Genomic DNA, 64,879 nt, shown 5'->3' with positions numbered 1-64,879 from the left:
TTCTCACTTCTAAGTATTGATATATTGACATTGGAGTCTGGTGGATGATCTGGAGATCTTGCTGACTACATCTTCTAACTATTGATATACTGAATAAGTACAAGGCCAGACTTTTTCAATGACTGTAAAATTCTTTAATACATTGAGGAGCATCCCCACTCACCCCTCTCCCGCCTGAATTGTTGGTGTTTATTAATTATGTTTACAATACAATTCAACTTAAGGCGAATTTTTGCAATGTGTATTAATAGAAAAAGTTATACATTTCGGAACGATACATCCATGAAGCATAATAGCAAACAAAACATTGCAAGGCTTTTGTATCTATGCCTTAATGTCAGGAAAAAGGTCAAGGGTGATTAAAGATTTAGAAATGTTAATTACCTAAAGGTAAACATTCCGTTTAGCTGATCCAGTATATTTTCATCAAAAGGCTGAAAAATTACGATATCCGACAGCGACCGACCAAAACGCATCTTCTGCTACATAAAATCTTTGAGTCTAAACATTCTACGTAATTGAGCACAAAACACAATGCAGATAATTGTATACAGGAAGTAGAGACATAAAACAGGATTGTTATGAGTTCCAGTTTATGTAATGAAGTAAATATATCGAAGTACTACTCAGTTGCTCAGTAGTGCATGTATCCCATTTTCAAACATAAGACATCGCCGTTCTTTGGAAAAGCTTTATTTTTACAACGTCATTTATTAAGTCTCCAGCATATCGTATGATATATAAAAAGTATAAATATGAAACATGAAGTAGTGAACGAAGATTTACCTTTGCCTGTCCTGAGATATATCCTAATTCCTGGTCACCAAACTAGTTACAATCAGATTACTTTCACGCACTATGGTCCGTTTGCTAGTACTTCGACAATTACATGACGTACCGCTGTGTGTAAGCATTCAACAGTTATTGAGGAATGTTTGAGTTTACGTACATACTACATGTAATGGTAAAAGTCAATTCCATGGTCCTTGTTTAATCTAACAACATGTTAATTGTTATGTCATCTTTATCGAGGTTGCTAAAACTTGGCGAAAACATGAAAACAAACTTATGAAGTGGTCTGCAATCAATTACTAAATAGATGCAAACTTTGAAATCCGATCAAAAGATTTTAGTCCCAAATTGTGGCAATAGATTAATTTTAAATCATCACTTAATCAAACATGATTGAAATAAGTAATGTGCATGTCTATTGGACTACATGATGCGTTGATTTAGTTGCAATAGATCAATATTCTGTATTTGTCTTTGTCTCTTTTAACACTGCTTAATCAACGGAAATGCTACATTTGAAACACATGGTCTTTTTAGACTGTTATCATTAAGTAAGCATTTTCGGTAACACATGGTATTTACTTCGAATCTAAATGTTTAAATCGGCTTACCACCTACATATACTGAATTCTTATTTAACATCCTTTAGGCCAGCAGTATATTTAAAAATTGTGTGGTTATTCAAAGTCCATTCCTATTTTCTTCGTTTGCAGATAAAGTGAAGTTTTGCGGTGCATTTGGCGTCATACATAATAGATAATGTAGGGTTAAATGCACCATATTCTGGTGTTATGTTGGGAGTATTCTGCATGTCGTCATTGTTGAACCGTGTCGCATTTCCCTGTGTTTGTACTAAAATACCGTCCAGCCAAGTCTATAAACCTTCTGATGCTATACATGTCACGCCGACAAAAAATGACTTGGCATTGCATTGTCTGTGAACGAATGAATTGAAATATCAAACATGTGTAAAACTAGAATCTGTAAAATTATTCGCAAATATTATCACTGAATTTAACATATACATAAGATGTAAACAATTTGTATTCCGCAAAATCCTGTAATACATTGCAAACAAAATAACAAAATCCATTATTACGAATTGTGACGATTTAGATGTATTCAACGTTCAGAGGTCAGAGAATAGACCCAACGAGAGACTGCTAGTACGATTTTTCTTTAACAGTTACAATACTTAAGCTTGAAATCCGAAAAAAAAAAACGTTTTACCACAATTTCTGAACCGCACGAAGGCACACAATTTACTCATAATATTAAATATCTTTAAAGCACCTTATGATATACACACAAAAACAAAACATGCTACTTGCTTAACAAAATATAACATAGCAGCCATAATTCCAGCATATCTACTGGTAAAAACTAGTATGATAGTATTATAATCTCATGTAAGCTACTATTTTCATCCTTTTACTATTCTTATCCTTTTTGATTATACGGATTACATGCCCTTCCTTGATTGTCTCTACTTATTATCACTAATACAGTTGTGAATAGTGCTGATATTGTTAAGAGATTCGTTTAAATGATATGTTCCCCTCTTTTCGCTGACATGTTCTTGTGTCCATAAATCTTTAGCAGTACAAGTAAGATCATGTAAAGTTGCAATCAGGTTACTACACGCTACATGCTTGTACTGCTTACTATGTCTTTTTTGGGGGGTAGGGGGGTTGGAAGTAATGCAAAATATGTACCAATAATTCATCAGAATACCATCAGCATCCCATAATCTTCTCTAGCTTATGGAACACCCTTTGCCTTCATTGGCATGGGAAATCCACGGTGTTTCCATTGTTTAGACTGTTGTTTGGCCTCTGGGATGAAATGATCGACCCACGTTTTATCCATAGTCACAAACCTCTGCGGAAAGTTAGCAGGATCTGCATCTAAGAGGTTCCGATTAGCAGGCGACAAAGGTCGCCAGGTGTGTTTCTGATCAATTCTCAGAAATCGTGGAACCCAACGGACTGAAAGCTTTCTCATCGCAAGATCTTCCGTAGGAATGGAATGTACTTTTCCCTGTGAAATCCAAACTGTACTGGCTATATATCTCTCTGTAACTCGCCTGTCAGTCATACCAATGTCATTATCAACCAGTTTGCAACTGTTTGCAACAGTGACTGACCTTTCAGGTCGGGCGCCATTCCAAGGCTCTATCTGCCACGCATAAATTCCGCCATCCACATTTTCACTGTAGCCTATGACGCAGAAATTGATCATAGAGTTGCAATGATGCTTTGCGTTTTGTGAACTCAGTTTGCTGAAAACTTACATCGTACATACACAATTTGTATGAAATATTCATTTCTTATTGTATTAATTGGTATCATCATTGTATATTAAACATTTTAATTATCTTTAAATATATATACTGATCGCTAATTTAAAACGAAATAGCACACGGTATCTAACAATTCAGCAATAAACACGAAACAAAACACTGCATATCTTCTAATTACCACAAATAACGATGATGTAACATGAAGATAACGATACAATTTCTCAAAATATTTCTTAAGAAAATAAATACCATTGCTTATTGCATAAACGAAATAGTGAAGCCACGCGCAATGATGACTTGATAACTGATTTTCGTGTTAAATGCATGCTTAATCAACCAAACAAGTCGGAATGACATGTATGTTATCGTCTATTTTCTCTTGATGTTAAATCAAGATCACGTTTATGTTTCTTTCAACTAACACTTCCGATTATGCTTTCATTAATTACTATCAATGGAATATGTATGAGTGTGTTCGACCTTCCCAAATACTTATTGCATAATATAGCCGGACTGGTCAATGCGTGGCTACTCGGTCAGTAAGGGTGACGGCCACCGATGATGAATTTGTTTAGAAAGAGTTTAATTGGTAGATGGTGTAAACTGCAGCTTCACTTTGTTCATAGTAGTGACTGAAAACAGATATTTTATAGACGCTTGCTAAGTACTTTCATTATTTTCTTTAGTCATTATTCATACGGTCCCACCAATAAAGTATTTTTATCACTATCAACGTACTGGTATATGAGTAGACAGTTCCTCATTAGAAACAAAATCATCCGCAGCGTTATGACTTAAGAACTACGACTTCACAGAAAAGTTGCCAAACTTAAAGTTATAGTATGGATTCATGTCGAATACAGAAGAATAGTACGTGTTCCGGTTCCACAGTCAGTGCTTTATAAAACACAAAACAACACTGACACCGCAATGAACAATGGCCAAACAGACCAAGCGGAGGAGAGTCAGCCACATCCACTCATGGACCATCCGACAATGCCATATTCAGTTAGTATTATCACTAACGGAAACTCAGTGTTAGGAATCAGTTTAAACATGCAACAAAACATGTTATTGAATTTATGCTATTAATGAACTATCGACACGATCAGAAACAGAAGTGGTATGAGCGATAATATCTATGGAACACAATAAGGTATACATACTTGACTCATTTGAGAAATCAGCCTTTGAACATTACCATATCATTCCCTTGGGAATCGGGGTGGAAATATACTCCGAAAAGAAATACCTTATCATATATCTGTCATCACCGCATGACAACGATATACACTCAAGCATAAATGAATTTATAAATAGGATGAATATTCAATGTCTGACATTAAGTTAGACGATACCATTACAGTATTTCAGCTATAATGTAAAGAATCTATTCTTTGTAAAACTGACATAACAGATGCCTTCAAAATAATGTTAATCAAACGAGAGCAGTGCCATCTATTTTAATTTAAATGACAGATATTCCTTTATACACGACTGGCTTTTGGTTGTCTATCCAATCCCAAAGTTTTTGATCATTTATCAGAGGCAGTTTGTAGTTTGCTGACCACAATCTTAACCTTTTTAATAATTTTTCATTTGCTTTCTCAAAGTAAACAGACCACAGGAGTATGGTGAATGTACGATGGCAATATTGTGTTCAATTTTCAGAAGACCCAATATACAGACATCACCCAACAAAACGGTAGGGCCAACAACACGCTTGGTGAACTTTAGTATCGTCCTTGACACAAAAAAGATGAAAGCTAGGTTGCCAAACTTTCGAGGATATAGAAGGTGAACGCAATTAATATCACAGTTCAAGCACCTACTGTCATGATATAATTATAATATTCATCAAGGATACCAAATGCATTTTTAGAATAGGATGTCGCTTGTACTCGGGGTTTGGATGCAATTCTTGATCTTTGTCTGAATGATTCAAACAAATAGACGTAAAAAGGTAAAAGGAGAGAGAGAGAGAGAGAGAGAGAGAGAGAGAGAGAGAGAGAGAGAGAGAGAGAGAGAGAGAGAGAGAGAGAGAGAGAGAGAGAGAGAGAGAGAGAGAGAGAGAGAGAGCACACACACACACATATATATATATATATATAAATTAAAAAAATGAACATAATTTTGCCATTCCATGTGTATTTTGGTGTATTTCATCATGTGCAAACCTGCAGCGGGTCCTTATTACATAAGTATTATTATTAATATTATTTCATAACTGAATGTGTTACAGGTCTGTTCTTCATCATTTCTATTTTAAGATTTAAGATGAAAACAGCTATCACGCATTTTTAAGTCATGAGAAGAACAGGTAATTAATTATGTTAAACACACATTATCTAGGTTTGCTTAGATTCATCAAGATTTTTATTTCATTAATAAATATCTCAAGAAAACTAGCAGGTATAACGCGATCTTATTTATAAGTTACCATTACCATTAGACCAATACACAAAACGCAAATTTATGGCGATTACAGTCCAAAAATATCTTCCTATTTCCTCTAAATGCAATGCTGGCTTGCCAGTTGCCCTGCGAAGACCAAGGGAGCATACATCAACATTTCCAATAGTTTAGAGTTTGTTATATATAATTTATAGCTGAATCATTCCATTGACAATATGCACATTATAATATTAAGCACTACTGTCAAACATTAACCCATATCTGTCTAAATGTATTGGTTCTTTTGACCTTTGTACAGTTTATAAGAAACAAGAATGATACAGTATAACAGGGAAAATGGTATTACAATAGTCATACTAAGTAGAAATATGTTGTAGCAATGAAGTCGTATTTAAGTCACATTAAATCTGAAACAAACACCATGCTTAAACTTCATGTATTTAAATGTCGTTGGTACCGATACATATTGATACGAATTGTCCTAATCATATTTTCCTAAAAATAGACATTACATTTACATGTACAAAAAGCAAAACACGGAGTTAACAACTTCAATCTTATCGCAACTTGTCCCCGATCAAACATCTATGCATTCATATCATGTAACAGATTTGGATGTACAAAATTCTTCTATGAGATAATTGTATTGTGAGATCTAGTTATTTGCCAATTGTAAATGATATTGATCAACAGTGTCTCAAGTAACAGCCCAACATATTCTGGCAACAGTGGTTTTCAATGTTTTGGGGCTTATTACGTATGTTCATTACATCAAACGTGTGAATAGCTCATGGAGGAGGTCAAACTCATTGAGAAATTATTCGTTTTTCTAGACAATCTGTACCCAGGTTAATTTGACATACATTTTAATGGTCTCTTTTGGTTTACTACCAAATACATTTTGTCAGACGTTTCGTTATCATCGATACATAAAATATCATTTTGATTTGTATATGAATAGTTTAACGACCTCAAAATATTTAATGAATGTTAGTTTCGATGTTTCAAGAGGCAATAACCGATTCATAGATATAACTTTTCCCGTTTTTTGAATCAACACAACCGATACACGTTCACAAAGTACAAACATGATTTAAATATAGATAAATGCCTTGTCTATGAAACTGCACTCATGCAGTATACAAGGTATATATCATAGGGAAGAAAAACGGATAAATGATTCACAAAGTATATACCCAAAAGGTAAACACGTCAGCTATCAATTATTTAGGTAAATGTGATCCTATCTATGAAATGGAGACAGTTCCGGGTAATAATGATGGTAGATAAAAAGAACTGAACAAAAAGTATTACTGATACGTTATTTTGGAGTGAATTCTCTGTATATTTTATATACAACGCTATATTAATAATTCATTGATATATTAGCCAATAACAACATTTTTACATATTTCTTTTTAACAGAAAAAGAAGGTATTTGATAGCATATGGTTTTGTTAATTTGTTAAGTATCAACAAAGTATATCGTTAAGCTAACTGCTATGAACATTGCATGAGTTCACAATTTAATGACTTTATCGATGATATTGCAGGAATTCGGGTTTGAGAATTAATATTTTTTCAATCCATCATTTTTCTGAATTATCTATATTGAACATCAACATATAATTTCTAATTCAAATTGATATAACAAACATTATGAGACAAGTTAACATTATTTACGTAATATTTGTGGATATGGGGATCTGGTTGGCTGCAATCACATTATATGTCCTTATGGACATTTTGTTGTAAAGCTGACAGACATCACCATGTAGTTAGTACAAGAATAGTGTTCAAAAGATGTGGCCAATAGCTCGTATTGCACATGGCTTATGCGAAGGGCTTATTGGAAACTCGTGTATACCGTTTAATGATATTTTAGAAACTTTGTGCCAAGAGGAGCCCCGATTTCTAAATAAATATATATCAATATAACAGGTCATTCTACAATAGGTAATTGAAACATTACCGTTAGCAAATAAATCAAATCCAGTCGATACATTTGATAGACATGACATTACAGGTATTTTAAGGTTTTCACAACAGCCTTAATGACAATCAGGTGATGATAAAAACAATTGACAGAATCAGAAATTAATTATGTAAATAAAGTGAAAACCATTTAATAGAATTATAATGTATTCTGTATAGTAAATTCAAATACTTATTATAGACCCATCATGTGTTTTAGCAAATCAGATTTTATACAGCTGTAGCTCGTTGAAATTGATTGTTGTAGGTATAAATTCACCGTACGGAGTTATGAAAGTATGATGAAAGTTCTTAAAGCACAACCAGTAGAAAATTTGATTGTGACGTTTCGATGATAACAAAGTCATCTGCATCAGACAAATGACCAGTTTAAAGAGCACTAGCGCTAATGTACTGAGTGTACTAGCTATTACACGTCACAGTGGTCATTTGTCTGATGAAGGTGACCTTGTAGTCATCCAAACACTCAAATCTTCTGTTTGTGTTATGTAAACTTTTATTCTATTGATATTACCAGCCTGAAAAATATTACGAAATGTTAAGTATTTTACGTAAGGTTTTGTTGTTTTTTTCTTTGGAATGTAATCTGGGACTAACACAGTCAACAATTATTGTAGATTTTTTTCTCGGCAAATATATTTCTTGGGGTTTATTTTTTCATCATATTTTGATGTGTGTGACTTCTTTTATCAAAACTTTGAAAGGGTTTGTTTGAATAATATTGTTTACCTAGTTTCAAAATCTTAACAATGTATTGAGAACATTTACCAGATTTTTATTTATATATACTCATTGATTTTGATAGAAACTTATTTTATTTATCAGAAGATCCCGGATTTAAAGTGACTTTACAAATATCCATTTCTTATCCAACTCGGCTATCAAGTATATGTCCTTAACAACTACTGATAGAGTCAAGTAAAGGGAAATAACTCCTGTAGATAAGGAATATGGATATCAGGCTTAGTATAGCACTTTTCAAGGAATCCAGACAGTTCCAACAGCATTTTGCTAATTGTGATTTTTTTTAATGTTTTGGTATACACAATTTTCTTAGTAAATATCTTACTTAGTAGTACAACCTACCAAGCGAACATATCATTTAATGAATATTCATCTGAGAAATAATAAAGCTTATAATTTATCGACAATGACACTGGAGAAAGGTATTATAATGAAGTCCAAGCTGGTACCCACCACCACCATCACTGCCACCACCACCACTAAAAACAACAACAACAGTCACCACAACTACCACTACCAGCAGCAACAACAGCACAACCACCACAACTACCACCACAACTACCACCACCAGTAGCAACAACAGCACAACCACCACAACTACCACCACAACTGCCACTACCAGCAGCAACAACAGCACAACCACCACAACTACCACCACAACTACCACCACCAGCAGCAACAGCCCACAACTGCCACCATCACAACAACAACAATCACAACAACTACCACCACAACTACAAGTCACCAACAGCAACAACAGCCCATCATCATTGCCACCACCATCAGCAACAACAGCACAACCACCACAACTACCACAACCACCAGCAGCAACAACAACACAACCACCACCATCTCTACCGCCACCACCAACAACTGTCACCATCACCAACAACAACAGTCACCACAACTACCACCACCACCAGCAACAACAGCATAGCCACCACCACCATCTCTACCACCACCACCACCAACAACTGTCACCATCACCAACAACAACAGTCACCACAACTACCACCACCACCAGCAACAACAGCATAGCCACCACCACCATCTCTACCATCAACAACAATATTACCATCAACACCAACAACAACAACAGTCACCACAACTACCACCACCAACAACAGCATAGCCACCACCACCATCTCTACCATCAACAACAATATTACCATCAACACCAACAACAACAACAGTCACCACAACTACCACCACCAACAACAGCATAGCCACCACCACCTCTACCATCTCTACATCACCACCACCACCAACAACAACAGCCCATCATCACTGCCACCACCACCAGCAACAGCAGCACAACGTTCACTATTTCTACCATCAACAACAACAACACAACCACCACCAACACCAACAGCACAGTCACCATAACTACCGCCACCACCTACAGCACAACCACCACCACCATCTCTACCACCACTACCAAAAACAGTCACTATCACCAACAACAACAGTCACCACAACTACCACCACTACCAACAACTGTCACCACCACCATGACGAGCATGGAAACGGTTGACAATTGAAATCGCAAATCAGGAACACCGGAGACTCGTCAACAATTGCCGCTAATCTTGGTCTTTTCCTACAACAAAACCGACATGGACAGCTTTATGATAAGCGTAATGATTTTAAGTTCGTTATTGTAGATTTTCCATTTCTGAATAGTAACAATCCTGCACCCCCAGGTATTTACATGTCGCAATCGATTCGATATTTAAGGGTCTGTTCCCAATATTACGATTTTCGTGTAGGAAGTCATCAACTGACTGAAAAACTCGTAAATCAAGGTTTCAAAGATAAAAGATGAAAGTTATGGGAAAAATTTACGGTCGGCATGGTGATCTCATTGTCAAATATTCTAATCTTTGTGCGATATGAAGTAGTGTGATCGTTGGTTTGCCTGTTGGCTCCGTTGTTGTTGTACATCATGTTCTTATTTGAGAACGTGATATCAATTGTTTGGATTTACCAAGATTTACATGGCTAGTGTCGTCGATGAAGCAGAAGACGCTTACTCTTCCTCAACATCTGGTCTTATTTCTTAGTACTTTTTCAAGAGTCTTAATGTAAATCTGCCTTTCGTCCATTATTTGCTTTATTATTTTATTGCATTTAAGTTTGGATTATGATTATATTTACATTTTGATCTATCCTTCAATGCTAGTCAGGACTGCTTGCTTTGATCTTAAAGGTGTAAAATTTGTATATCTATAACACAAACAGCGATTGAAAACTGTCTCTTTCGCTATATTTAGTTATCGGAAACGTCCAATTCCTTTGTCAAGTACAGTGTGTCAATGTCGGAGTCTTGACAGTTCATTGTTCAACATATGTAAATCTAGAGTCAGCTGTTAAATTGCCATGACGAACTTTCGTCCTAATAACACTTTTACACTGCAGACAGTCTTAGGGACGGACTATGTTTCATTAATTAACGTACCCTCAAAGAAAACCGATTTTAATAAAGGAATGAACTTTTTAATCAATTTTGAATATATCTTTTACAAACGATAAATACGCATTTTTAGACGTCGTGCATAAAACACCATACAATCAGACTTTTTTTAGACATGCTTACTCTTGGCCATTACGTTAACCTGTAATTCAGTCACTTTCCACTGTCATTCATAAGTCCCTAAATACCTTTTAGAGAGTCCTATCAATTTTGACCAAAACGTCCGTTTTCAGAAAGTTAATTTGGTATACACACTTGTAAATTGAGAATTGTCCGATACAAGTTTGCTTCATATTGAAATGATAAAGAAAAACGACTTCTTTAATTATGAAATACTTTGTATTGAATGCATGTATACATATTGACAGTAAGAGGAATATTAGGACATCTAACCTAATCGCCCAGTAAATGTTGAAAATCCGCCATTCGTGACAAATGAACTTATCCATATCCGGTGCCCTTAAGATACCAACATAATGTACAAATGCAAACATGCATAAGTTCTTTTCAATTCAAACTACCATAATAATGTGTATGTAATAGAGCACGTATTTCAGTACGTTAATTTCACAAAAGACACACAAGTGAATCAGCCAGTATGACTGACAAGTCATATTGAATAAAACAATTTACTATCACTACACTTGTAGATTAACCATTAAGGTTAAAGAAACCAAGACATGTGAAAGGAGTAAACCCGTACCCTAGAGAAAATATATTACTACAATTGGTGGGAAATCGGAAGACCGTTATAGTGCACATAAAAAAACCCGTTAAAAAGATAAATAACTGCAATGCAATTATCTCTCCTCTCTCCCTAAAATAAAGTGTTAAATGTCTCTCCTCACTCCGGTGAGAATTCAAAGAAGGACCCGGATGACAGGAGAAATGTGAATAAGGCACGGTATGTAGGAGAGACTGATTTACACTTAAAAACATAAATTGTATATATGACTCTCTCTCAAAAAAAAAAACTTGTGCCCAATCACATTGAAATTGTTCAATAAAATATGTTTAAATAAAATATGTACTGCTGCGTTAATCAGAAAATATGCATGCTGATGGACTGCATGAATTGGAATTGTAGAGAAATATCTATATATCTCAGATCCTGAAGAAAATGGGGTAAGGTTCATAAAACAGTGGACCAGCAAGTATTGAGCGATGAAATGGGCGAAGGTTACCATTAGTACAGTCAATGGTGCTATAGGACAGGAACACTTGGACAGCAATACGCAAACTTAAAGCCCCTGAAGTAGAAATAAACATTAGGTACAATTACAAATACTGTATGGAACGACGAATGCAATAAAACCCATTGCAACTTAAGTTTGTAAAATCCTGTCAGTGTATGTACGAGGACAAAGGATTTCTTGTTGTTCAGTCAGATGACAGCCTTACGAAAGTATAAACGACACATGTTACCATCTGTTGTATGCCTCCAGGAGACCTGAATTTACATCTGTGTTTGAAACAGAACACAACCCGGGGCTATGTAGTGTACCTTTTGATATTTTTGGAGAATTTCAAGATAAGGGTTTGATCGAAAGATATACTGACCGCAATCAGAACATTTCATTTGTGGCGCGTAGTGTTGTTTCTTGTGACCAAGAAGCCCCCTTTAAGATCCCCATTTCGCATTTTTTGCTTTTCTAACATTTATTTATTTGTTCATATTATTTATTTACTTATTTATTTATTTATTTAATTTCTTTGCCATTGTGGAACCCTTTGTGGCGATACAGTCTTTCTAGACAAAAATAAAAACGGACAAATTTTGTTTAACCACGCGCCCTTCTCTCCAGAGTTTACATTACAAGTGTGATCTCCGAGATCGTCACATTTTTTCTGGGGTTATTTTATGTGCGTGGCACATGCACATGTGTGAGGCTTGATTACATTTATTATTTTGTTCACTGAAACGATTAAAATCACATCGCACAACTCACGTTGGGACCATCTCTCTTGTGACTGACTTAAGCGTCGTGCTGTGCTAAAGAACCCCCTTATCGCCGCATATTTGCTTACGAAAAATTATATACATGCAAATATTCTAAAACACGGATGATACTTCATCCGCCTCCGTTTAAAAACGTAAAGTTGTGTGCGTGTTAACTAACGTGCAATACGTCTTTGTCCCAGAATATTTGAAAAACTCGCGGCGGCAGGTAGATCCGCGACTGTTTTGTCGAAGGATATTTAATGCAGAAACCATGACATGGATTATATACTTAATATAATTCTTCTTTACGATAAACTCTATTTATTGTACAACAATTGCGAAAGAAATTATTTCAACTTATACTAATCACTCTGGTTGACCCGGATGTAACCGCGGGAGGGGTCTTATTGTGGGAGTTATGGGAGGAATTATATATATCACATTTAGGTTTGACTAACTTCCGAAGCGGCGACAATTTTCTCGCTCGAATATACATATGTGTGTGTAAAGATAGAATACCTCATGACATTTTTCCCTACCCCTAGCTGTACATGAAGATCTTGGTATTACATTTGAACAGGAGGTGCTGTAAATTATATCTATAGAAAATTAGATATACACGTTAAGTAACATACAACTGTCTAGTGGTATAAATTATGCATGTGTACACATTCGACACTACATCTCGACTGATAATCAAACAACATATGTTATCACAAACTTTATCTCAGTCGGCCAACAGCCAAGCAGATTTGGACTGGGAGTACCGTGATCTCACAAAATACATGGGAAGTTATCGAAACTGAAGGTAATGTATGGCTGTTTTAAATGATATATTGATATTTTTCTTTGAAACACATTCGCAAAACACCGTCCCCGTCAGAATACCGTTGGCGAATGAGAGCCCATACAGACCTCACAGGCATGTGATACATGATTCACAGTACAAGAGTTATCTAACCTCATATTTTTCAAACGATGGCGCTATTTCATGACTTTCTTATCTCCAATAAAAGAGTTCGAATACGGGAAGTAGGGGGCGATATTGAAATCAATGACAACTGGAATGACGTTATCACTGTTTGACAGAAAACCATGATAGCCAACCTATAATATGGATACGTTTGTTAATATACCAGCTTACCTCTGACCACTTATTTCAAAATATGGCCGAAATCGAGCATCCAGCGTCGCCAGAAGCGACCGAGGAAAGCGAAGGTAGGCCTACCATCATCCTGATGGATGCAGACAAAATTATGCCAATGAACGAAACGTAAACTGTTACATATTTTAGAAACGTGTGGTCATCATGATCTGTGTAATATGTATTTGAATTCAGTTGTAAAATTTAATCATATTTACTATTTTTAGAAACAAACATCAAATTTGCCGGTCTGCGGTGTATATGCATCACATGTAATCAATAACAAATCGATTTTATCGATTTTCTTTGGCACGTGCATACTTCTCAACTTGACGACTAGGCCTAACCAATTAATGTATCCTTGAACACCAGCAAGTATAAATGATGGAATTCGATATAGGCCTTTAGAGAATGCAGTAAGCAATCCGCGTTGCATCCATGTTGCATATAAGTTCTAGATTTTGCCAAAAGGAGTTGATTTCATTTTCAACTGTAACTCTCAGGACGGCCTGCTTTAGTATTGATGGATTATAATTTTGGAAATCAAAATAAATGCAGAACACTTTATCGTAAGCGTTATAATTAAATGTGATCCACATGGATCTATGATATAATTCAATTTTATTTTGACAGATAGTTATCAAATTTCTCCATAATTCTATATGCAACACTTGCTGCAGCAGTGTTGGCTCGGACAACGTTATGATATTACTTGAGCAACAAACTGTCAATATGCTTTCATAATCAAAGTATTTGTTCTAGATGGTACATACATGCATTACATTTTGCTAATGTTTTATGCTTTAAAAATAACTATCAAAATATGGAGACAATCTTCAGTAATGTTAAAAGAGGTTGATCAACATGTATACATATTTAGATGAAGATGATAACGTAATGTATCCTTAGCATAATATGACAATGTTTTCCACAAAATAAGCTATGCAGGAAAGAAAACACAGTGAATCACTGCAGTGACATATCATGCAGGATCTTGTTTAGATCTGCATATGGCACGTAAATAATTTCAAATGCATTGATGAAAGGTTAACAGAATTGTTACAGTAGAATTTACTGCTTTTAGAAATCTCACTTATCATCATGAGAGAAAGTTGTTTCATCATGGCAGTCAGTTACGGTATCATTTACCTTCTTCATAACATTTGATAAATTAATTTCATTTAGATTTCTGAAACAAATCGACAGACATGGTTTATTTTGCAAGTCTGTACAGATTAACACTGACATGCAGGTAAGTGTCATGAACAACTAGCTGATTTTGTACACTGATTATTGATTCAAGGAGGAGAACAGGTAGTTATATAAGTAAGATTTCTTTTGTAACTTTTTATTTTTAAAGAATTTTCATTATATGTAGATTACATATGACAAAAAACAACCATACACATGCTCCCTCACATGCACACACACATACATTCACATGTGGGATGATGAATTCATCATCATCATCATCATCATCATCATCATCATCATCATCATCATCATCATCATCATCATCATCATCATCATCATCCATATACTATGTATACATTATTATCATTATACTGTTATCATCATCATCATCATCATCATCATCATCATCAGCTGCAGCATCTATACACAATCATCACCATATACAAGTATCACCATCATCATCCTCATAACCATCATCCATTCATATACACATCATCATCATCATCATCCATATACTATGTATACATTATTATCATTATACTGTTATTATCATCATCATCAGCTGCAGCATCTATACACAATCATCACCATATACAAGTATCACCATCATCATCCTCATAACCACCATCATCATCATTCATTCATTCTTATACAATGTGTTCATCGTCATTCATCATCATTATACTGCTATCATCATCCTCCTCATAAGCAGCATCTATATATAGTCATCACCACAACCATCATCATCCTCATAATCATCATCATCACCATCACCATATATTCATCTTCATAAAAGTAAGATGATCTTTATTATATCACACTTTTCAGGTAAAATAAATTACTTTTCAGATTCTCTATTGTCACTGAAAGGAAAAGTTGCTGAACTTCTAAAAGAAAAGCAAAATATTGAAGAAGATTTTGGACAAAAACGAGCAAAATTCAAGGAGATCTATTTGCAGAAGGAAGGTACAGAGTTGAATATTGAATTTCTTTTTTTTTCATTTATTCATAGAAAATTCATTGTTCAAAGTTGCTGATTTTTCGAAATGTTTACTCTTTCTTAGAAAGATTCAGGTCATATGATAAGCATTTTACCATTTGCAGTATAAACGCATTCATTTTGACTTGATATCAATTCAATTTTGAAAAATAATGTCACCAGCTTGTTTATTTTTCATCTCTAAAAATTAGCATAAAAGAAAGTTCAGAGTAATTTTTGATTTGATTTAATTAAATTTAGTTTAAGTGTTTGTTTAGATATACATTTTGTATAATGTTTTGTAAATACTTGGTTTTTAAGTATGACTTCTGTTTTTAGAGGAGTTGCGGAAAGAAAAATTGGCCGTTAAAGAATCTCAGGATATCGCTAAAAAGCTGCAGGAAGACTTAGATAGGGTCAAAGGTGAACTGGAAGGTATAAAGACAGCAGTAGCATATTCCGAGTCAAACAAACAGGATGAGATCGCTTCTATACATGAACAATGTCAACAGGAAGTAGCATCTCTCCAGCATCTCATGAAAGGTATATGTTCAGGATTATCAAAGCTGAAACCAACCTTTCGAATATTCTAATTCTTTCAATTTATCTCAGGCTGAAACACCTCCTTTTTCCTAGACATCAAAAATTGCTGAAAATGTCCCCAATTGCTCTCAGCTTTACAGATTTTCCCTGTATGTCTTCTAGGTCTACTGAACTGGTTTAAGGTTATGAAAAATTGTAGATATATTTTATAAATGTTGCTTGTAATCTTCTTTTGTAACTTTTGAGGAGCATGACGTTTATTGTGGATTCATAAATACTTCTGTGTTTGCTTTACCATTTTACATGATAATATAGCTATGAATTTTTCATCATTACACCACATCGTACCATGGCACCATACAGTGAACTAGATATATATATGTTGGGCAGTATGGTTGTGACGTTGTTTACATAACGAATCCATGTTTGATGTTATTGCTAATTTTATTGACTGGAGAAGAACACATACTATCCAGCACCTCCTTCACCTGGTAGATATGCAGGATTGTGTTGGCAGTATGTGATAGGCAATGTGTGCTATCTTTGCTTATATTATCCTATAGAAAACTGAAAATCCTTTCAAAACACATCAAACGATGTACAGATTGTAGCAAACACATTTATAAGCAACACATTTTAATATGATATACACTTTCCAATTCATTTATTATACCAATTACCAATTAGATGAAATCAAAACCACACTTGTCAGCATGGAAGAGTCAGTAGGAATGGGGTATTAAGGCAACTTTTTAACACATTTGTGATTCATGTGCAGTATAAAATTGGTTTTAAATGTGGTTTTATTTTTTATCTCTGTACAGAGGTACCACACATATGTATGTTTGTGGTATAATCATGACATGTTTCTGTAGTGTGTGTTAACCTTTTAGAAATATTTGTGCAAGGTATGAAGTATTGTCAGCTCTATGAAAAGAAATTAATAGGAATTTCCTTACCTTGTGTTTTTGTCAGGTTTTGCTTTTTGCCACTTCGGAGGTCGATAGCTATATCTGATGTACTATTTAGTGCCGATGATACATGGTGAATACAAAGTAACTTGTCCAATACAGCCAGGAGAACATTGCCAATGACACTGTAATTTTTGTAGGATTTTTCCCGATGAATCCACTGCACCATTTCCAAAATTTTAGATGATTTCGGTCACAAAGATACAGGTTCTGAAATTTGATTGAGTCTCACAGGAAAAGCACGAATTCAAGACTAAAATAATTGAGTAACAAAAATCAATATATGTAAGGATATTTCATTTTCTACAGCAACATATATCTAAGCACAATACACAGTTCAAAGGACTGTTCTGTATTAAATTTGATCAATAATCCATGAGATGTTAAGAGCACTATTAAAGAATGAAGTACAGGTATTGTTATATGATTGAGAAAATCAGGGTGTCATCGCAAATTGATAACCTAGACTAAAAATAGTAACAGGGAGTTTCCATGACACAAGGGTGTCATCAAAAATTGATAACCTAGACTAAAAATAGTAACAGGGAGTTTCCATGACACAAGGGTGTCATCAAAAATTGATAACCTAGACTAAAAATAGTAACAGGGAGTTTCCATGACACAAGGGTGTCATCAAAAATTGATAACCTAGACTAAAAATAGTAACAGGGAATTTCCATGATACAAGGGTGTCATCACAAATTGATCAACTAGCCTAAAAAAGTAATATTTGATAGAGGGTTGAAATTATTAGGGTCCTACTTGTCAGGTAGCCAATAATTTCATTTTTATCTTACTTTACAGAGGTAGCCAATGAGGCATCTAGGAACACAGCTCTGAAGTATGAGACGGAACGAGAGAAGCTTCAGGAATTGAATGAGAATTATGAAGAAGAGTTACTGGACCTGAGAAATAAATTGTATGGCAGTGGTCAGGATAGGTTAGTCTGTTGTATTTTATTAAATTATATTTACCTATAAGGGACTTATTATGATCAAGTTTAGAGTTCATTGTTAACAGCTATGGATATCATCAGTGTTCGATTGGCAGTTAACTGATGTTTAATAAAATGAGGGTAGAATCAAGTAAAGACTCAGCATTTCATTTCATGATGGAGCTCATACAGGTCCTGGAAAACCAGAAGTTCACGAAAGTTCTTAAAACTCCTTGAATAATATAAAAGTTGTAAAAAATATTCTGGAATAGGCTCGGAATTTTTCAAAATTATTTGTTCGAAAATGTTATGAAAAAATATGTTGATTATCAAGTGATGCATTCATACTATTTATGTACTGAAAATAGTATATTTCTTTTGCCAATTTTGAGGCCAAAGATTTCCCCATGATGAAAGGAGTAAGGCACTGTGATACTTTTTGCTGTTGTGTACAATGTACATACTTATTTAAGTCTTCCATTTATATACGCAAGCAATCATAATATTGAAGAGAGACTGTAAGCAGTAAAGTTTTGTAATTTTCATAAATGAAGTGCTGGAAAATTAAAAACAACTCCTTGAATTCTCCTTCAAACCTGAAAGTTTTTCCGGCAAAGTCTGTATGAACTATGCATAGCAATACACAATTATATTGGTGATTTAGTGGTACAGTGGATTAAATGAATGTCTAGCCAACCTCTGATTCTCTGATATCATCTAGATCATGACCTTTTGTCAGAATCCTTTCTGAGTTGCTCCCGTCACACTGTCTATGAAGGCGCCCCTGTAGGTGATCATGAGTGATTGATACAGATTGGTATAAATTGTCTAATATATTTTTGTATATTGAAATTTTAAGTAGCATATTCATAGGATTATAATACGTCCACTCTTCACAGTGGTGGAGAAGGATTCCTGAGCTCAGTGGCTAAACAATTGAAGCTGGTTAGTGTCGGTCAACATTCAACGTCCAATTCTCAATCCGAGTTCGAAAGTCTTGAGGAGAGCATGAAGAAGGTATACAGTTCTTCTACAGATTTCTTGTTTTAGATTTAGTTTGAACCAAAAGAGCGAGAAAAAAAAGAAATGCTTTCTCTGCTTTATGGCTGAATGTTTGAACTTAAAATTTGGGAAATATAATATTTCTATTTATTGAATGGTAATTACTTTTTATAATGATAACTGAAATATGGTGAGCAATACAGGCCACCTGTGCCCTTTGTAGTTTATGTAGGTAAATATTTCCCTTTTTCAGGCACAAGCTGATGCAGAAATACTCAAGTCTGTTGTGATGCCCCTCGAAGATGAAGTAAAGATGTTGAAGGAAAAACTGAAGGAGGCAGTTGATAAAATCCACCAACTTCAGTCTCAGGTTTATTCCATAGAACATATTTAGAGCAGATTTAATTTTTATTGTTCTTTAAAATATCTGATAGACATGAATGATGATATCTCTGTTGGAACACTGCAGAGAGCTTGCTCTAATTACAAAAGCTTTATGTATGCAAGGGGTCAACATAATTTAGTATTAGTACACAAAACTTCAGTGACTTATTATCCTGGAAATCCTTAAGAGATAAATCATTTAGCATCTTATCAAGATATCACCATTGTTAGATTCAGTATCAGCATTTTAAAATTTCGTATTATTAGTGACACAAAAAAAGTTTTAGTATAATAAATTTAGTGATAGTAAAATTAAATTTAAATGCAAGAAACTTTACTGCCAGTTATTTTATCCCATTGATCTAAATTTTGAAAGGGCAATTTTTTGTTTGTATTTGGCTTCCTAAGAATATCTGATTCATAAATGTTATATTTGATACACAGCTTGAATTTTTGTGTTTTTAGCATTCACCAGTTGGAGGAATGAGTCCTAGTCACCGACAAATGACACCAGACACACAATCTCTCCCTGACATGGACCAAGTCCGTGATCCTGAGGAGAGGGTTAGTCATTTTCTTTGAGACATTATTAATCTTTTATAACATAGATATATGTATTAACTAGTTTCTTCTACCCTGTAGTCTGTCATGAAAACTTGAAAAACACACTGACCTCAAGAATAACCCATCTTGAAAATAAGACTGGAGTTTCTTATAGGCAAAATTGTCCTGAAAATATGCCTTGTTTGCATGTAAGTCTTGCTTGGAAATGGATAATATGCTGTTTAACTGGTGTTGCCATATACTATCCAGAGTAGTCATACAATTGAAATGATTACAAATACACTAAGTAGCTCCTATATCTTTTAAGTTATCTAATTCATGCCACAAATTTTGAGGATTGATGCTTGCTGAATAATACTATCATTGTGATGTTACAAGTTATATCATAAGCTGTTGTCACAGTTATCTAAACAGGCTGTTTGATTAAAAAGTTTAATAATTTATTTTAAAAACGGAAACAAGTAAAAAAAAGTTGTGATCAAAGTTTAGAAATTTCGTAAAATGACTTTTTGATTAATTTTTACACAAGAGTCATTCAAAACTAATATAGAAGAATATGATGTCAGGATAACATTTAAATAAGTTCCTTTCTTAGCAGGCTTTTATGTGATTTTATAATGTAATAATTTAGGTCAAAGGTCATACCTACCATTACAGTATAGAATGCACTGAAAACGTAACTTCCAAGTGATATTTTCTGGTTATTATTGTGTCACACAGGCAATACGTCTTCATGGCATCGTTGGTTAAAAATTATTTCAAATTTATTTACAAACCATCAATGTCTGAGATAGAACCTAAATGTTTATTTAGATAAATTAACATTTTAATGAACAAAAGATTTATTTAAGAGACAATTTATGGTGTTTTAGATCAAGGAGCTTTTACATTATTTGAGGACGGAGAAATCTTCACGTAAAGATCTGGAGATGTTTGTGGCTGTACTGACAACACAGAAAAATGTGTTTGCAGAGGATGCAGACAAACTTCGTCTTGAGCTTGAAGATGGTAAGTGAAAAGTAATGATGTTGGAGATTCTTTGGTTTATTCAATCCTGTCACTAAATACCAAAGTTCATAACAACTGTTATGATTTTTTAATGATTAATATAAAATTCTATTTATTGTATGATAGCAAGTTCTTAGATAGATACTAATCATTGTTTGTTGGCCTAGATGTAAGCACATAAGGGTTCTCACTGTGGGAGGCAATTGAAGTACCTGAGGAAACGCCACATTGTTGATTCTCACATAAAAAGTCAACAGGATGAGCCTATTTAATTATTGTGGCCAGTTACAGTTAAATTCACCAACCAAAATAACTTATAAAGGGCTTTTAATCAAGGCCAAGTATAGACAAATTGTCACTTTCTTGCGAATGCCATGCTTAGAAAAGACAACCTGCCCTCCTTGAGCTGCCTCCAAGGCATAATGAATCACAAACTCATAGGAACAATGTCTGATCTGGTTTTATCCCATAAATACCATGTAATCAGAGAGTAATAACATCAAATACATGTATTATTTGGTATTACACACATGGAACATGATGTAGCAGAGCTACAAATTGTGTGTTTGACTGAAGGTTCCCATCCTTCAATTATGACGTTGCAGATAATATTGCAAATTTGAATTTTGTACAAGTCTAATGAAAGTTTTTTTTTAATACAAATGTATTTGTATCTGCATATATCTAAGTAAATAACTACTTGGTGGTAAACAGAATCCTGAATTAATTTGACCATATCATGAGTTCTTTGAACCTGAATATAAATTTTTGTCATTTTGCCAGACTCTGCTTGTCATATCCGCTCTATGTTGCATTTTCAGTATGTACCATTCTGGACGAGGAGAAGAAAGCTCATGAGGAACTAAAACAGACATGGCAGATGGCTAACGACCAGTTCCTGGAGTCTCAGCGCCTTATGATGATGGATTTACGACGAATGGAGAGTGTTCTGTCCACAGAACAACAGCGACAGATTGCAGGTGTATATCTTGGTCAACGATTAAACAATCGTTGGATCACTATCAGACTGTGTGTTTAGTCACCATTAGCCTGTGTGTTTAGTCACCATTAGACTGTGTGTTGAGTCGCCATTAGACTGTGTGTTGAGTCGTCATTAGCCTGTGTGTTGAGTCGCCATTAGCCTGTGTGTTGAGTCGCCATTAGCCTGTGTGTTGAGTCGCCATTAGACTGTGTTGAGTCGCCATTAGCCTGTGTGTTTAGTCACCATTAGACTGTGTGTTGAGTCACCATTAGACTGTGTGTTGGGTCACCATTAGACTGTGTGTTGAGTCACCATAAGAATGTGTGATGAGTCACCATTAGACTTTTGAGTCACCATAAGAATGTGTGATGAGTCACCATTAGAATGTGTTGAGTCACTATCAGACTGTATTGAGTCACCATTAGACTGTGTTGAGTCACCATTAGACTGTGTTGAGTCACCATTAGACTGTGTTGAGTCACCATAAGAATGTGTGATGAGTCACCATTAGACTGTGTGTTGAGTCACCGTTAGACTGTTGAGTCACCATTAGACTGTGTGTTGAGTCGCCATTAGCCTGTGTGTTGAGTTGCCATTAGCCTGTGTGTTGAATCACCATTAGACTGTGTGATAAGTCACCATTAGACTTTGTGTTGAGTCACCATTAGAATGTGTGATGAGTCACCGTAAGAATGTGTGATGAGTCACCGTAAGAATGTGTGATGAGTCACCATTAGACTGTGTGTTGAGTCACCATTAGACTGTGGAGTCACCATTAGACTGTGTGTTGAGTCACCATTAGAATGTGTGATGAGTCACCGTAAGAATGTGTGATGAGTCACCGTAAGAATGTGTGATGAATCACCATTATACTGTGTGTTGAGTCACCATTATACTGTGTGTTGAGTCACCATTAGCCTGTGTGTTGAGTCACCATTAGACTGTGTGTTGAGTCACCATTAGACTGTGTGTTGAGTCACCATTAGACTGTGTGTTGAGTCACCATTAGACTGTGTGTTGGGTCACCATTAGACTGTGTGTTGAGTCACCATAAGAATGTGTGTTGAGTCACCATAAGAATGTGTGTTGAGTCACCATTAGACTGTGTTGAGTCACTATTAGACTGTGTGATGAGTCACTATTAGACTGTGTGTTGAGTCACCATAAGACTTTGTTGAGTCACCGTTAGACTGTGTTGAGTCACCATAAGAATGTGTGATGAGTCACCATTAGACTGTGTGTTGAGTCACCATTAGACTTTGTGTTGAGTCACCATTAGACTGTGTGTTGAGTCACTATTAGACTGTGATGAGTCACTATTAGACTGTGTTGAGTCACCATAAGAATGTGTGATGAGGCACCATAAAAATGTGTGATGAATCACCATTAGACTGTGTTGAGTCACCATTAGACTGTGTGATGAGTCACCATAAGAATGTGTGATGAGTCACCATTAGACTGTGTTGAGTCACCATTAGAATGTGTGATGAGTCACTATCAGACTGTGTGATGAGTCACCATAAAACTGTGTTGAGTCACCATTAGACTGTGTTGAGTTACCATTAGACTGTGTTTAGTCACCATTAGACTGTGTTGAGTCACCATTAGACTGTGTGTTGAGTCACCATTAGACTGTCTTGGATCAGCATTAGACTGTATGTTGAGTCACCATAAGAATTTGTGTTGAGTCATCATTAGACTGTCATGGATCAGCATTAGACTGTGTAATGAGTCACCATTAGTCTGTGTGTTGATTCAACTTCAGGGTGTATGATGAGTCATTTTTAGACTGTGTTGAGTCACTGTCCATTTGGTCCATTTGGTTACTGTTAGACTGTCGTAAATTTTCTTTTTTGACTGCTTGTGGAAGTTCTACTACAATAATAGTATTTTTTTTTTGGTTTTACCAGAACTACAACAAAAGGACCTTGAACGTGAAGCCCAAGAAAAGAAAGTGAAAGGTCTGGAAGAACTCCGATTAAAACAGCAACGTGAGCAGGAGGAGCGACGTCGAACAGGTGCTTTACCCTAGTCCTGAATACTGATCAACTTCACACACACAGCATTTAGATATCTTAGACAAGGTTGAGTTTCAGGGTTATTGCGCCAAGGTCAAGATCAATGTTTCTGTATTGAGAAACATTATAACCATTACCTTGTGGGGACTTGTAAGGGACATATATCGAGAATATGTGACCAATGTCTGAAAATATCAGATGTATTTTGGCGAAGATGAAGAAAGACAAAAGTGGCAAGCCTCAGATGAGCCACTTTTATCTTTCTGTTCTGAACAAATATGCAGCTTATATTTTACATGTATTTTATTAACCCTGCAAAATTGATTAAAACTTCAACAGTTTTGTTGTTCAATCTTTGTTTACCTGACGTTGATGCTGAATTTTGCCTGATAACGAACACCAAAGTAATTGCTCCACACAGAAATATAAATCCAAACATCAATAAATATAACAGGGATTCTATGTTTTTTCATAGATAACCAAGTTCATTACAACATGTGAAAACCGCTTATTTTCAACAGTTATTTTTAAAGTCAAACATAATTTTCAAATAATTTCAGAAAGTAAATCTGTTGAATTATCACATGTGCTAAAATATGTCTGTTTTCCATCACTACTGAATACAGCTAAAATGTAAGTGGCAGGTGTATTCAAACTTTGGTAGCGCCAGTTGCAGAATTGTGTTAATAAGCTTGTTCACAACTTGAATCAGTTATTATATCAATTTTCTTGTTATAAGTACTTTGATGTTCACTAAATTAAACTGTCTTGCTGCTTGCTTGCTATTCAGGGGCAATGAAAAAAGCTGAAGAGGCAAATGAGGTAAAAAGACTTTGATTTCTGTATTAAGTAACAGGGTATCAAATTTTGAATGAATCTCTTGAATAATGTATGGGATTCAGATATTATAAACTTTATACAGGGGTAATTTTATGATTGATGACATTGTGTGTATTATATGACTGTAGATCCAAAAGTAACTTTTGTCATAATTATTAATAATGATATGTAGTCAGTAGGCCTGGTGGTAAGTCCACTCATTATAAATAAGGGCTGTTTCATTTATGTTGTCTAGCAATAAGTCCCTGTCCTGGCATAGTGTAACACTTTTTATTTTTACTAAATTCCTAAAGAAATAGGATAGCTGTTTGGGAATATCACTCAAATGATTTCAAGTACATTTCAAAGCAATTGGAATCTATTTCGCATTTTATTCACTCAGTACAATCGACAAATTTTAGTATTAAAATCAATTTGTAGAATCATGTATTGTTTAAATCTTCATTGTAGAAGCTCAAAGCAAAGGAAGCTGAGGCAAGTACAAGGCTTCTGACATCTAACAGCAGTACAACTCATTCTCGGACAAGATCAAGTGACAGTGACCTAAATTTCACAGGCGATTCCACAAAGTCCCTCTCAGACCCTGATCTTGCAAATGTCAGCCAAGAAGGCGACAGTTTTCTTGAAGCCAAAGTTGTTGAAGCTGACCGATCAGAGCTAGACGGGATACGAGTCCAGATCAGTCCAGAAAAGACTCTTAATCTCCCTTCGCTATCTGAAGCTCAAAAACGTGCTATTACAGGTATAGTTAAAGGGACCAAAAACTAAATTTGGAAACTTACATATTTCACATAAAATAAGTTTGGATTTACCAAGACAAGGAGATTATAGAGGACACAAGCATATGTAAATGGGGGTATGGAGTAAACAGCCAACTATACATATGATAACTTTATACACAACATTTCTCACCAACACATTTACAAATTTAGTTCATATTCTCACCATAGTGTCACCCCTTCAAGACCTACATCTGATGAGATTTTGGTGGTCATTTGTCAGGGTCAAGGTCCAGTGTTACCCTTGACCATAGATTTAGATCAGAAGAAAAAAAATGTGAAGATGGTGATTTGTGAGCCCCTCCTCATGTTGTTTTTAACAAGACAAGTTTGTTTTGTTGTGTTTTTTTTTTAAATTATATTTTCTTAAGATTCAAAAGCTATGGTCTTATTTTTTGTATATATCTTTAGGAATTGATATCTAGTAACAATAAACCAAATATTAAATGAGAATAAAACAGTATGCAACTTCATTATAATTACCTCCACATCTATGACTAATAGTTTTATTGCAGAGCTATTTGGAATATCAACATTGAACAAATTTCTTATCTATGTTTTCTTTTTATTGTTTTTTTCTACATTTTGATCTGATGCTTAAAATGTGAAATAATTTATTTCAGATCCCACACCAGACTTTGAAGCTAGACAAACACTTCTAGCCAGTGCCAAACATAAAAACGAGCGAACAGCATTGACTGATGGCCGGAGACTAGTCAGTCAGAAAGAATGGGACCTACTACAGCAACAGGTATCTATGTTTAATCAAGAGATCATTTTCATATCCCGAGAATGCTGAGGAGATCATTAATGACAATTATGAGGAGAGTTTGAAAGATTTTTTTTGACAATATTGGGAAATGCTTGAGTGGTAATCTTTGACAACTCCAGAGAGTGTATTGACAATATTGACAACTCCAGAGTATATGAGAGAAAAATTATTAACAACTCCAAAGTGTATGAGAGAACTTTATTGACAAGTTCAGAGAGTGTATGAGAGAACTTTATTGACAAGTTCAGAGAGTGTATGAGAGAACATTAATGACAACTCAGGTATATGAGAGAACTTTATTGACAAGTTCAGAGAGTGTATGAGAGAACTTTATTGACAAGTTCAGAGAGTGTATGAGAGAACATTAATGACAACTCAGGTATATGAGAGAACTTTATTGACAAGTTCAGAGAGTGTATGAGAGAACATTAATGACAACTCAGGTATATGAGAGAACTTTATTGACAAGTTCAGAGAGTGTATGAGAGATATTTATGAACAATTATAGAGTGTTTTGCAATATTTCATTGATAATATGTATTTAGTGAAATTTTACTGAAATTTACTGATGCCTCCAACATATTATGTTGGGTGGAAGGAACATTAACTGTTACCTATTTTGCTATGTCCAGTCCCATCCCATCTGATCCGATTCTGTTCCAAATCATTGTCATAGCTTGAAAACCTTTCAACACATTTGGTCCATATTAGCCCCATATTATCGTAATATTGATTTCTCCACCAATCTGGCTTTCATATAAGTGGAGATATTCATGTCTTAAGATAATATCTTGCTTTCTTGTTGTTCTCATTGGAAAGTGTAGTTACAGAGTAAGAGAGAACACTGAGCCATGATTATAGAATGATAATTTAATAAACTGCTATGATGGTAAGAAACTGTAGAAGGCAGCAAATTTTTGAAAAGATAACATGTTTGACATTATTTTTTTATTGTAGTTACGAGAAGCTCGGGAAAAACTTGGGCGACCATGTGATATGTGCAATAATTATGAAGCCCAGCTGCAGGGCGTTCAAGAGGCATCAAAAGAGGAGCAGGTGAAGGCGAACTCTCTGGACCGACAGCTCAAAGTAGAGAAACAGGTCAATGAGAATCAAAAGAAATATATTGCAGAACTTGAAGAAAGTTTGAAGTCTTCAGCTGAGGAGGCAGAAAAACAGGTAAATGCATATAGAATTATTGTACGAAGAGCCAAGCTCACCAGGTTTAATGTTGTCCTTCTAGTTAGTTATAGTTTGGAAATAAAAAATGAAGAATAAAAAAGAAATTTTTGTAGTCTTTTTTAAATTCTATTTTCGGAAAACTAAAAAACAAAAACATTAATGTTTCACCATTTATTTGGTATATGCATGGTAATTAGCCAAATAGAAACTTTACATTTTGAGAAGAATTGCTAACAACAGCTTTTTCATTACCACTTGATATTAAAAGTGCCCCTCCCTGTTCTCATTCAGCACTTATTGCATGATAAATGCAAAGGTATTAAAATAAATTATAAATTTGATAAAGTCAGATTTGTTTAACAACTGAATGTCTGTCTGATAGTATTTATTTTCAATATGAATTCGATATGTACGACAGATAAATAGAATGATTTAGGACATCATGATAACTTATCTGGCACCCAGAAAGCATTCTTCTTTTTCCCAATTTTGATATCATGATCAGATATCTATAATCTACAAAGCGAGTTATGTACGGCAACATGCAAGGCATTGACGTAACACCAGCCAACATGCTGCCAAAGGCATAGCATATTATTGTCCTATGGTTCATACTGCAATTACACTCTCGTGAATACAATCCAGATTAAAACAGAAAATTAGAGATGGAAATTCTAAATGTAAAATATGTTTTTATAGTCAGTACAAAGTAGCCTTTTTTTAATAAATCTAAGTACTTTTTATACTTACTATATAATTTATACCATATACCACACTTTGATTGTTTGGTGTTTTTTTCTTTTATTTTTTCAAATTTTTTTTTTTTTGTTATTTCCTCGCAATAACTTCCTTAATTTGATTTTTAAAGCCACAAACATCCAATTCAGTTGACATTGTTGAAATACATTGGAAAATAGCCAAAATTGTAACAAAAGGGATTTAAATGCTGTGACGTAAAAATATCAAGCTGTTAATAAATGTTAGCTTTCAAAATGTTTCACATGATTATTCAAATCATATCACTTCAAAAAAAATTGAATATCCAAGAGCAGCTTAACTTTGTTCTTAGTACACTTAGTTGCAGTTAAGTTCATTTTTCAGTCTCTTTTGCTATATTGAAATCCAATCCATCTTTTAAGAAAAAAATACATTTTGAATGTTGATGAAATGTAAACCATTACAATATTAATGTGTTTCTATTTGTAGGTATCTAGTCTTGTAAACCAGGTGCAGCAGTGTGAGAAATTCATCACTGAGAGCCGACAACAATATACCCAATCACAGCTCGAGTTACAAGATCAGCTGGTAATGTCAACCAATCAAATTTAATCTTCCTTTTCAGAATGGTAACTTACTAGTTGATATACTAGTTTATATAAAAGATATTGGATATTTGCCATCAGAAACAATGACATTGTACTTGTACTAGATTAATACTTACGAGTAAAAAAATATATTAGAATCAGCAGAGTATTACATATTTAAAAAAGACAACGGAAACATTGCTTTTTTCCCCTGCAGATTTTTATTATAATCTTTTCCTTTTTTTTGCTCATTTTTTTTTGTACAGTTTGTGTTCCGTGTCAAAGATTTAACTCAAAAATGTTTAAATTCTGTAACTTACAAATTTAGCTGCATTTATTTCTATATCACAAATTCTCTCTCTGTCTGTGCAGTCAGTTCCCAAAAGGTTAATATTCAAGATTTCTCGAATCTCTCAATAGATTTGATTCATACTTTTACCATACCAGTGTGATGTTACGTTCTATACATGCATAGAGTGTTATTCATCTTTTGTTAAGGTTAAGTGTTCAAATGAAGGAAAGTGAAAATAAAAGATTTAACTCAAGATATAATTCATATCATTTTCTTGAATGTCGTGCTCATGTGGTATGTGAGGGCCTCCCATATGTTGTTCAGTGAGGTAGTCACAAGTCCCTAAAGACTGAATTCCTATTCACACCATTGTATTATGAAAATATATGCTGTATCTGATTTAATGTTTGTGTTATTGGTCAAGGTTTAGGAATCAAAGGTAATGCTTGACCAGTTTTATAAATTGATATGGTTGACTACAGAAAAGCCATTTCCATGTGGGATGAGATATATTTGTAAGGTCACACTCTGCACTTTTTTTTTTATAAAATTGATGGAACAAATTCTCAATTTCTTAATTTTGAAATAAAATCCTTCACACTATGAACAGATTTGAGTTAATAAGTTGTGGTAAATTTGAAATCTGAATCGATTATTTTTTCATTTATTACAGAAAACATTAACTGAATCAAGGGAACAGGTTCACAAAGAGGTAAGTAGCTACTTCTGGCAAGAATGCTATTGATGAGACAGAGAACTCTGCTTTATTCTGACGTCTGTAATACAAAACTTTATACAAATAGGATTAAAAGCAAAATATGTAGCAATCCAGTATTTATTGAGTGATGAACGAAGACTTGTTTAGGAGTTATAGATGGCTGTTATTTCATTGTCTTACTTAAGTCATTATTTGAGGCAGATTCTGTTTATTTGGGCTCCAGGTCTTCATGCAGAATATGTACTACAGGTAAACGTGTTGTTAAAAAAATTGCAGAATTGAATTTTATAATCATTTTTTAAAAAATAAAATTGATTAAGAAGTCAGATTATATTCGTTATGACTTTTAAAGATTGATATTCAACTTTAAAAGATATTCTCAAAATATGGGTTATTCTACAGCAGTACACAAAGAAAATCAGAACTCTGTTATATATTGATCAGCAAGCGTTATATTATGTAACATATGTTGAAATTGTATGTGAGTACTTTATCTGGAGTTTCAACCTAAAAGATTTTTCAAGGACACCATTAATATCTTTACTATTAATACCAATAGTCATGAAGTTTCAGGGATGGCAAGTTTAACAAACTCTGTAAAGATCATTTGATATCATGACCCCTGGAATTTTCTTCCATGACCTACATAAATTAACTAATGCTGTCAACATCAGTCTTATTTGTTATATTTTATTTTCGTGGTTTTGTCTCAAGTCAGTGGAGTACTCCAGAACAGGAAAACTTTACAGATTATTTTTCCTGGTATTGTTTCTGATTCTTGATTCAAGCTGTTGATGATGCACATAAAAAGTAATTCACTCAGGGTAAATATGAATTAACCTGTTTTGATTTTATTTATCTCAACAGCCAGCATAAAATTACAAGTATTTATTTATATAGAAGTAAATATAAAATGTTTGTCTTTACAGTTGACCAGACTTCAAACAGAGAACGATTCGTTGATCGGCAAACATTCCAAAACAGCTCTACAGCTACAGAATGAGGATATCAATCTTCCTTCTAGTCTAGAGGTAGGCTTTGGGAATTTCCACTTTATCTTCACTATGAGGATTGGTATATGTCTACTAAGGAATAATGTCAAATTGGTTTCAAATACCAAGTTCCTTATAACCATTTGGTATAGTCAGGCTGTTCCATTATAACCATTTGGTATGATCAGGCTGTTCCATTATAACCATTTGGTATGATCAGGCTGTTCCATTATAACCATTTGGTATGATCAGGCTGTTCCATTATAACCATTTGGTATAGTCAGGCTGTTCCATAATAACCATTCAGTGCTCCAGATAGCCTGCGTGAATGCGTTTTCACGCACAATATTTCTAATTTCACGCTAGGAAAAAAATGGTATTAACCCGAAATCCGGAGGCTGTTCCAATATTATAACCTCAATAATCTAAGTGTTATCAAGTAAAAGGCGCTTTCTTGATCGTGATTATAAACCAGTCGCATAGCAAATATGGCGCTGTCAAAAATGTTTACAAATTCAGTGTTACCCTAATATGGAAAAACCCATACACTTGATGAAGGCAGGGGTGAAAAAAACCCTCAATTTATAAAGGTAGGAGTAAAAACCCCACATGTCAAAAAGTTATCTGGAGCACTGACCATTTGGTATGATCAGGCTGTTCCATTATAACCATTTGGTATGATCAGGCTGTTCCATTATAACCATTTGGTATGATCAGGCTGTTCCATTATAACCATTTGGTATGATCAGGCTGTTCCATTATAACCCTGTGGTATGATCAGGCTGTTCCATTATAACCATTTGGTATGATCAGGCTGTTCCATTATAACCCTGTGGTATGATCAGGCTGTTCCATTATAACCATTTGGTATGATCAGGCTGTTCCATTATAACCCTGTGGTATGATCAGGCTGTTCCATTATAACCATTTGGTATGATCAGGCTGTTCCATTATAACCATAGAAGGGTATATACTGGTTAAGGTATAGTCTTCTAAACGTACGTATCATAGTCTTCAATTTCACTTCACTTGCATTCTATTAGCTGCCAAATTTAGTTTGATCTTTGTGTATTTTTGACTCACCAGTCATATCTATGACCATATTTAGTGCAGTTATGTCCCCTTAATTGTTGTAAATCAGTATTGTACACCAAATACATTTTCATTTACAAGTACATGTATTATCAAACTGAAGTGATATTGTTAAACAAGGATTATTGATAGTAAAGCCCCTGATGAAATTGTGGTCACACTTTTCTGATTGTAATTTTGGGCTGTGAACAGATTTTCATATATATATATATATATAGATATAGATATATATAGATATACACCAACCAATTAGAAAAGTAGTATGTGGTGTTTCAGTCATTAAACAGGTCTTGTCAACTACACTATAAATGTTTGTGCAATGATGAGTACAAATAATATCTACACTTCAGTGAGTTACGGCTCATAGCATATTTTGTCATGTTATTAACAGGGTCTAAATTTATACACAAATGTAATGAAATTAAGGTAAAATATGAACCAAAGAAATATAAACATGGAGATAACTGAAAAAGTACAAAGAGAATAAGACCAGGTATTCCAGATTTTTCTGCTTCATTGACGACACCTGTCATGTAAATCTTGGTCAGTTCAAGTGAGAACAAAGTAGACAACAACAGAACCACTAGGTAAACACTCTGACACAGGGTCTTATTTATCAGCTGTTGGCTATCTCCCATAGTAATTAGTCCCTTACTCAGCCTTCCAAAAAACAGCCAGAGGTAGGGAGTGCTGAACCATGCATCTCTCATCTTCTGATTACATAGAACAACGCTCTTAAGTGACTGAGCTATCATGACCCTTTTGTGTTAGTGAATAAGATGGCAATTACATATGAAACGTTCAGATTATAGTTGAGATATTTATTTTTATATCAGAATGGATTAAGGTATGCCTGACGTTATTTTGTTGATACTGTAAGTACAACCCCTATTTTTAGGAGATGCAGTTGTTGCTGCTTAAGTATCGAGAAGAGATCATTAAAGCAAAGGTAGCCAAGGAGCACACTGAAGACACGTTAAAGGGGGAGATCATGTTTCTCAAGGATCAGGTGCTGGCCGAACAGCAGGAGAAAACAACAATAGAGGAGACGCTAACCCAGGATATCCAGGGCTTACAGGAGAAACTGGGTTGGTTGATAGAGAATATGTAAATCCTTTTAGATAAAATATTTAGTAGTGGAAATCTATTTCAACGTCATGATATAAAGTTTTTTATAAAATGATCCAATATTGATGAATGATTGGTCATAAAAAACTGAGAAAAACAAACCAAAATAGAACTACTTGGCTACATGTTAATGTCTTTTGTTTTTGATTGATATGTGAGTTACTTCCCTTTGCTTATACCACAGTTGGCATGTAATCCATATAATTGTTGACAACATAAGTTTTCTATGATAAGGGCAGATACAGTGTATAAATTCAGAACATAAAATACTAGGTACGGCTTTATAGTTAGTCTCATTCTCTGTAAATAGTAGGAATTTCATCTGTGTGCTTTTGAAGAATTTATTTGCTTTTTTTTCACCAATAGCTCTAAGTGTTGACCTTTCTCGGTGTGAAATCAATCTTTTCTAGATATCTAGCTGTCTTATATATTTGTATTCTGAATGGAGATACTAATAACTGTATTTTAAATATGGCATGTGAACATTGTATTTAAACAGTTATAGATTTATTACAAGAGATATTTTTTTTTTCAAAACTACCTGAGTCTCAAAGGGATAAATTTGTGTAGAGGGAGGCTTGAAAACAGACATTGGATGTGATACTGAGAGTTGTTGATAAGATGTTCTGATTTCTGTTGTGCCTTCTCAGTTGTGCAGGATAGTCTGAAGTCAGAGCTGGAGCGAGAGTCAGCTGTTCGAGCAGAGGTAGAGACCAAATTGAGGGAGACAGAACAAAGTCTGAAAAGTATACAGGCGAAATCTAAACAGTTAATTAACGCCTTACAACAACAGGTGGAGCAACAGTCTGAGGCACGAGTAAGTTCAACAAAAACCAAAACCAAAACAAAATCTGATAAATGCCAGTGTCCTGTGATTTGATAGCTGTAGTTCTTCACTTTTCTAAAAGTTAGACTGTTTTACCATTTTGCTACACTGAGATTCCTTGTTTGATAAAGAATATTGTCACAGGTGAATGTGTATATATGCATTTCATTTAATCCCATTATTACTGTTAAGGTTTTTTTTTTGTCAGGGCATTTTCAATAGCATGTAGAATACATAGAGTGAGACACACACTTTACAGATAGAGAAGTGGACAGATTATCAATTTGAAGTGAATGCCTGTATTTTGTCCAGAAAATGTATTATATTGTTTTTTCTAGGCAAAGTTGGAGACAGACGTCAATGTATATAGAAACAAGGTGGCATCACTACAAGTAGATCTGGATAACAGTGAAACAGTCCAGCGAGACTTTGTCAAGCTGTCCCAATCTCTACAGGTCTGTACCACTGTGTAGTTACAATCATCTGTACTGTCACAAACTCGTGTCAGTTAAGAGCTTAGTTAGAATTTGATGTGTGATGTGATCATCTGTGTGTCAATGTATATGTAGAGGTCATGTTTGTGTTTGACTTGTGCTTTTAACCTTCCTTACAAGTACCTGTTTATGTAATTTTGTATTAAATGTTTACCCTCCTTTCCTGTTACCTTAGTGTATGTAAAAACCAATAATTCTATTTATCATATGACTTGCAATTTTCCTGGCCACTGTTTTGCTCATTTCCAATATGCTCAGCTAAATAAATTGTAATATCCTAGCACAACTGTATTTTGTTAATATTATTTATCAACAAAGGAATCAAAGATAAATTGTATTTTGATGGCAAACCATGAAAATTCATTCCATCGAAATTATATCATTTTACAGTAAGTGATATATATATATATATATATTGTGTTGTTAGAATGTAATGTATTTAATTTTTACAACATTATTTGTTAATCAAAGAATTTTGTTTTTTGCTTCACAGATTCAATTAGAGAAAATCCGTCAAGCTGAGACCGAAGTTCGTTGGCAACATGAAGATGATGTCGATGAATGTACAAATTGTAAACAGGCTTTTAGTGTCACAAAGCGAAAGGTAAGGGCACATAACTCTCAACTTTCTTCAAAGAATAATCTCACTGAAAACGGAGTACACTTTGGTTGTATGAATTCAGAATCAGGATTCTTGCTTTCATATCGTAGGGGCTTGATAAAAGGTACTTAATTACCTAATTGTTAAGATCTGAGAGGTTACATTATATCTGTCATCATGTCACTAGCTTCTCAATCACAATAAAAAAATGATCTGGTTTAACTGCAGGAAATCTTTGTCAACCTTTGATCGTTGGTGACATGTTGAAGTACGAACTCAACTTTCATGACCCAAACATCATTGCAGTTTGATACCTTGATCAAACACAAAGATTGTATCATATCACTTGGCTAACCAAATAGGATTTCTGTGGATGCTATAATTTGGACTTGAATTGAAATTATAGATATCTTTTTAATCTTTTGAGCAATTTCTGTAAAGAAAATATTTTTCACAAAAAATACTCCCAAATTAAACAACTAAAAGCCAAGGAGGCCATCTCACTTCATATTTATTTAAAATCCAAAGATGGGGTTATTACAGCCAATGAAATATTGTTGATTTATAATTTAACTGGACAGAAATATGATGTGCTTATTATTGGCGTTAATTAGATTCCGTGAAAAAAATGGAAAATAAACGGTTTAGAAGTCAAAATGAAATTCTGTAAAATATTTGATTTCTTAATACTATTGTTTCAGCATCACTGTCGACACTGTGGTCGTATATTCTGTGCAGATTGTACGATGAAGACAGTAACGAACGCCAACAATCGGGTGTCCAAAGTTTGCGATATCTGCCACACGATCCTTGTGAAGGATGCCATGCCGTATTTTAGTACAGAACCACCCAATGTCAACGGATAAGTGTTCAAAAACATTTTTTCATGTGATCACTTAAATTCATGTTTTCGGTTTTTTTTGTCAACACTATTCACTGTTAAATTTTCGTATTATTTCATGAAGACTGTACTCATAATTAGTTGTTGCATTGACTTACAGAGTTCTATCTTTCTCTGTACTTCGGACTATAATTTCCCGTTAAGATTTCGACATTTGTTATTTTCCAGTTTGTCAGGAAAAAAAAATCCCCAATACACTCAATGAGGTATTAATATATCAAGGAAAAGAATTGTTGCATTTTAAAGGAATATATGTTTTGAAATACTCTGGTTGTTTACAGCAAAAAATATATTTCTCTAGATATCTGTAATAAAAGAAGATCAGTGGGAGAAATGAATTTGATCTAAATATGTAAATAGGTGATGCATAATACAGTTCATGTATTTACAAACTCAGATTTCCTATCTAGCTGCAAAAAACAAATGCGATTTCAAAAATGCACTTTGAAGTCCTTATTGTGATAAAGGACTTCCATATCCATTTGAGGCTTTGATTAAAGCTTTGGTTGTGCTATGAAGCACTCGCTGAAGAAATGATTTTCTGTGTTGAATTTTTTAGGTAAACTGGGCTGTGACATCCTTAACTTCCAAGTGACATTTATAATTCCAGGATCTATGTTTATACACGGCTCTTGATCTGCCAGATTTGGGGCCGAATATTCCAATGCAAAATAGTATCTTTTTTTCCCAATTTAGACCCCAGGTTTTCCCAATTCTAAGAAAAAGGTCACTATTTTTCCCAATTCTAAGGGCCCCAGGCCCCAGTCCCAAAATGGGGTCTGAGAGCCCTGTTATAGATTTATATTTATGATATATGATACAGCATCAATTGCTGACAGAATGTACCAAATGCTTGTTTTTCTTCTTCTTCTTTTTTAGTTTTTCCGATGTTGTAATGATGATAAATAGTTTCACACATATTTCAAGTTTACTGAGTTTTCCCTCACCAATGAAAGGATGGTACAGAGGCAGCTGAGAACCATACAGTTACAGAAGGAAAAAATCTTTTCAAGAAAAAGGGAGAATGAAAAAATTTCAGGGCCTGTAAAACACCCCAACAAGGAACATTCTTAGGGCAACACTTTTGAGATTCACAGCAGTATATGTATATAACATACCACAAGGTGGAGATTCACAGCAGTATATGTATATAACATACCACAAGGTGAAAAGTGCAAGAAATGCAATCTGATTTTTTTTTAACTCATCAAAGAAAATCATGAAATGAATTCAAAAACAAATGAAATTATTTAATATTTTATTTAAGTTGTTTTGTCTATATTGAGAGTTTAGTTCCATGAATTTAGAGGGTGAAAACATGTTTAGAGTATTGTTTACTGTTTAGGAACTCCCCGCCCCCCTGCCCAGTCACTTTAGTGAGTGAACAATGTTACAACACTAACAACATGAAGATTTTTTTTTCAAGTCTGTCGAGCATTAGCTACAATTTTGTCACAAATGCCACACTAGCATATGAATCTCGAAAATTCTTACAAAATTGTTTTAATACAAGTCATGTAAAGAAAATGTCTTCATGGTGCTTTGTACTTTCTGCATGTATCTGATGTTTTGATAAGCGCACAGTGTGGAAATGGCATGATTGTAGCTAGTATTGATGAAATTAGTGTTTAAGATGAGGAAAATCCTGTACATCCATTTTATTGTATAATCTGTAAAGAACTTTTGAAGATCCTTTTCGGTTAAAATATTTTGAATTGGTGCCGATTTTGGGAGCTTGAACTATTTTAACAAACAACTACCTGACACTGTAGATGTCCAGTGAGGTTCACTTTCTAGGTAAAGAAAGAGTTTCTACAAATCTTTCTTCAACAGAATATTTTATCATAGAAAACTGGAAACCCATTTTAACTCAATATTGGCTTCAAAGATTTTTTTTTTTTTTTTTAAAGCAAATCATTGTAATGCCAACATTCAAGGCAGACCAATCCATTTATGGTAAAATCAGATTATTCATATTAATTGTTTCAATTTTTCATCTTTTTCTTATTTTAGCTCACAAGTTGATCCATCTAGTAAATTTTAATTTAATATCAAAAATCTATGTTTTAAGCTGATAAACAGCTAGCTTTAGTGCTTGATGCGTTTGGATTTTAGAGTTTTTTAGAGGTCAAAAATGAATTATTTCAGGTTTTGCAGTATTTTGTGGTTAAATCTGGACTGGGGCCACAGTTGTGTGGACACGGCTTAATTCTTGTGTACATACAGTGGGATATTTTTTAGATATATGTCTAAGATTGTTATTCAATTGCTTGAATCAATGGATGCATATTTTGCCTTTCACTTACAGTGTATTTAACCTGAAGTGGCTATGAATCAAGCCACAGCGATATGACAGTAGAAATGTACAAAGTTCTTGAATATTTATTTATTAATTATCAATGGTAGTTTTTGGTAGGATCCTGACACCCCCTGTAAATAAAATGTGTTGGAATGTCCTAACAACCATCAGGTACACATTTGTAATATATTTGTTGGTGTAAATGAGCTGTAAATTTTGCAAAAAACACAGCTGTATGTTCTGTATAGATCTAGTGAATTTATGGTTCACAGTCATGTTGTGTATTCATTAGCAGAATAACTTAACCATTTTATTTTCATTCATACTCAAAATTTTGAAAAATATTAGATGATATTTGAAAATAGAAATGTGTTCAAAATCTAAGGATAATCATGAAAAAATGCTCCTAAAAAAACCGAGATATCGAACATCCAGATTTTTTTAGGCTAAACACAAAGCAGTTACAGATTCAGTGTAATATCAGACTTTAGAACTATATTCCATTGGATTATCAGTGACCTCTGGTGGCAATCACACACTACAAACAGTGCTGCTATCTTTCAAAACAGAGTCATGCCTGCATACTCTCACAATCAGACAATCAAGTATTATATTAAAATCTTTCCAAAATTGACACACTTGGTGAAAATATTCAGATTGACATTTGCAATGATCACTAACTAGCATTTCTCTGGTTATGCTTGATAGCAGAATGTGATTGAAATCAGTGATGAACCAGATGTTCTCGGTCCTCACTAGATGAAATAATTAGTGGTAAGTTGTTTTGCTAATGAAGATTTTTATAACCAGAGTCCTTTATGTTATGGTATGTAAAGGTGGCTTCATATTTGATCAAATTCCCTCTAAGTTATCCTTACATGTGGGCCTATCAGTCAGAAGTTGCAAAAATCTTAAATTTTAGGTCTGAAGGACTTTGATATTTCATTTCTCGAGATCTTGTTCAAGAGAAAAAAATAGAGATAATTTTTCGTATTTACTTTTATAAATCATAATCATAAGTTCATAAAAACTACTATAAAAAGATCCTGATTTTGCCCGATATTTTACACTTTTGAATGTCAGAAGTTGGTTTCAAGATCTGTGAATTGCATTGTGTTTCATAACTGTATCACCACCTGATCAATTATAACTTGGTGACTGAAATTGTGTTGAATTCTCTAAGTTTAGACTCTTTTTCAATACAACAAGAAATTATTTTGAGCACAGCGAGAAAAATGATAAGTGATTATATTTTGTTTCAAGAAGGCAATTGTAATATCAGAAGTGTCTCCCTATTTTTTTGGTAATACATTTTTGTTTCCCCCTGTAATTTACAGGCAACAATTATTGGGTAAATTTCCAGCATGTGTAAGCAGATGACCTTTTAAGAGGTCAAAGATCCCTTATTACAATGGACTTTTTTCCTTTTAGAAAGGTTTCTGTTATAGAAAGGTTTTCACTATAGACACATATATTGATGTCTGTAAGCTTGCTTTATAGACAGGTTTCCATAATGGACAAGTTCCTGGTATAAAAAGATTTATTCTGAAGGCCCATAAATTGATTTTTGTATCTTATATAGGCTTCCTTTATAAACAGGTTTCCATAATAGACAGGTTTCTGTAATAGACAGGTTTCTGTAATAGACAGGTTTCCATGAGAGACAGGTTTTCTGTAATAGACAGGTTTTTGTAATAGACAGGTTATTTGGTATATATATAAGATATATATATAAATATATTGATATCTTTATATTATACAGGTTTCCTGATAGAGAAGTTTCTTTAACAGGTTTTTATGTAAAGAATTCTTTATAGACAAGTTTTATCCATTGACTTGTTTTTATATAATCACATTTTCTTTCTAGTCAGGGTTCTTTGCAGATTTGTCACTAGATAAATCTCCATTTTACCTTGTAAACGAACTCCCAAGTAGATAAATTTACGTGGCAATACATATGAGGGTTATTACAGTAATTTTTATCTGTATATAAAAACATCATATTTGAAAGACCATATGTGGACTTTTTTTTTTAAATTTCAACAACTCTTTAAGAATTTGTAGTTTTATTTGTAATTATTGCAAAACAATAATGGGCTCACTGAAAGGAGGGGAAAAGAGAGATTAAATTTGGAGGATTTGTAGTCAGCAAATCTGCATGACATATAAATGAATCAAGTGTTTTTTTTCATATTGCACGATCTACATACTAGTACACCTATACAATGGTACGTGCTAATAAACAATAAATATATATTGTCACTGTCTGACTTTTCATTTTAACACATCATTGACTTGCTGTCAAGAGAGGAATAAAAACAAATTTTGTCCATGTCCATGTCTGCATGATCAGTCATGACGTGATCAATCAAATATTATTCCAATTTTAGGGTCGAGAGATTTTAAGAATTTTTCGGAAAGTGAATTTACTGCATTACTGTAAACTCTTTTATTTTCGTGGGGTTCAAATTATTTCGTGGTTAAACAAAAATATTCATTATTGTTGACACCTGATTTTCATAGATAAATCTATGTATAAAAGTGCACCAAACTATCATTCATATAAACTTTTATCTGTTTATCCTTTTGTGGACATTAAAATTCGTTAATTTAGAGTATCTATGAATTCAATGAATATAAATTCCCACAAAAATTAATAAACTAACAGTATTTGCATAAAACCGGTAAAAACTTAGTTTATTTGTTGCTTTTTTTACACCAGAGCATTGAAGAAATGGAAATACGAAGCATGTTTAAAATGCCATAAAAATGTATTTATTATAATTTTACAAGCTCCATTTTGTCTTAGGAAGATCGCTTCTTTTAATTTCCAGCCGATCTCTTGAAAAGCTTTGTGTTTTTTTATTCGTCAAAACTTTGGAATTGTTTTCATCTCCAACATTGTGACTGGACTTTTTTGAGAGATTCAATGATGAACTTGTTCTCGTAAATGGATATTTTGTTTGTCAGATATTGTCAATGGTGAGTCATTGCCAGTTCTATACAAAGTGAAATTAATAAAATATCGTGAACTTAATTGATATTATATTAGTTTACTTGTATAATAGGGTTCCACGTCTGGTGCATTGCGTCCATTTATTAGGATTTTTTTTAAAACGACATAAAATTATATGTACATGACATAGGAGTTACCTCCCTTCCTTTGTGAACGACCACGGTACCACTAAACGTGGTAATGTTGGAAGCATTCTAGACCTTAAAACAACAGGACACTTGCTTTATTGGTAAGTTTTATTTCATAAGTGAAGTTAAAATGAGATTTAGAAGATACTGGATTTGGCAATCTAAAAAGGAATATATGTGTAATTGTTCATGATTAGATACACTTCTGCCATGGAAGTATGTAAATATATATATATTACCTTACCTGTCTTAAATGCCATTCACATTCAATCAATCTAACTAATTCGTTGTACCTGTCTATGACGGTCACCAGAAATAATAATCAATAATAAATTAAGCTCTACATAACGACAGGCATCTATAAAGGATATTGGTTTTAAGGTCCAATATGAAAAAAATATTAACCTTTATGTAGCGGTCACCTGCCTACAACGACCACTTTGCTACATTGGATGAACTTAATACACAGGATTGACTGTGTCAACTATTTTGCATATACACATTTTCGTACAGTTTAGATGGAGTAAGTCTTACATACAACAGTCTACCGTACAAAGAGAAATACAGGTCCAACGGGCCTCTTGTGAAGAATATTGACCGTTACTTCTTCTACATACATTGTAATGTTACATGTGCATGCATGCATTGATAGATATCATATCTAAATAAAGTCTTTGAATGTGATCGCTGAATATCTTTTATTTAAAACGCTCGCGACACATTTCATATAAGAGTGAGAGTCGGTTAGATAGCGAATCCGATTATTCATATCTTAATTATGTGGGTTTTTTTTACAAATCCCATTTAATGAATACACGAGGCATAACATCTTATACATTATAAAGACACGGATTACTACAATGATTAAAACATATTTTACAGCACCGAGACAGATCATTTCAACGTTTATGAATCGAGTTTCCTAACTTTCCAAACCGTGTTTGATTTATCTGTGAAATGGCGTCCAATATCAGCCTTTATTGTATTCAATATTGGTAGTGTAGATATATTTCTGTAACTCGTCTAGACGGACGTAAGTCAAAGTTTACCTGTATATGAATTATGTCATAAACTGCGTGGGACGTATGTCTATATATAAATGAAGTTTAAGTATGATCACGTTATTTATGAACGTACGTAACATCGAATAGATATGTAAGTATACATGTACAGAAGTTATGTACCACAGGTAGAGAGTTTAACTAGCGTTTTCTCAAACACCTGTACACCAACATAAAGGAAGTTCACTCGGCGTATAGTTTACAGATGTCACAAATTAGATCACCTGGAAATTTTTTTCTCAATAAGAAAGTGGGATTTTCTTGCTCTCTATGTGTAGTCAACTACTTCTTTTCACACATGTCGTTATTTACATGACTTCAGAAATATTTAAACTTGAGATAGCACATGGACTACCTGATATTACGAGGTGTACGATTTGAAGTGGTTTAGCATGTTGACTTAAAACGATTGTATTGAGGATGTGTTGTAATCACCTCCTATGTAATTTGTATGCTTATCAACTTTGCCACTCAGTCTGCCCCGTTCCATACACACACTTTTTCCTGTAGTCTCTGCTACAGTTTTCTGTACTCTTGACAATGTTTCCTGTACCTCTTATCTTACGCATTGAACTCAGCATCCTTTCATCTATCACTGTAACCTTAACAATGTACCCTCCACCACTAACCCCCCTACCCCTTTCTTATGCCACGTACACTGTTCCCACTAACCACTACCCCCTAACCGTTTACCCTGTACACCTTAACTTGTACCCTCCACCACTTACCCCCTGCCCGTTTCTTTAACACGTACACTGTTCCCACTAACCACTACCCCCTAACCGTTTACCCTGTGCCCCTTAACTTGTACCCTGCATCACCTACCCCCTACCTCTTCCTCTGTATCCCTTACAATGCACCCACGGATCTCTTACCTTAACTCTGTGCACCTTACCGTAAGATCCATGTACATTTTTCCTATTATGCTCTACCCCTTCCACATTTTACGTTTTTTTTTCTTAGAATATATACGGTATTGTGTTTTTTTTTTATTTAAATAGTTATGTATGCTACGGTTGATTTAACTCTTAAATTAAACAGAGAATAAGATATCAAAAAATTATCTGGGAAAATCCTTATCTTCAGACCTTAATGATCACATACGTTTTTAATTGAAAAAAATTAAAGATGCTATGTACAGATATTGTCAAAAGATATGTCTTTTGTCAAATCTGCTGTGCCGAGTAGTAATGTTTGCTCATCCAGTTAAAAAAATTCCACTGGTCAGCGATTTTCTGTTATTTATACTGAATTTGTAACCTGGTTACCTGATCGATATCGATTATAAGAGTTTAAATATATATCTAAAAATTGGTCGCAGACTCAAAGAATCAGAAATTAACTTTATTTCAGGCGAATGGTTCGATATTTACCGTTTAACAATGTGTTACAATTATATTGTGATCATTTACAACTTTAACAAAATTATTTAAATTTAGTTATATTTTATGACAATAATAAGAAGATATTTTCATCTTTTAACTTAATCCTTTAAGGGTAAAATCTGAATGTATAGAGCCAGATCATATCAATTAACCCTCGGTCCACCAACCAACCACTCCCCCCTCCCCGTTAGACGTTGATACAACTCACTATTCAAATACTCGGGTCAGACGCACTATACTAAAAAAATATATTTCTCTTTACGTCATTTAAACAACATGAACCTATTAGATACACCATACAGGCACATTATATAGATAGTCATTATTGAACATTTATATTTAAACGCTTAAACTTCAAAGGCCGGTCCTTTTCATGTGAAATAATAAACCCCTTCGCAATTCTGGACAATAAAATTTTTCTATCTGATATATTTTTTGTGTAAAAACGGTGTCGAATTTTGAGAAAGATCATAAATAAAATGGTTTGGTTTGGTGTTTGTTGTATCGTAAAACATTTTTTCCGTTTCTTTTTTAACATAGGTAATTTATATCTTCCAAAAATTGCACGTCCCCGTCGATAGCTAATGAAGTGAAAGATTTGGCTCTAGCGCAGGTGTAAGGGGAGCTGTAACAGTTATTGAGATTGAATTCTAAAGTTTGTGTTTTCACAGCGAAAGAGGGCCGAGTACTGTTACGTCTGGATTCGCAATTTGTGGTAAAATTATACTTCAGACCTTAATTTATCGATGTCATTACTTTCAGAATTCTTCAGCAGTGAAAAATGACGTCTCGATACTAGTAATGTTTAATTGTTTACAAATACCGGACTCCGATGAAATCGCAGATTGAATTACGTCTACCTTTCGTTTAGTATTTGGAAACTAATAATTATTTTTTTAAAACATAGCATGCCAATTGAACAGTGTTAACTTGTGAGCAAGGCAATTTCATGACCAGAAATACAATAAAGAATGAAAATATTTCAGTTTTAATCGATTGGAGTTGCCTCTTTGTTCCATATCTGAGATTGTTGAATGTAATGTGTTAAATCGTGTCCATGTTTAAAAGAGGACTTATAATATAGTCTTTTTCTGTTATAAAATCTTTATTGTCTTTATGTAAATAAAATATTTTGAAATTGAAGTTGGAAGTGAACCTATCCCAAACTTTCTTTTGTATCATATACTCTGTAAGATTTCACTTTTTGTACTGGTAGAATGAAATTTATCAAAATTAGGTCGTTGTGACCAACACTTACAATTTTGAACTAATTTTTTTATAGGATAACACCGTCACGTACAATGTACACTTTATCTCTACCGGGCTTACAAAATTGTGGAAGCATTGTTGAATGACAGAGTGTGGTGTCTATTAGCGTTGACTTAATATAAATGTTTGCTACTAATATATGGCGAATCCCATATTTCACCTTAAGCACTTAATTTCCTAAGGCTATTCATACTGCTCTGGATAGCCTTCGGCGTACCTGCCGCATGATGTTCAGTTTGGTAGCCACCAAAAACAAGGTCATGATGACCTATTTTGAACACTAACTTATAAAAGTAAGGAGCGTGACTAATGTACACGGGATTAGGAATTTTTACGGGAAGATTATTCACTTTATGGGATGTTTTGTACTTTTCAAGTTGATAAAGAAACTACCATATCTGCAAAATTAAGAGGAAAAGTGAGTGAGTGAGGGAAAGTGAGTGAGGATGAGTGTGTGAGGGAAAGTGAGTAGGGGTGAGTGTGTGAGGGAAAGTGAGTGTGTGAGGGAAAGTGAGTGAGGATGAGTGTGTGAGGGAAAGTGTGTGAGGATGAGTGTGTGAGGGAAAGTGAGTGAGGATGAGTGTGTGGGAAAGTGTGTGAGGATGAGTGTGTGAGGGAAAGAGAGTGAGGGAAAGTGAGTGAGGTTGAGTGTGTGAGGGAAAGTGAGTGTGGTTGAGTGTGTGAGGTAAAGTGTGTGAGGGAAAGTGAGTTAGGGTGAGGGAAAGTGAGTGAGGGTGAGGGAAAATGAGTGAGGATGAGTGGGTGAGGGAAAGTGTGTGAGGATGAGTGAGTGAGGGAAAGTGAGTGTGTGAGAGAAACTGTGTGAGGGAAAGTGAGTGAGGATGAGTGTGTGAGGGAAAATGAGTGAGGTTGAATGTGTGAGGGAAAGTGAGGATGAGTGTGTGAGGGAAAGTGAGTGAGGTTGATTGTGTGAGGAAAAGTGAGTGAGGGTGAGTGTGTGAGGGAAAGTGTGAGGGAAAGTGAGTGAGGTTGAGTGTGTGAGGGAAAGTGATTGAGGATGAGTGTGTGAGGAAAGTGAGTGAGGTTGAGTGTGTGAGGGAAAGTGTGAGGGAAAGTGAGTGAGGTTGAGTGTGTGAGGGAAAGTGATTGAGGATGAGTGTGTGAGGAAAGTGAGTGAGGTTGAGTGTGTGAGGGAAAGTGAGTGAGGATGAGTGTGTGAGGGAAAATGAGTGAGGTTGAATGTGTGAGGGAAAGTGAGTGAGGTTGAGTGTGTGAGGGAAAGTGATTGAGGATGAGTGTGTGAGGAAAGTGAGTGAGGTTGAGTGTGTGAGGGAAAGTGAGTGAGGATGAGTGTGTGAGGGAAAATGAGTGAGGTTGAATGTGTGAGGGAAAGTGAGGATGAGTGTGTGAGGGAAAGTGAGTGAGGTTGATTGTGTGAGGAAAAGTGAGTGAGGGTGAGTGTGTGAGGGAAAGTGAGTGAAGGATGAGTGTGTGAGGAATAATGAGTGAAGGATGAGTGTGTGAGGAATAATGAGTGTGAGGAATAAGGAGTGAAGGATGAGTGAGGTTGATTGTGTGAGGGAAAGTGAGTGAGGGTGAGTGTGTGAGGGAAAGTGAGTGAAGGATGAGTGTGTGAGGAATAATGAGTGAAGGATGAGTGTGTGAGGAATAATGAGTGAAGGATGAGTGTGTGAGGAATAATGAGTGAAGGATGAGTGTGTGAAGAATAATGAGTGAAGGATGATTGTGTGAGGAATAATGAGTGAAGGATGATTGGGTGAGGAATAATGAGTGAAGGATGAGTGTGTGAGGAATAATGAGTGAAGGATGAGTGTGTGAGGAATAATGAGTGTGTGAGGAATAATGAGTGAAGGATGAGTGTGTGAAGAATAATGATTGTGTGAGGAATAATGAGTGAAGGATGAATGTGTGAGGAATAATGAGTGAAGGATGAGTGTTTGAGGAATAATGAGTGAAGGATGATTGGGTGAGGAATAATGAGTGAAGGATGAGTGTGTGAGGAATAATGAGTGAAGGATGAATGTGTGAGGAATAATGAGTGAAGGATGAGTGTTTGAGGAATAATGAGTGAAGGATGAGTGTGTGAAGAATAATGATTGTGTGAGGAATAATGAGTGAAGGATGAGTGTGTGAGGAATAATGAGTGAAGGATGAGTGTGTGAAGAATAATGAGTGAAGGATGAGTGTGTGAAGAATAATGAGTGAAGGATGAGTGTGTGAGGAATAATGAGTGAAGGATGAGTGTGTGAAGAATAATGAGTGAAGGATGAGTGTGTGAAGAATAATGAGTGAAGGATGAGTGTGTGAGGATGAGAGTTTGACTGAGAAAGGGATGGAGTGGTAAGAGAGGAATTTACTAAACGAAGTTCAAACCATGCAAACACTAGGAAAAGAATAATTACATATACAAATGTACTCCATAGAAATAAGAAGGATAACATTTCAGTTATGTTGTTCTTTTCGTGTTTTGAGGGAGAGAGAGGGGGGAGATGGGGGAGAAAAAATTGTCTTTTCTCTTCCCATGTTTTCTTCAATGTACTTTTAAGTTAAAATGAGAATTCGAAAACGAGGACTTAATTTGTTATCAAGCAACAGGGGGCGCCACATGTCGACAACCATCGACGGGCGTGTCATCACACAACGGACATATATATCTGTTCATCAATCCGAGGTGTTTTTCAGCCGCGTTGTCTCGTGTCACCCACACCTCATGACACTGATTAAATCTTTTGTAATGAAATAACTTTTTGTCCGAGTGTCTTGTGCTACTATAACGACCATCTGTGATTTCTTAATTGAATTATTATCATCTTTAAAGTGACCGTCGCATTGACATGATTTCCGTCTTCTCGACAATAACGTTTGTGATGAGGTTTCTGTTATTGTAGTATAAACTGTCTATTTAAACTCCATTGTGTGAATAAGGTCTCTATCAATGGTCCTTCCTTTGTTAAATTACCGAACTATACCCTCCACTTAAGATGGAGGTAGCCCCGGAATCGCTCCCCGCATTTCTGCCAATTCACATGTGGACGATATTCCGAACGATGAGATTCGGTACACCGTACGCGATGTTGACAATTTTACGTATGTGTATGGCACCAAATTGCAACAGCAAAATACATTATTATCCTGAACATTAAATGTCTATCAACCGCGGTATCAGTTTTCATTTCATTACGGGCATTCTTGATGTGAAAAAATATCAGCCATCGTTTTCATTTCACATAATGCATGTTTACTCTTCGAGGTCAAGGTCATATTTTATTAAAAGAAACAAGAACGTAAACGATGCTTCTATTTCGGGTTCATTTTGTAATGATAGCGATAGAAAGCGATAACGATGTTTTTATTTCTTAGTTCTTACGTCTGCTTGTTTTTTGTTGTTATTTTTTCGCCTCCTCTACTATCAGAGATATTTTGAGTTGGGGGTCTCCCTGCTGTACAGCTGATGATTACCTCTCTGAATAGCATATGGAATGTCCTCCGGTTGTCACCACAGCTGATATATGGTAAAAAGTCTTTGCTGAAAAAAACAACCACATCAGCTTTGGACGGTCTCTCTCTCAGCTTTATATGTAATATAAACCAATTCATGACCTCATACATCGGATCTTTACCTACACATTTATTGTTTGTTGTATTTAAGGAAAAATATATTCATTGGCGACATCTAACGAAACCATATACAGTCGAGAGAAAAAGAAATTTACAGAACCGTGAATGTTTTAAAAAGATGTATCCAAAAAAGTTTCCCCCAACTCTTGAAAAAATGACTTTAACTTTCTCTTACTAAGAGATACTTCAGTAAATCCTCAAAGCATGTTACCTATGAAGAAGGTTAACTGATCTAGTTCTAATTAAAAACGTCAACATATGCTATAGCCACCTGTCCTTTATGACCGTCTTTCATATCATTAACGAGACGTGGAAGCCCATTCCGAGGACAGCTCTAGCATTTAGTAATCCGTGCAAGGTAGTCACACATGTACTAATTAGGTTCATATCTGGTAACATTGCAGGCCTTGTGCGTATTACTTCTTGTTAAAAATTGTCTTGCACTAAGCTGGCACTGGGTGGTATAGCATTGTCATCAATTAGGATTGGGCAATCTGCCAATGGATGAGCATTGAGATCTGATCATTGGGGGTCGGTCCATTTAAAGTTCCATCAAGGACATGCAAACATTCGCAAAATGTAACACCTCCACCGTCTATCCTATTCCAGGAGTTACTGTCTATGCAGATCGTAACCATTTCCGGTTTGACTCCGACGCTTCATTAACCGCGAAATAACAGACTGGCTGGTATCAAAACGTGCAGGTACTTGCCTGTATTTCAAACCACCTGAAATCACTCGAGAAATTTGCCTTCTTTCAGCATGTGTCAGTTTTTATGCTCCCGGATGAAATGAACGGAGTTATATTGTTTGTCTGTCTGTTTGTTTTCTGTTGTCAACTTTAACCTTGCCCATAACCATTACCTTAGAAGAAGTATGGCTTTTATATTTGGCATGTGTGTTCCATATGACAAGACCTTGTCGGTGGTATCATTCGACCTTGACCGTGACCTTTGACTATTTTACAAACACATTCATTTTGTTTCAGCTCGTGTATGATTTATCGTCGTGTGTATCGCTTGGTGACATACGGCACCGAACACCAAAGCAGACTCTGCAAGGAACACGACAAGGTTTAATTTTATAAATTGAACATTCTGTTGGATTAAGTCTTCATACTGAAATCGATGGTTCCTACCATATGGCAAAGTATATGTATAAGTATAGTAGTGCAGCACGCAGTGGTCATCCATCAAAATATTGACCACGCTTAAATTATCACAACATTTCAGTTTTTCTTATCATCGAAAGTAAAAATCCTTAAATTCAGAAACTTCAAACACTTCATTATTCATATATAAAAATATACTGACAAAAATGTCCTAAATTTCAAAATTCTTAAAGCGATTTTGGATATTTGCATCCTCGATACTCGTGTCATGACAAAATTGAAGGAACGAGCAATTTGATTGGTCTAGATCGGGTTTCAGTGGAAAAAAACTGACCAATCACAGGCTGATGCACTCCTCTGAAGATTGGAAAGAAGCGACACCCAACTTCAAAGTCTACAACATAACTTGGATATTCGTTTAATGCACATCAAAGGCTCCAATTTTCGCTCTACTTTTCGCAATGATATGTTCCAGAAGTTCAGAGGAAGTGAGCGTAACCCCTGTAGTATCGAGGATAGTGTATATGTTGATATGTCAGGTTTTTGTCCAAACATCATAGGATTTGAAACGCGTCACAATGTTATGATCTTTCGAATGATCATGACTATACACACATATATTTAACTTTGAAGATTTCAATAACCTTCAGGTTATCTATAAGATGTATTTAAACCCCCTGTAAGAATACACAGTATCTTTATCATCCGATTTACCCGTGGAGGGGTTTGGATGGTACTTGTACTGAAAAAAAAGCACGAGGGGGATTTTGTGATAAAAAAAACACTGATTCGAGATAAATTCTGACGTCATTTAACGTGTAAGCATGGTATAATTTGTATCATGTACCTGGATAATACATAGGATTTTGAGTTAGGAAGTGCAGTATACTATGACATGTCTAATGAAGATTAGCAACTTGAAGGTTTTTGTATGAAATTCTCATACACTATTAACCAATTCATTACAATTAATTCTGCCCTATACCTTACTTGTGCAAAATAGTTTTTTTTTACATTTAAGCTGTTCTTGTTTACATGTTGACTGTATGCTAAATTTGAGATTATATTCATGAATTAGATTGTAAAGAGAATGCAAAAGCGCTCCTTCTAACCATGAAAAAGGGAGAGGGGAGACGGAGGAGGAGGGGGAGACGGAGGGGGAGGGGGGACGGAGAGAGGGGAGGGGAGGGGGGACGGAGGAGGAGGGGGAGACGGAGGAGGAGGGGGAGACGGAGGGGGAGGGGGGACGGAGGGGGAGGGGAGACAGAGGGGGAGAGGGGAGACGGAGGAGGAGGGGGAGACGGAGGAGGAGGGGGAGACGGAGGAGGAGGGGGGACGGAGGGGGAGACAGAGGGGGAGAGGGGAGGGGGAGACGGAGGGGAGGGGGAGACGGAGGGGGGACGGAGGGGATAGGGGGAGGAGGAGAGGGGGACAGAGAGGGAGGGGGAGGGGAGGGGAGAGGGGGAGAGGGGAGAGAGGGGAGGGGAGAGTGGAGACGGAGGGGAGAGTGGAGACGGAGGGGGAGACAGAGGGGGAGGGGGGAGACGGAGGGGAGACGGAGGAGGGGGGGAGAGGGGAGGCGGAGGGGGAGGGGGAGACCGAGGGGGAGACGGAGGGGGTGGGGGAGACCGAGGGGGAGGGGGGAGGGTGATTTTGTTTGTTGATGTTACGTGAATCCTCTGTCTGTGTAATGTCTTGTTGCATGTGATGACGTTTTTTGTTTACTTTCATGTCAAAATGTAATTATCTCACATGTACAGGTAAAAATCATTACTACCATCTGCACAGCCGGATGTGTACTACGCCTGTGTTATGTTGAACGCGACGTCTTTACATATATAATGATATACATTGTGTCTCAATCAGCCACGATTAAGGTAAACGTGTCATTAATTTAAGATCCAGAGTAAAATTTCGTCTCGGTATTATAGACCACTATTAAAAAGATTTCTAAATTGTATCAGAAAGCTTTAGAACTGCAGTAAAACAGACTCGGATGTCTTCCGTGTTATATGTTATTAAGTCACCATATAGGGATTAAAATACAGGCGTGATTGTTCACAGCAATATGCAAAACGACACTTAAGTTGAATGATAATTTCTGACTGAACAATTCACAACAGAGAATAAAATCACAACATCCGTGGAAAGTAAATTATAAAATTTGCATCAATAGGAATATTGTAGATATTTCAATATATCACCTGACTCATATGATAAAGCATAGTTAGCTTGATATTGTTTTTAACTCTTTTTTTTTAAGTGAAGAAAAAGAATAAACTGCAAAATATATCACTCTATATACACACTTATGTAATATGCTGCTTGTATTTCTCTCTGTCGGTATTTCGCTACCTGTTTAAAATGATTGATTATTTATATGTTCTTGAAAACTGTTGATTTTTATCGTAATTTAAGCTGACATCGTATTTTAGTTATCATCCCCAAGGCCGTCCCTATTCCAGTACAATTGATTAGTGAGATACTCTCTGTGATTTTAAACTAAATACTTCTAAAGTACACGGCCGGATTTCACGGTGAACTGGTAATATCTAGAAACCTGGAGTGACCACTTCAGGACGTCTTAGAGTCCAACTGGTCAAGCGTCGTAATCCCTGCTTTATTAGGACCATGAAATAGATAGTTTATTTTGGCCGTCAATTTCGTGCCGCTTTCGAACAACACCTGAATTTGTTAAATTACCGCACTGGTTCATTTCATAGCTGTGACTGGCAAAGCTGGGAACTGTTGTGGCATAACTGAAAATTTCGAGCAAGGTATGTAATTATTTTTCCTTCGATTTTGCTATGTTGATAAATAATACTTACGATAAGTTCGATTTTTTATGGTGGCTGATTCGGGACATCTTAATATCGCTTCGTTTAATGGGAAGCGAGATTGCGATATTACGATAGAGCGATGCGATACTACGATAGCACGATGTGATACTACGATAGCACGATATCGTGGTATCGCATCGCGCTATCGTGATATCGCAATATCGCTTCCCATGAAGCGAAGCGATATTACGATGTCCCGAATCAGCCATCATAAGTTTTAGATAATTGATTGAGTACTATTCTCTTAAACTCCTTGTGAACATATGAATTTCATCCAACGATAACATTCAAAGCAAATCAGATGAATCAAGTTTAAACAAATGATAATTTTAGAATGAGAAATTCATTTTACCCGATGAAATGGCAGTAACTTCAGGTGAAATTGAAAATTTTACTTTCGGGAGGAGGTGGGAAGTGGGGTCACATGACGTCACTTTGGATTTGTCCTCTATGTAGAAAGTTAAGATAAAAGATGGTTTCCAAATACATTACAGAATAAAAAGTACGTTTTCATTCGGATATTGTAAGATTGCACGCTACGGTGACACTTTCTTTTCCGGATATTGTAAGGTATTTAATAGTGCATTATACCCCTTTTATCAGGAAACTGGAAGATGCAGGATTAACTTTTCAAGTAATCCGAATAATGAAAAAAGTATGATAAACTGTTTTGTCCGGAAACTGAAAGTTGCATGATAAACTCTCTTGTTCGGATACTGAAAGTTGTATTATAAACTCTCTTGTCCGGATACTGAAAGACGCACGGTAAACATTCTTGTCCGGATGCTGCAAGTTGGAAGATCGACATTTTTTAATCTGAACACTGAAAGATGTATGATAACCTTCTTTTCCGGATATTACAAGATACATGATACACTGATGTATAATACATTACACACTTTTATCCGGAATTCGTAATGCATAGAGAACATTTCTGCTTGATCCTTTTATCCGGATCCTGTACAGGTAAGATACAGTAACATACACTTATGTGAATGTTGTATTCCCTAAAGCTTTAGAAATCAAATTTACTATTTGTTGGTGTTTCATTGTACATTATGTATAATGTATATTATAAGGATGAACATTCAATGATATCTTCACATTAAAATCTGATAGTTTTGGCACGAGAATATTTTACCGATGGCTCAAAGTTTCTGGTTTGTAAAAGATGACAACTGTATTCAGGATTCGGCTTGAAGAGTTTCTCTGTCCTATACATTGTATGTATATTGGATGTCCAGTGTATTTAAATTCATACCTGGATTTAGTGTCAGAAATATGTTCATTGTTGTCAGTGTCCAGATCGTTCTTGATGATAATATAATCTATATAAAATCTTGGAATTAAATCGTCACTTTGGTTTCATTACACAAAGAAATATGTGCATGTGTCAAAGCCACTACACAAACATATGAATGAAAAGGTGTGTTTTCAGTTTGCTTTGTGGTTCATCGGATAAAATACAGTTAGACAGAGCTTTAAAACATCTCGCGGGGATTCCGTTTTAATCTAAGTCTTACGATAAGCTGGTCATCTGGACATAGTGTAGTCATTTTGACCCAAATCACGTAATACCCTGTCCACCTGCAGGTCGAGATTGGAAGGTCAAACAACAATATTGTTCTGGGCTTTGAATTTGAACGTATGATATATGCAAACAAATTTACATAAGGGATAAGACACGGGTTGCAAACGCGCTTGTTTTGATTACAATATGAATGTTTGAATATCAGCAGAAATCGATGAATATAGCAATTAATGAATAATATAGAATTGCTGAATAACGGACCTGTTAACTTATGAATAATCTAATAATATATTTGAAATTGAAACCAGTAATAATTCATTCATCGATTCCGTAAATAACTGAGTGTTTCGCCGCTCGAATCAACAGTTAAATATTTGCTAATTATACAGGAAAAAATTCTTACTTTATATGCTCTATCACGTTAAAAGTACTTATAATAAAAAACTTCTTATTTCTTCAATAGTGGGATGAAGTGACACAGATTATCTTACTTTTCAAAAACTAGATTTTGCACGTGTATCTCTAATCTGAAAATCGTCGTTACATCACCGAAATGGAATATTCAACATTTACATCGTGTCTTTTTTTAGAATCAGATCAATAAAATTACATCACTTTTTTATTTGTGATTTTACACATGTTGTCCTATTTTTATTTCACATTGATTAAGCAAAGCTTACATGATTTTTTTTGTCTCACAAGCACGCGTTTGTCATCCTACACTACTTATAAACAAGTGTACAATGTATGCGACAAAGCCATCGAGACGACTTGAAAAGGTATTAACCGCGCATATTTTTTTTTTATCATTGTCAGACACATACATCTGTAATATCTAATGGTCGATATTTTGTAGCGTAAATCAATTAAAAGTATCGTTAAATCGCCGAAATGTCCTGAACCATTTCTACCTCCTACCCAATGTCGTACCCTACTTCATTACTGTGATCCATTGAATTGCTCTCGGTCAATACAGTATTGTGTCGAAAAAGATCAGTATCTTTTAATCCTCTTTGTTATTGAAGCGATATATTTAGAACACTTATCCTCTCCGAGTTGAATTCACCCACATACGATGCCACGGGTTCTTAACAGATTTCTTGCTCGGTATCATCATGACACGGTTCTTTTTAAAAGTAAATGTAAGCCTAATATAGTATGCTGTATACTTTGGAATGTGTGACATTTCACGATATGGCCTCACGTTTTACCTTACCTACTTGTGTAAAAGCGTAACTTACATCCCTATTCAAATACAAAGTAACAATTTATGTCCCTGTGTAAATATAAACTTCGTTTCTAATTGAATATGACATCTTGACATACGATGATCTGTATGTTAGATACTGTAAACTTGTTTTTTCTGCATCCATGGTTTTTATCTACGGATGAGTGATATACTTATCATAGTGTACATCAGATAAAGAGTACTTTGGAATAAAGACAACATTATTTCAATCCACGGGTTTAAATTGTTGGATTTTGTTACTTCGAGGCTCTGTCGAGATCAGGCTACATAAAATCTCATCCCATTGCAAAAACATGTTCTTTTATTCAATAAATAAATACGTTTTTCGCCTGGTACTTGAATGTATGTTTATTTGTTTGTTGAATTCATCGTACCATGAACAACCAGGATCATTTTAATGCGGAGTTTTCTTGTAATAGCTGGTGGCTACCTCACTGAACAACATACTGGAGGCCCGTCCCACGCCATCCAGAGGAATGGGGATGATTGTGTTGTCCTGCGAAACACAAAAGCCAAGGATAGAGAACATTGAACCACGCACCGTGCATGTAGGCTAACACTCTAACCGACCTTACGCTTGAATGAAACATGAGGTTCGGCACGTGAAGCTTCAAGTCTAAATAGATAAAGCGTTGAAAGAAACCCGATTCCTCTTCATTTGTTTGACTAAAAGTGTGTGATCATACTCAAATGAAATAATGGAGATAATTGACAAATTACATTTGATTTGAGAAAGGGTTTGATCTGAATTTTTTAAAAACACAGGGGTGTAATAATGTATTGTTATGCTTGGTCACATTGACCGCCATTGCTGGTGGTTATCATCATAGTTTGTACATGTAACTCCACGGCGTACAAAGAGACTAGGTTCGTCAGGTACGGGTGCTGGCTGTGTCGCTGAGCATGTAATTTCCAAACGATTATCGAAGTCTACCCAGCCGTGTAAAGAACTAAGCACAATTGCGATATAATCATTTAATTTTTCAAAAAATCACAATGAAAAAACATGTTTATTCAGAGAAAATGATAACAGGTCTTTCATGCACGCAAAATGAGTGACATAAGCGGAAGTTTAATAAAAGTCTAATTACTTTATTTATATCTTTTGTATTGATTACTATGTCATTACATTTTGACTGACTGTGTTGGGTTTCAATCTGAAATGAAAAAAAAAAAAAAAAACCCGACAGCCCTCCCCACCCCATCCATAATAAATATTAACTGTTATTGACCCAGGTTTGAGATAGATTTGGCCTCAGAAACCAGACACCTTGTGATATAATTTCAACACATACATTAAAACATGTTTTACTTGAAATAATTAAAATGACAATTTACACAAAATTATGACATTTTAAAAACTCTCTTTCCCGCCAACATCCGACCTATGGTATCATGCTGTTGACAGTATAGTATAATACAATATTGATAGATATGGGTGAAAATACATTTCATTTACCATACAAGAATCCAAAATTTACATTAAATATTATTATTACATTCATTATTCAAATAAATTTGCATGACATCACATAGTTATTATGATAAAAGAAAGTATATATCCTTATTTGTAATAGATAAAAAATTAACTTGTTTGTCATTGGTTGTATACATGTCACGAAATCAGACCTGAATTCCACAATATAACAAACTGTATACTAATAAACTTTAAAGAACTATGGGAATATGGAGTGTCTATGAAAAAAAATGTCATTTACAGCGTTATGAACGTCATGACAGTTTAATAACTTTATTTACATTTTCTACTCATTTTGCCAAGTCATGTTATATATTCGAACTCGTAATATATAACAGTTTAAATGAAAAAAAAAAGTTACAATCAGCTTGATCCATTGGGTGGAACAGCTACCGTCAGCGTAAGTCGTTAGAAAGAACAGCCATTTTAAAATTACTTACTCGTTTACTCGTGATTAATGGTCACGTGTCATGTCATCTGACGTGCATGTACTGTCTGGTTAACGCAGCTTCTGCGCTGCTAGTAAATGTGAATACATTAGAATAAATGCATGGGCGTTTGTTGGTTTTTAACTTATAAAAATTTTAATGCGCGCTGTCATACTGACAAAAACTACACTAGATACAGTCTGAATTTTATCTTTATTTGATGTTATTTATCATGACTGAAAAATGTCATTTATAGAGTTATATAGGCATTAAAGTCGACGTTAGTTTACAGTAAGTACCTTAAAGGTACTGAACAACAGACGGTAATTACTCTAATTTCATCGCTACCTCATATATCATAGCGACTTAAAACGTCATCGCTTCATATGCGGAAAAGAATTAAGAGAAAAATATTGTCATTATAAAAGTGCGGAGATGTACACCATCTTTGCTGCGGATCTTGGATTTTTTTATGTGCTGGAGCAAATTCCGAGATATATCCAGTCACTGCTACAGATTTAGATCCTTGTTTTTTTGTGCACTAGCGGATTCATTTTTATCTAAATATCTGTGTGTTCATGTGTGGGAGAAGGTTCTATGAAAAGTTCAATTTCTTGCTATATGTGCGGGAATATATTCTGAAATAGATTCCTGTCATTCCTGTATGTGCGGGAAAATATCCTGAGATAGATCCTGTCCTTGCTATTTGAGCGGGAACAAATCATGAGGAAGATTCTGTCCTTGCTATTGTGCGGGAACATATCCTAAGATAGAATCCTGTCCTCGATATATGTGCGGGAACATCCTCAGATAGATTCCTGTCTTTGCTATTGTGTGGGAAAGATTATGTCCTTACTGTATGTGCGGGAACATATCCTAAGATAGATATTTGTCCTCGATATATGTGCTGGAAGATTCCGGTCCTTCCTGTCTGTGAGGGAAGATATCCTTACATAGATCCCTGTCCTTGCTATATGTGCGGGAAAATATCCTGAGATAGATTCCTGTCCTTGCTGTATGTGCGGGAAAATATCCTGAGATAGATTCCTGTCCTTGCTGTATGTGCGGGAACATATCCTGAGATAGATTCCTGTCCTTGCTGTATGTGCGGGAACATATCATGAGAAAGATTCTTGTACTTGCTATTTCAGCGGGAACATATCCTGAGATAGATTCCTGTCCTTGCTGTATGTGCGGGAACATATCCTGAGATAGATGCATGTACTTGCTATATGTCGGAGACAAAATTCCGTCATTGCTATATACGTACATAGTCACACATGTAAGTGGGAAAACCGACTCTGTAATAGATACATTTTATTGCTAAATATTGTATGTACGGGAGTGCTAGATCCTCGTTCAATGTACAGAAAAGGCCTTGTACAATAGTAGTTTTTGAGCGATGTTCGGAATCGTGTAGTGGTATATTTCTACAGTTGTCATGGTAACGGTAACCTGTATACATGGTGAGAATTACGTATCCGATCATCTTTTGTCTCAAGAAGTGAACGATGAATCCCTTACTGTCATCGAGTGGCAATCAGAACTTTTATCTTTAACATCTCCGAAATAATTAGGGGCGTTCAATTATCCTACAAATAATTTTGTTTTTTGCTGTTTTTATTGTTTGGTATTTGACTAGGTACAATTTATTTCTTTATATGTAGTTTCCACTTCTGGTGATTTGGCTCCCTATGCAATTTCGTGGCGATATATTTTCGCAAAGCTAACAGGATTTGATCTCCGAACATAATATCAAAATGGTTATTGGCGATATCAACTGTAATACATTGAAGACCCTGACGGCAATTATACATGTGTTAGTTTGTAATCATTATGTTCATAGTAATCTTTATCACTATTTGCAAAACATTTATTGCATGGACACATTCTTGAGTGTTAAGGAAATACACTCAGTATGACAACCTTATGGGTGATATTTTATTCTACAAACGAGATAATTTCCCGTTTGACCTCCAGATCACAAAATTTGAACTACGATACATTATTTGTATTGTTAATAAAGCTGACTGACCACAGGTCAAGGTAACTCTGATTTGAGGTCAGATATCACTGCCTTGTCGGTATGAATGAAGCTCAAGTTTCACGTGATTGACCAATCTGAATGATGACCTCGCGCGATTGGCCATGATATCTGATAATCAGAGACAGGTGATATTCCATACCTACTGACCACACACTGGACGAAGTTGACCAGTGTCTTAATCCAGTCAGCATAATTTTCAGTGGTCGAAAACGACATCAGTTCAGTGAAATATCACATATTCCTCTGAGTGAACATCTGAAAATAATTATATAACAAATAAATAAAACCGGATGATTATTTGTTTTAGGATTGCAGAACGCTCTTAGCCAATCGCAAAAGAGGAATCGCGTTCGAAAAGAAACTACATCGTGGGAAATATGATTGATCGTCCAATCACTGTACACGATGTATAATTTATGCGCCAATCACCGCAAACATAAGAAATACATTTAACCAACCAATCATGGAATGTGAATTATGGTTAAGTGTCGAAAACGACTTCCAATCTCATGTCCTCACGGAAGTAACATTTTAACAATTCGATGACATCTTTCACAGTTGCAACGAAATTCGGAAACGCTAAATCCATATTTTGATGAAGTATATATTTAAAGAGCCAGACCCACTCCTCGACCGATATTATCTTATATGAAAAAAATCATGATTTTCTATTTTTCTCGGGTAGCAAAAGTTCTTACTAACCCTGTAATACTGCAATTTTAAAGTAAATCGCTACCAATCTAACGTAATAGATAGTTAAAAAAATTGAAACGACTCAGAGCTAATTCATAATTATGCCCTCTGTCGCATGCGCAAAGAAGTAAATAAATATGCCGTCTTCCAACATGGCAGAAAGCGTGCGAGGGAAGCGGGGAAGAAAACGTGTTTTGACGGACTCTGAGGCGAAAAGAAGGAAGATGGCGCGAGACCGTGATATATAAAAGGCAAAGATTTATATTGGCGAGCATACGGAGAGATGTAATGCTGTGAAGACCGAACTGAATTTAAAAACAAATCACGAAGTAGCGGGTATTTTGCTCGACAGGTAAGAACTCAATCCACAAATATAAAAATACGGGACAATTAAAGCTCGAATATTTATGCTTGGTTATTTTGTGCATGTGGTTCAAGTGTGTTTGTTGCTTTTCGTGACATATGACGACCTGACAGCTAAAGAAACTAAGACAAATACAGTGTCCTGCAATTAATCGTAGTTTTTCTCGTAATTTGCACGTTTTTGTGTCATATCTAAGCATTGAAAGATGTGATTAATACATACGTTAGGTGATTTCCATACAGGAAATATAGAGTATTGATTGCATTTATCGGTAAAATCTCTTTACAAGCGATGTCACATGGACGTACTTCTCACCTCTTACTCCCTTTTTGTTTTGGTTCCGACCGCTTCTGAACGTATCACGTGACTTTTCCTCATCAATATTTATATCCTGGTGTTGATTAATGAGATAAATTCCGGCACCGATATCTCCGGTACCCTTTCAATTTCAAGTTCGAAAAGTCTTTATTTATATATTATTTAATAGTATACAACAACATTTCCAGTGAGTCTGGCTCTTTAAGTCTGAACTCAGTTGTAGTGTCTGTATCGGTGATGACGTATGCGGATAAATTAATGACGTGGGTGTGCACTTTAACATTTTTAAAGTGATATTCTTCACAAAAAAAACCCCTGAAACTTCAATTAGTCAATAATAGCCGTCAATCTCGTGAGAGTTCACTTTTCGATAGACTTAGAACAACGAATCTCGCGATATTTTGTAATGGCAGACGTGGTCAAAACCTCTTTAATTTTTAATGATTTTCCAAAGCGTTGACACTTTAGTAAGCTACTAGATGAATGGATCATTTTCCTTTCGGTGTAATATTTATAGTTATCTTGGAGTTGTAAATTATGTAAAACATTACCTTATTTAAAAAATTCCGTATTTCTATGGATTAAATTGAGACTAATTTGTGACCTAATATGCTTGCTAAATAAAAAAATGAGTTAATTACAAATATTGATATTGATGTTCGCAAAAAATGTCAAAATTTAAAAAATACGGACAAGAAACGCAAAAGCCTTATAACATGTAAAATTTACGGATAAAAACCCACAGAAAGACACCGTAAACTTTATGCTGTGAAATGGACCACAAGGTTTCCATACTGTGACCACACAATTGTATCTATGTTGACCATACACCACTGTATACCACGTATTTACTTTTAATATCAAGATTACTCTATCTATAGAATCAACGATATCTGATTCCCGCCAAATGTGCCCTAGTTTCGTATAATTTAGTTTCGTATAATTTTGATGTAACACACTCAATCGGAAGGGTCATGCGAAACTCGTTTGACCGGGTATTTGGATACAGACTGTGTAACTGGACTTTGTGACGCCGCATATCTTAACCTGAGTAAATAAATGGAATTCAAAGTTCTGAAAAAATGTACAATTTATTTTGGTCAATGAAACACAATATCCTAACTTTTCTATGACGGGACATTGTTAATGTCAAATTACCATATATACAGATCCTTGTCATAGATAAAATAAAGTTTATGCACTGAACATTTTTGTTCCGATAGAAGGGGGAATTCACAAAGAACGTGAGTGACAGAAAATGTAAAGAAATTCGCCCGTTTTAGTTGTGCATTGCCGAAATAGCAATAATACAATGTTTATTTTTGTTTGTTTGTTTGTTTGTTTGTTTGTTTTCAGACCATAACCATATCTGATTGTGTTGTCCTTCAGTTAGGACATTTGCTAAATCCTAAACATACAACATATAAATGACATCAAGATTTTGTTTTCATCGCCACTGCCAGGAATCGAACCCTGGACTTTTGATTAACTAGAAAATTCTGTCTTGGCTCATAGAACTTTGCATATTATCTTCCTAACTGTCCTGGAAGACCTATTTCTCGATCTTTTCAGCAGTAATAGCGATGCTTTTGGGAGCAGCGCTACGTTGTATTGATTTCTATCAATACTGCCCTCTTCGCTTAGTTGGTTTTGCGATATGTTGTTGGTGACCCCTTTTATACTACTACAACTCTTAAACGGCTGATTCACCCGTTGTCAATATAATATAACCGGATTTGGTGTCCTGTATGCCAAGTGCTTTCTGCTGTTATGTGTTGTAGCACTAAATGCAGTGATGACTTCAGTTTCACACTATCACAAGGTTTCTTTCCTGAATGTATCGCAGTATCTAATAAAACTACGCACCCAACACATAGAATCCTCGGGTGGACCGTCTTTAAATTATCACGGCTGTTAATGAGACGTTAAACGATGATGAAACAACCCTTCCTTTGTATATTTTATGCCTAGCAAACACAAGACACGCTAATCCCTACTTTCATATATAAGTAAATGCCGTTTGAACGTTCCTATAATGAAAGATATACATTCAATTTCCGATACATGGATTTTCTGTGCGTATGAACAAGTATTACTCGTGCCGATACCTTCATTACATGTACAGTAAATATCCATCCGGGCAATAAATGAGTGCAAAATGACACGCAAAGTTATCTGATATTTGAGTGATATGCATACCAGCTTACATACCGTAGACAATAATTATTTATATCCCTATCATATTTCCCGCAGAAAAAGTCACCGTCACCGCACTTTCATGTTCATTGGGCGTTCCGAAGACTTAACTGTACAACAGCGCCGGACAAATACGTATTTGTAACCATAATTTGAAATAAGCATTTCTTGATTTTTTCTCCTCGATGGAAAACAATCAAGGAAGTAAAAGAAGAGGTCTTGCTACCCGGCAAATGCAAGGTACTTCATTATCATTTTGATCTGTAAGAAACTTGATAGCTTAAGAACTTGTATAAGTATGAGGTATGTGATACACGGACACCTGTCCAACGTAAGTGATAGAAATGCATCGACAGGAATAATTACGTGAATTACGCTCAATTCATTAACAATATAATTGACCTTTTCGAACTTTGGGGAAAAGAAGGTTTATGGTAAAGGTGGCAGTGGATGGGCGGATGATGTTTCTCCGTATGATAAATACACAGTGTGACGCAGTTTGATCAGCAGATGTTTAATCCCATACTGTATAAAAATTACATCAGAAATTTAAAAAATATTAAAATGATTGTGCGAGTCCCACGAAATCTGATTCGTTGTCTGTTTCCTTTTTATTCCTATATAGATATATCGGTCATCGTGGATGATAGATGACGTACAGGTCATAAAACACCTTGTATGATGTCGCATCATCGTGCCAAATACAATGAACGCATTAAAAGTAATCGGATGGTTTCGGGGATTCTGATATACGTAATGCGAGTAGACACGCTAAGTTTTTGTATAGATATTACACGTCCTGTCGAGTGGCATAATGAGTAAACTAAAATGAAAAGAGAGCGTCCTCGTCATTTTTTAAATCCTGTTTTATTATCCAGTGATAAAAGACGTATTCAGTTTAAGTATAATTCATTCCCTTCTTGGTGTTGAAAGGTGCCTAAATTTGTCACTTCTATAGTGCAATCGAAGCTATGAAAAGTCTGTTTAGTCTGTCTTTAGTGGCATTTAAAGGCGTATAAAATACTGTATGTCTATCGCGTTTATTTTAGTTTTCAGAAATCGTTGATATCAGGTATTGATCTCTGTATGTGATTTAAATCGAGGTTTCATTATTAAGGAGAAAATGTGATATTTCTCTTTTTTCTGCCTTTTTGTTCAAGCATGGTTCTTCAAAAACTGTTTACGAATCTCAAAGCACAGATCATAGCCTAGTTTATCGAATCAGTTTCATGTGCAATCATATAGAATTAAAAATATTCATAAATCAAAGATTTCTCTTGATAAATAGATCATGTAGTACGTAGTATGTCGTTTTTTATTAGTAAAATGATTACAATGAAATATCTTCACCGTGTCCCCCCCTCCGCCCCCCTCCGCCCCCCCCCCCCCCCTCCGCCCTCATTTTATTACTAATTATTAAATTTGTATTTTTGTCCTAAATCAGTCCACAAAATTTTTATTCTGTCCATCAACAAAGACAAAATCTTCATGGCTGGCTCGTTTTTGTTATGAAGAAATAACAGAGATGGGTTCGGATAATTGTTACCTTTTTAAACGAAG

General features: G+C 35.1%; 1 protein-coding gene across 2 annotated transcripts; it reads left to right on the top strand.

The window, feature by feature from the left end:
* The first annotated feature begins 13,738 nt into the window (after positions 1 to 13,738).
* Positions 13,739 to 40,862, top strand: LOC132558687 (rab GTPase-binding effector protein 1-like). 2 transcript variants are annotated; one of them, XR_009554564.1, is made up of 23 exons: positions 13,739 to 13,881; positions 15,851 to 15,967; positions 16,320 to 16,523; positions 18,299 to 18,434; positions 19,328 to 19,445; positions 19,684 to 19,800; positions 20,280 to 20,378; positions 21,251 to 21,386; positions 22,208 to 22,366; positions 24,279 to 24,386; positions 25,177 to 25,208; positions 25,677 to 25,968; positions 26,629 to 26,756; positions 27,735 to 27,956; positions 29,166 to 29,264; positions 30,229 to 30,267; positions 31,203 to 31,304; positions 33,256 to 33,445; positions 34,136 to 34,302; positions 34,650 to 34,766; positions 35,299 to 35,409; positions 36,108 to 37,431; positions 37,473 to 40,862. XR_009554564.1 is itself a non-coding variant. In XM_060223282.1 (22 exons), the coding sequence occupies exons 1-22, from the start codon at positions 13,830 to 13,832 to the stop codon at positions 36,270 to 36,272; spliced, it is 2,910 nt and encodes a 969-aa protein (XP_060079265.1). In that variant the 5' UTR covers positions 13,739 to 13,829; the 3' UTR covers positions 36,273 to 40,862. The 2 variants fall into 2 exon arrangements, 1 of the variants encoding a protein (XP_060079265.1); XM_060223282.1 differs by having other exon boundaries at positions 36,108 to 40,862.
* Positions 40,863 to 64,879: the final 24,017 nt, after the last annotated feature.

Source organism: Ylistrum balloti, unplaced genomic scaffold (assembly GCF_031769215.1).
Source record: "Ylistrum balloti isolate Yb309-2 unplaced genomic scaffold, AGI_CSIRO_Ybal_v1 Utg370810, whole genome shotgun sequence".
Taxonomy (NCBI): domain Eukaryota; kingdom Metazoa; phylum Mollusca; class Bivalvia; order Pectinida; family Pectinidae; genus Ylistrum; species Ylistrum balloti.
The sequence above is the reverse complement of the archived record's forward strand: the minus strand, read 5'-3'. Positions and strand labels throughout refer to the sequence as shown.

Bases quoted from the DNA above. Each gene is read 5' to 3' on its own strand.
- LOC132558687 (XM_060223282.1), top strand. From the start codon at position 13,830: ATGGCCGAAATCGAGCATCCAGCGTCGCCAGAAGCGACCGAGGAAAGC. The intron at 18,435-19,327 runs GTTAGTCTGTTG...CACTCTTCACAG, and splicing joins TATGGCAGTGGTCAGGATAG to TGGTGGAGAAGGATTCCTGA. The intron at 25,969-26,628 runs GTATAGTTAAAG...AATTTATTTCAG, and splicing joins TCAAAAACGTGCTATTACAG to ATCCCACACCAGACTTTGAA.